This window comes from Diadema antillarum, unplaced genomic scaffold, assembly GCF_040938485.1.
Source record: "Diadema antillarum isolate AM-2024a unplaced genomic scaffold, OU_Dant_1.0 seq00002243_RagTag, whole genome shotgun sequence".
In the NCBI taxonomy this organism is placed as follows: domain Eukaryota; kingdom Metazoa; phylum Echinodermata; class Echinoidea; order Diadematoida; family Diadematidae; genus Diadema; species Diadema antillarum.
This window is the reverse complement of record NW_027272872.1, coordinates 1-52,832: the sequence shown is the minus strand read 5'-3', so window position 1 is coordinate 52,832 and position 52,832 is coordinate 1. Positions and strand designations below refer to the sequence as shown.

General features: G+C 38.5%; 2 protein-coding genes across 2 annotated transcripts; both read right to left on the bottom strand.

The window, feature by feature from the left end:
• Positions 1-545: 545 nt before the first annotated feature.
• On the bottom strand, positions 546-17,950 carry LOC139714349 (uncharacterized). Its single transcript, XM_071626058.1, has 4 exons — positions 17,814-17,950; positions 10,242-10,455; positions 5,482-5,654; positions 546-980 (listed from the first exon to the last, which is right to left on the bottom strand). Exons 2-4 carry the CDS (start codon positions 10,418-10,420, stop codon positions 790-792), a joined length of 543 nt encoding a protein of 180 aa, XP_071482159.1. The 5' UTR covers positions 10,421-10,455; positions 17,814-17,950; the 3' UTR covers positions 546-789.
• A 5,157-nt stretch (positions 17,951-23,107) lies between these two features.
• On the bottom strand, positions 23,108-48,641 carry LOC139714348 (nuclear cap-binding protein subunit 1-like). The gene is made up of 19 exons (XM_071626057.1): positions 48,540-48,641; positions 47,039-47,136; positions 45,254-45,354; positions 45,023-45,107; positions 41,832-42,059; positions 41,133-41,276; positions 40,203-40,418; positions 38,223-38,320; positions 37,355-37,529; positions 36,021-36,148; positions 35,133-35,207; positions 33,406-33,509; positions 31,994-32,119; positions 30,804-30,903; positions 29,529-29,622; positions 26,943-27,161; positions 25,355-25,483; positions 24,514-24,627; positions 23,108-23,682 (listed from the first exon to the last, which is right to left on the bottom strand). Exons 1-19 carry the CDS (start codon positions 48,574-48,576, stop codon positions 23,569-23,571), a joined length of 2,385 nt encoding a protein of 794 aa, XP_071482158.1. The 5' UTR covers positions 48,577-48,641; the 3' UTR covers positions 23,108-23,568.
• Between the last annotated feature and the right edge of the window lie 4,191 nt (positions 48,642-52,832).

Genomic DNA, 52,832 nt, shown 5'->3' with positions numbered 1-52,832 from the left:
AGTTGTTTCCGTGAATACACTCTCTGTACGCTGTCCATTGTTTGCTTTTATGTCTATACTCAATTTTTCTTGTCGGTATTATAATTTCCGTTGACAGGTTTATTGGCTATCCGTCTGTGCTATGTCTCCTTGTAATTCAATTATCATAAAGTATGTCTCAGTGCATTTCTATTGCTAAGTGGCCTGCATTTATAGCACACATAAATTCATCTTTGATTTACTGTTAGCTTAAAATAGTTTAAGGAAGCGATGTGGAAGAGAAATTGATTCCTGAGCAAACACAGAATGTTTTGTGGAGTAGAAATATGAGTATTTTCACTTTCAATGATACCAACATAAAAATAAATAATACTAAGTTTCACTATTTACATAAATCTTGATTTGAGATATCGTTGTATGTGGCACACTGGCAGAATTATAAACATGTGAAGTTTGTCTCACTAGATGTTCAGTGTAAAAAGCTAATTGCACTGTTAAAGATTTCAAGTTTTACTGCAGTGCATTATGAAAGCCTTGTCACACTTTTGTTGTTGTTGTTGATGTTTTTACAAAAGCCCCGCTGCATTCCATTGTCACTGTGTATGACGGTTGTCTTTTCAATTTTGTTAAAATGATGCTCTTGTGCAATATTTATCTGTATTTGTCTGATACATATTAACATTTGTTCTGCCCGACTTTGTGTCATTTCCTGTTTGACACTACGTTTCAATCACACGGGGAATAACAAACTGAATTTTTTTTACTGTGATTTCCTTGACTCATAATTACAACTGTACAAGTAATGTGCTTTTATTGTATGCAGACATGAATGAACTTGAATAGAATCAAATTTGAATGAAATTCCCTAAATTTATGGTAAACACAGACCATGTGATTGTCGTACCTTGGGTAAGGGAATCCCCGCGCCTCACAAGTGAATACAGCGGTCTCCCCAGCCACAACATTGGAAGACACTGGTTGCTGGATTATCTCCAGTTGCTCTGAGAAATGCATGAAACACAACACAACAAAAGAAATCATCAAAAGTGAAACAGAAATGGAAAAAATAGCACTTTTTGACCATGAAACTCTGAGTATACAGTCCAATAGGAAAGGGCTCTGTTTTTTAATGCATCTCTCTATGACTTTACATGCGTTTGTTTTCCTTTTATCCGCACATGTAAGCACAGGAATACATTTATTTTTTTCTCTCTCTTCAAACACATTTTGCTTTTACTTGAAAAATGCAGTCAAAGGCAAAAACTAGAGTATGAGTACACTAAAGGGTTTCACAGAAAACAAATCAAATTTAAACAAACATTTCTGCAGCGTGTATTTTTTTCCTTGTTACTCCCACATGAAATTCAGGCAATCTCAAACGTATAGACCCTCTTTGTTATCCTATACAGTACACATGAATAGGGCAAAATAATCAAACAAGGAAACTTTCTGCTCCAAATGACCCCCATCATCCATTGATAGTCTCCAATGATTAATATATCTGCTCTTCCTTTTTTAATCATAGGTCTCCATATATTATAAATACATTCTTTTCATTATAATGTTGTTTGAGAGAACACAACAAGAAATTCATTCATAAACAGCTTAAAATGCATTCCTCCATTTTCCCTTTCGTATTCAAGCTGCTCTTGACACACAGTGTTCAGTTTAGACACGACATTGACATGCCAGTTTCTATGTATCATCTCATCCACCAGAAAAGCTGGACAAAACATAATCCTTGAAGTACAATGTGAAGAGTTATCTTGTTGCTTTTTGCTCATATCCTGGTACAAATAATGTCCAGTCCTTCCTTCTAGGAAAGCATTGTGAAATATCCCCAAGAACCTTTCTGAGAATGTATACTCAGTACAGTGTACACATTGATTCAGAAATGGACACAAGTGCAAATATTTGCCACAACTCTGATCAGATCTTGCGCAATCTTGTGAACACAGCACAATCACAGACACACAGAAACTTTACCTTTAAAGGAAACAAAACTCACACTTTGTCATGTCAATTGTGTGAATGCAGCAACATTAGAAAAATAACACATCAATAAAAGTTTGAGGAAAATCGGGCAATCAATTCAAAAGTTACGAAGTTTACAAATTTTGGTGTTGTAATCACTGGATAAGGAGACTACTACACTGCATGATGTCATCATGGACAACAATATGAAGGAAAACACAAAGAAAAAGCAACATATTATCACTTTTCTGTCAGCAATATGAAACAGCACTTGACTTACCGCTTTCAGAAAGCACAAGGAATAATACTTCCCTAATGTCAGTAACAAGTTGATGGAATGTTCGTGGAAAATGAGATTTTGTGGAATTCCCTTGTATTTTCTTTAATATTATTGTTGTCCGAAATGGCGTCATGAAGTGAAATAGTCTTCTGATCCAGCGATGACGGCATTGAAACTTTAACAATTCATAAGTTTTGAATTGATTGTCCAATTTTTCTAAAAGTTTCACTGATGTGTTTTGCTAATATTGCTGCTTTCAATCAATCAACATTGATATTTGGGCTTTGGTTTCCTTTAACCCATTCCCTGCCCCGACAAAGTGGGACTGGTACATAAAAAGTTTGATTGCAATCAAGTTTGCAAACTCTATTCTTGTTATCAATGTTAAAAGTAAGTTAACACTGGAAAGGTTTTATTTTGCTCTATCTGATGATGGACTTAATTCAGAATGTTTAAAAGTGGCACTTAGTCCATTGGCAATAGACATCATAGCATGGTCTACTGAATACTGTGCCCGTGCATCACAAAACAAACTAAAAGTTGCATGCCCCAATTTTACGTGAGGGCTCAATATAGGTGAACTGGGCATCATAATGTATACTATACAAACTAAAATAGTACATACATTGTAATCTTCACTGTATTTTTGCCAGAATGTGTGTATGGTTAGTCAATTGCCCTACTTTTCCATACCAATATGCCAAATTTAACGAAATCAAGAAATGTCTGCGTGTATTTCCTGTGTCCATTGCGTGAAAAAATGAAATGTCAGATAACATCATTGAGACAATAAGTTTTAAAGCTCAATGAAATTCATGCGATTTCTCAAAATCTATTCACTTTATGTACATGTACATGTACATGTCACATTTCATCCTCATATGGAGTGACCTCATACATGAAACATACCTGGAGTCAGTGCACATAAAACATAACTCAGGAAATCATCTTCACATTTCTTAACCTGACCTATCATGAGTTTTACCCCTTAACCCTCAACGGCCTGTAAGAATTAAGGCTCATACCGTGATCTGCCTTGAACAAACTTGAAACGACTACTCGTAGCACTAACTTGGCTCATCATTTCTGGTTCTAGACTTGAGAAGATTTGTAAAGATTCCTTAATTTGGGGGATTTTTCTCCCCAGCCTCCTCCCAACCCGGGGCACTGGGCCCCTGGGGCCCCAAAGTGGGAGATGGTGCCCATTTAAATTGTACAAATACACATTCTATCACTCTTGCAAAAACACTTGCCAAGTTTGGTGAAAATTTAATGAAGAAAAAAAAAAAGAAAATGTAAAACTTAGGCCCTGATTTGGACCCCTCCCCCCACATGGCTGTGGGGGGGGGGGGGGGGGCACACTCAGATATGCTATGAACAAACTTGAAGCTAATGTCACCAATGTATTTACTCATAGCACTTTGAACTTACAGTTACTGTAGCTCTATTACTTCTGGTTTAACATAAGATGATTTTTCAAAATTCCTTAATTTGGGGGCATGGTGCCCCTCTGAACGAATTGAGATCTGGATCCCACTATGGATGCTACTCGCCATGTTTGGTGAAAATCTGTCATGAGGTCTTCGAGAAGATGCTGAAAATGTAAACAGTTTACAAAGGACGCACTATGCATGATGCACATTAGATGATAAATGCATGCAACTGCTCACTCAAGCCTTTGGCTCAAGTAAGCCTAATAAGAACGTTGATATAAGCTAAGAATGTTGATATTAAAAAGATACTGCAAGAGCATTGTAGAGTTTTGTATGGGTGAAAGACAAGTAGAGGGTTGACCTCAAGAGCAATCTACAGATGACTCAAAAGTTTACTTTCAATTGCCTATAAATCCTCCTCCACAAATGCTTAAAGTCCATAGAGATTGCAATCAGTGTACAGTAGTATTGAACAAGGAAGTCACGAAACCTATCCTGTAAATATCACTACTGGTATTTCTTTCTGTGTGTGTGTGTGTGTGTGTGCATGTATGTGTGTATGTATAACTTTACACTAGTAGCAATACCAGTAGATTTTAGCACAACACTTCAACGCATCCCGGTAGACATGATTCAAGTGACTCTATCACTGCAATGTCCACTTTCTGTCGCCAAACACAAAACACCTTGGTCAGGGGCAGATCCAGGAATTCTGTAAAGAGGGGGTGCATTTACAAAATTAAAGGGTGGGGGGTGCATGCACCCCTCCGCCATATTTTTCTTTTTATTTCTTTTGTTTCAACAAAAAAATAAAGGGGGGGGGGGGAGGGGGCGTGTGCCCAGTGCAGTCCTCCCTGGATCTGCCACTGGTGGTTGTACATCATGTACTTGGATTCACCGACACTGATTGCTAGTACTACATTAATCGTTCTGGTGTGAATTCACTTTGTGTGTCTGTGTGTGTATGTTTTTATTTTATTTTTTCCTTATTTGTAGTAAATGGTGGATATCTTGCATTATACGTGTTAGAAAAACACATTGGTGGTGTTTGAATGAATGAATGCATGAAAATCAGCAGTGGTCAAAAAACCCAACAAACCTCGTATCACAAAGAATTTGATATCTGTATGTCTTGGTGTCTCGGTGTGTGATGCAGTTTAGACACTAAAGCACAGAGAAGGGCATGCATCAAAAATTTGGAAGGATAAATTTATAAAAGCAGCGGAAAGTCAATGACTGTGACTCATAGGCCTTACCACCCAAGAACAAGTACATCAGCAGGAGTTTGTGTTTGACTCATGAGGGAAAAGAGAAAATAGCTGCCTCTTTCTCTGCATTGTTTGAAGGTCAAAGGCATTGTGACTTGATATGTACTGTGAGCTCTAAAAAGGGGCGTTTTGTGGATCAAACGAACAAAGGTTTGTTCCAATAATGCAATTACCAAAATTATGAGACTGCTATTTTTATTGCTTCGTGTCTTCGCATTGCAGTGCATACATGTATGTACTTGTTGCTATCATAATGGTTTATCAGTTGTTGTTTTTTCAATAACTGTGCATGATTTAGTGTAATGCCCACATTTTTTTTGGGCCCACATTTTTTCTGGGCTTCATGTTGTTTGGGTAGCATGGGCCAATACCAGGCACTGCTTGAGCGGGAGCATCGCGTTTAATAAACAGGAGAAAAACTTGTCTCCCGATCCCTCCTGATTACGTGGTGACCACTGTACTGAGAGAGAGAGAGAGAGAGAGAGAGAGAGAGAGAGAGAGAGAGAGAGAGAGAGAGAGAGAGAGAGAGATAGAATGAGAGGCATACCTGGGGATTTGATGAGCTTGAGGGCTTGCTCATAATGCAGTTTGTTGAGGTAGGATGCGAGCTGCTTCACCGTCTTGTTGTGTCTGTTCCCGAGATCCCTCAGGAGGCTGAGTGCTGAGCTGCCCCCGTTCAGCCGTAGGCCATCCATGCTAAACCTGTTGATCTGTACATCCCTGGTACAATTATAATGATGATTGAAATGAAAATTGAAAAAAAAGAGATGATTATGCTGGTGTTGATGATTACGATTTTATAAGCCAAATGGTGTGCAATGATAATGATTTATAACATACACTGTAACTACAGAAGCATTCTGAGAGTGCAGACCTCTGCCATGCAGCTAATTTCCATCCATAGACACATGTGCTGAAAATCGTCCAATTTCTCAATATAAGTCTCAGCCTTTTGTTTATGTCATCAGTTTCCAGCTGCACTGTGCCCCGCCAGGGCAGAGCACGCGCTTTAGAGCGAGTATGCAAACCTCAATTATGCGCAGTTTGAACCCCCAAATTAATTGCTCATATCCGCAAAAATATAAAAAATCCTTCAAAAATCCATACAAATAGGTAAAAATTCCCAGATCACTACCAAAATTTAATCATCTGTACCTTGTGTCATTATCAACTTTTTCCGCAAGTCTCATCTATATCCGTCCACAACTTTATAAGTTATTTTGCACACAAACAAACCAACCAACCAACCAACTGACCAGCTAACCAACCAGCCAACCAACAAAGGCATTTAACCTCCTTCCTTTGTGGAGCTAACAACTATAATGTGAGTAGAAAAGCACTCAGAGAGCTCAGACATATGCCAATCAGCTCATTACTACTCATACACACATGCTGAAAACCACCCTATTTCCCAATGGTAAAGAAGCCCAATTTCTAGGTTGAGTCTACCTTGGCTACCTGCTGCACCTTGAGCATGCATGCAGTGCAAGTATGCACACCTCAGATACGCATAGCTTGAATGCTCTTCTTTGCTGGCCCTATTTGAAGACAATGAAAATATCCTTCAAAAATGGAACCAAAAAAAAAAATGAGAATTTTGGATCCAGGCAATCCAGATCACTACCAAAATTCAAACATCAGTTTTTTATGTCATTGTTAATTTTTCCTGTCAGTTTTATCCAAATCCATTCTCAACTTTTTAATTTGCAAACAGATCAACAAATCAATGCCAAAAAACAAAAACAAAAACAAAAGCAAAACAACAACTTCTTGGCAGAGGTAATAATAATAACAATAATTATAACAAAGACAACTATTACTAAATAATGAATTTATTACAATAACAACAATCTAAAAATTATGATAATTATAGAAATAAAAATAGTAACATTTTATCAGCAAAAAATCAGTAAAAATTCACAATGCACAAACATACTTCTGTTACATTCAATTACAGTAGGAACATGTAGGTTTTTTAAATGAAAAAGAAAGAGCATCAAAGCAGTATAACGTGTATACTGTCACGATATGTTCTATTAGGATAAGTTATTTCAAACTCACACTAGATAAACACATATAATTTCTCTTTCCTTTTGAAGTACTCATGATTGGTACTTTAAAAGTGAAACACACTCATCTTGGAATCTGTATCAGTTCTGTCATTTGATAAATAGAGCTGTAATTAATGGCTATTAGCAGGCGAAACCAAACCATGAAATCATATAAACTACATAGGGCAGATAAAGCATTTTCTTTAAAACAATAATTATGTTACTTAGTATTTCTGCTTTTTACAAGATACTGTAGTCACGTATGGAACATGTCATATAAAAGTATATGTAGTTACCGGTACATAAAAACCTTGAGCTTGTCCATATAAGGTTTTATTTACCCAGGGTAGCCTCTTCAGTGTTGCCACTGTTCTACCAAAGGGCCCTGCTATTATTATTACCCTAGCATTGCCAGGTACCCATTTATACACCTGGGTTGAGAGGGACATAGTGGGTAAAAACATCTTGTCCAGAGACGTAAGCACTGGGCGGGATTCAAACTCGGGTCCTCCGATCGGGAGTCAGGAGTCTTATCCACTATGCCACAGCGCCCCCATCAAGGGTTATTTAATTTGTGTCAGATATATTGTTTGTTCTTTGTTTGACAGGCCAATTTCTCTTGAACAGACAGTGAGAGGGTTGAATTTATAATCAGTCCATCATTATCCTCAAGTCAAAGAAGTTTAATATGAAGTGGATGCAGAATGCTTTCAGATTGGTAGAGACTCCAACACTCTAACACCTCCTGAGTTATAGATTCTCCCACCTTGCATTCCAAGCTGGAGATTTACTAGACGACTACAGAATGTGTGCTAAGTGCACATCAAGAGCATGAAGTACCAGGATCCAGGGTTCGCTCTCAGGAGCAGTAATTTGTATTCACACACAGTGTACGCATGCATCGCCTGCAACTGTACTTGTGGACAGCCCACAGTGCATGAATAATGCAGCACAGTAGTGTATGGTCTCCATCAGTGGTTTTATTTTTTCATTTGAAGCCAAAATTTTAAAGGACATATTGATACATGTGTGGATCAAGTGAACGCAGCAATATTAGTAGAACGTGTCTACCATGGAGTAGTTCCATGGAACTACATAGGAACTACATAATATGAAGATTATAAAAACAGAATTTCACAAAATGCTATGTTTTTTGAAAAAGTGCACATTTTCTTGACTTGTCACTGATGTACATTGTATGTTATGGGTAATATTATTAGCCTTGCCTTCTGAAAGAAGGAAGTCAAGCATTTTTTTATTATGTGAGAAAAGTGGAAATATGTTGAATTTTCTTTATATATTTCTTTATATTGTTCTAAACATACACTACGTATGACATCACAAGTTGTAATATTCTTCTCATCCAGCAGTGACTGAGCAGAAACTGCAAAAATTCATAACTTTTGAATGGAATGTCTGATTTTCCCATGTTCTACTAGAAGTATTGCTTCATTCACTCAATCCACATTTCTATGAAGGTGGATTTGTCCTTTAAGAGAGGTGGGGGGGGGGGATGCATATTTTGTGGGTGCTTGCGTGAGAAAAAAATAACCACTCAAGTAGAAGAACAGAATAATAATGATAATAAAAGAAATAAACACTTTCCATCTATAGGAAAATCTCCTTCCAAAAGCAGGGGAGTCTGAGTTCCTAGATTGGCAAATATGCCATATCTCGATGTACTTAATGTATGTGGTTGAAGTCATTCCTCGTAAGAGCGCTTTTAACCTTTGGAACCTCAGGATTGTCTGAGACAATGCAAATTGACAATTACTCTGTACAAAACATTTCATATCAAATTTGGCCTGTTATTTGATTGACTCTAGGTCGTGTAATAACTCGATGCATTCATTTGTGCCTCTTTTCTCTACATTTCATTAAATGTAAGTATGCCTTCAAGACTTGAAGGCATATAAACATAAAAAGAAATGTAGAGAAAAGAGGCACAGTAATATATCAACCTCAACAAGAACAGTATGCAATTGTTGAATTTACATCAAATTTAAAAGCATATGAAAAGAATACTGTATCATAATATATTTCAGCTTTGATGGTCTGGCCATGTCATTCGCATCATGGAAGAGTCGAGGTTCCCTCATCAGCTCTTCTACAGCGAGCTGACCCATGGCAGTTGCAAGGTGGGCAAGGAGTGAAGACCGATTCAATCTAGCTACCCATGTCTCCCTACACTTCTCCGTCTTTCAAAGGATCAATAGTTTTGGTTAAGACCTAACTTTAGGTTTCTAACATTTTTTGGTGAGATATTGATAAACCCTCTTATGAAATGTGAAAGAGCACGTAATTCCATGAGGGACTCGGTGTTTATTTGATGAAAATTGGTTTTGAAATGGCTGAGATATACAATATCCAAAACTGAGCAATCCTAATAAAAGGTGGGACATTTGACCCACCTTTTATTAGGATTGCCTTGTTTTACTTTGTTTTCGGATGTCTCAGCCATTCCAAAACCGATCTCTATCTAATAAAGTTTGAATTCTTTCAAATAATATGCTCTGTATCACTTCATAAGTAGTTTCTTGGTATCTCATATAAAGTTAAAAGTCCAATCCTCATTTCTGCCAATACTTTACAATCCCTTTAAGGCCAACTTGAACAATGGCTTGGACTTTAATATTCTATTGATGTATTCACACAGAGCAGTGGACACAAGATAACTTTCTAGAAATCTGAACTCGGAACTTACACATGTAACAGTGGGTGTGCTTCAAAAGAAACCTCCATGCTATATATTTTTAAAAAGACATTAGTGTAAAAAACAGAACTGCAAAGGTCTTATCAGTTAATAACAAGTCAATAAAGAAAAAGAAAGTTATAAAATTTCATATATTTTTCAGGAAATTTTGATAAATTAGTCGAAGTATGTTTAAATGAGATTCGGTGATTAGGCCTTGGCCTCCAAAATCTGGGATTTTTTTCATATGTACATCAAAACATAATTACTGGTAATGCAGTTGGTATGACTCTTTTGACAACAATCTATTCTCCCTCAAACATACAAACAAACAAACAAACAAACAAACAAACAAACAAACAAACAACAACAACAAAGAAACACAGATTGAATATTCAAAGCCACAGAACAATTTAATGTAAGAAATATCTAGATTTATTTGAAAAATAGAAATGAAACAGGATTTATGCCGGAGCCAGAGAAAATAAAGTTTCACTTTAAATCATGTCAGCTGAATCATAGCCTGAATTTCCTGCAAAAAAATGATAGGGGAATTTTTCTTACGTGTAGATGTTACCAGGAATGACTGCGATGAGGGCCTTCCAATACGGTTTGTTGGTCCCATCGGGAATGTCCAGTAGGCCCGCCAACTGGTCCAGGATCTTGTAGGGTAGGTCAGTAATGATGATGTCTGGGTTGAGGCTCGGATGCATCCTGGCAAAGGGTTCTCGTTGCATCCGCATGTGTGACCAGGCAGCTCCTCACCGACCGTGAGTTGCTAGGCAACATGAAGCACAAGTAGACACAAAAATGATTCTGATTGCCAAAAACGAAAAAAAGAAAAACAGGAAAAAAAAAACCAAAAAACAAATTGCATGCAACTGGATTGAATTTAATTCATATTATGTATTAAACCAACAACACTGATCATGCAGACAATAATATCAAGAACCTGGTGTACAAATTTTAGTGGAGGGATCACAAAAAGCAATATGTATTATAGAGGCCTGTTTTATTGTGATCCAATTTTAAAAACAGAAAGAAAATAAAAAAGCACAAAAACAAAACAAAACAAAAACAAAAACAAAACAAAACAAAAAATACCAGATTAGCTACAATGTACAGACCTCTTTACTAAATACGTGTAAAATCTATTAAATATACACAACGTACATGTACACATGTCTTGATTACAAAATTTGCTCCCAACAACCAAAAAGGTGACAAAATTTGGCATACTTTATTCATCCTGTGTTAAACAACATAATATGGTATGTGTACCGCGGTAGGTACCTGAAAAGACTGGTATACAGTATAAAACAAGGGTCTTGCACAAACATTTGACCTAGACATACAATTGTACATTCATTAACATACACATGACACAATTACATATTAATACATACCATGAAATACATTTACATACACTGTAGTCTGTGAATTAAAAAAAATCACCATTCACAACTAATGCATACTGTCGCTTATTCTCATGACAGTGGCGAATCCAGAAGGGGGTGCACCGGGCGCGTGCCCCCTCATAATTTTTGGCCCCAAAAAAAAGAAATAAAAAGAAAAAAATGGGGGGGGGGGGTGCATGCGCCTCCCCTTTAACTTTGCAAAGGCGCCTCCCCTTTACGGAATTCCTGGATCCGCCCCTGCATTACAAAATGAAAACAAATTATGAATGCACAGGTGTACTGGCAAATAAACACTGTCCATTCTACAGTGACGAGACATTTTGCATCAAATAATCATTTTACGTATTGTTCAACGGATGGTGAAAACAATGAAAGAAAGAATAACACAAACTAATACACAAACTCGATATTGATATCCAGCAATGACACAATAGCTTGTTCAAAACAGCAAAGATTGTGCATCAAGTTGATATCAGTAGAATTTGTACACTGCACAGTGACAGCACGGCTACTGGTGTGTTATAGCCCAACATCCTGTACCTATACGTACATGTATGCTGGCCAGAGAAAATGAAATCATCTGCATTCATGCATTTACTTTAACTTTGGAAAGATCAACAGAAACTAAGATATTGACACTGATGACTGGTCAATTAATGCAAATCAGCAAGGAGTCGGCTTACTATATCTACTACCGGGTACCAATGACATGCTAATGTCAGACGTCACAGGTAAGTTAACATTACAACTGGTCTCCTTATCATATTATGGTTAACTTTTTTCCAGTTTCAGTTCACTATTTAGTTCAGTTTATAGATTACCAGGCTATCATCCATTATCACTTGACCTCTAACATCTTATCTGTCTAATCATCTTCATTCCTTTCTTATTCAGATGTGTTCAACCACTGCACCCTGTACATCTAGTTCTTTCTTTTGAACAAATTTCCGTGTTCCCAAGGTATTCACCCCAGCTAGTTGCTACCTTCATCCTACATGTACATGTACTTGCTTTCATTGAACATAGTTTTGGTGAATTAGTCATCTATTTGGGCTCCTCCATTCCTTTTATGTCCAATGGTGTGAATGGTTTCCTTATTTTACTGAATATGTACTTTAAATATGCAAATTATGTTCATTGTAATGAGCTTTGCTGCAAGGGCAAGCAACCCTAGAATAAATCGGTGCACCTCAGGTCTTCAAGTCTGCAATTGAATGTTCTGTACCTGCAACCAACACCATGTACTACACCTACATTAAACCCAAATGCCTTTGGCGGTAATTCTCCAAGAACCTTCAATGCCCCAAAACGAGACTTTTTATTTTGTGTGTGTGTCTATCAACAAAGAATGGACAGGTTGGTAATTTGCCTGGGTGAAAGCAATAAAGCGATACATGTTTCCTTTTTCCCAGGGTCAACTGCATGTGCTATTGAACAATGCAAACTATCAATCGGAAGTGAGATATGAACAGACCATACGAAGATGGGCTCGCAAAGTCTTTTGAAATACACTTCATGGGTATATTAAAAGTGAAAGTCAAAATCTAGTGAGCTCAGTCTTTATTGCTACAAACTGTATCTTCCCAAGATGGGTTTTACAGCAAAACGAGTGCACTACTATGTTTGAAAAGGTAATTAGACACGATATGCAATTATGATTAAGAAAAAGAACAGATATTGAAAGCAGAAACTCTATTCCAGAACTTTAGATTAAAGTAATTTTTCTGGTCGGAATCCCACACAAATAAACATGAATTTAGGCAACAAATATGCAGACACATTTGTCTACACTTTGGGAGCCTGGTAAGGTTCCAGTAAGGAACAGGTTAATACCTAGTGAGGGACTGTGCAGCCTCATAATCAGAAAATGCCCCAAGGATGGCAGGCTTTCAACAATCACTCACTTACAGTACAAATACATACAATTTTGCATACAATCCGTGAGGTTTGTATTTTGTGAAATTTGAGAGTCAGGTGCTATTCGCGAACCTATTTACACATTAAAATAAATCAACTATGTCTGATCTTGACATGAATGTGGATGTGCATGCATACAGTTTTCTGTTCAGTCCTTACTGCACAATAATGAATTGAACCACTCACATTGTCAGGAAGCCCATATGTTCACGGAGAATTAGACTTGCTAATATTGTATTGCATAATACCACTACACTACTCATTCACTGCGTACTGAGTGACACAATTTTGCATACTTTTTCATCTGGTTAAAAAGCTGTACTACTGTACACATACATGGCATCTTACTTGGTGTCAGCAATTTTGTTCTATTCAGTCCTGGGCAAGTCCAAGATAACACGCGCGTTACGTATGGGACATTCAGAGACTTTTATGACCTGAAAAATAGTGTTAATGGCTTTTGATCATATTAAACTTTATCATGGTGATTGATATCTAGGAGAAGTATAATCATGCAAAAAATGGAGAAAAATGACCTTCACAGTTATATTCTAGAAGAGAAAATAAGTGCCGTTACGTATGGGACCAGAAAAATTTTGTTTTTTTGAACATTTTTTTCAACCTCAAAACTCTCTGAAAGTATTTCATTCTACAACTTGTAACTCACTGTGATGAAAGTCACAACACTCAAGATTATCACAGGTAAGTTTCTTGTCATTAGGTAAAAAGCTCTAATTACAGGTTCTGATTAAAGACAGACATGACGTGTTACGTATGGGACAGTTACGTATGGGACAGTTTGTCCCCCATTCATTTAGTGTGTGAAGAACCATGTTTATGGGTATTTTGCATAATTATTGAAGTAAAATCAGTTGAAACTACTCAAATACTGATCCAGATTGTCAAGGAAACAATATTCCCCAAATATTCACCATCCTAATCATATTCAATCATATTTTTATATTTTTATGACCAACCTGAGTATGCATGCCCTTTGTCCCCCATTCGTTTAGTGTGTGGAGAGACATGTTTATGGGTATTTTGCAAAATAATTTAGCAAAATGCCCATATAAAAATTTTTTGCATAATTATTGAAATGGAATCAGCTGAAACTACTCAAATACTGATTCAGATTGACAAGGGAACAATATTCCCCAAATATTTACCATCATAATCATATTTAATCATATTCTATATTTTTATGACCAACCGGAGTATGTACACGTGTATGCCCTATTTCTATCAGGATAGTTACTACTGAAAAATTGAATAGTTTAAAGTGTTTACTTCCATTGATGATGGGCAGTTTGCCATTTTGTTTCAATAAAAAACAACTTGACACAAGAAATATTAATTTTTATAAATAAGCAATACCTGCTGCGTGGAACCTCAGTGATCGAGTAGATGATGTCTGTCTAGCAGTCAGGTCATTGATTCGAGTCACACCTCAGTATGTATACCCATGAATTTTGTCGTGGCTATTATTGAAACCTGAATAAGGACAATTTTTTGTATCACTTGCAATAAAAAAAAAATCGTTTTACTTTATATTTTTTTAAATATTTATATCACAACCATTTCAAATTGGATCTCCGTCACTAAACTTTGAATTCCTCTTGTCTTAGGATTGTATGCTCTTTAGTAATTCATATAATTGGTTTCCAATCATCTCATTAAATGTTGAAAACTGAATCCCTGTTTCTACAAAAAACTATACCATCCCTTTAATGCTGATTTTTCATTGTGTATTTTACCATTTTCCACTCCCCTTTCTGAAAATTGTTCAGTCAAGTACATGTATTGTTTAAAGTGTCTATAACTCAAAAAGTAGTTACAATGTTGGGATGCTTTCTTCAGGATGATTGACCATTTGTGTACTGAGAGACCTTCCCAGCTAGCTACATGCATTCACATGCATTATGTATGAGGATGTCCCATACGTAACGCATTTGTCCCATACGTAACATTATTTAAATGCCTCATAAAAAATATTCCTTTTGCTGTTTTTTCTTTTTTCTGTGGTATTTAATTTCTCTAAACAATAAATTAGAACTTTCCAAAAGGGCATTAATATAACCTTAGCAATTTCAGAAAAAACCTAAAAAAATGACCTCAATTTGTTACGTATGGGACATCTCATGATAGGACACGAGCTAATTTGCATAATCATTTGCATAATCCCTAAATTTTCATACAAAGTTAAACTATTTGATGAACTTCTTATGTCCACATATTAATCAAATATCATTTGCTTTCCTTTGAATTAATATGAATTTTTATAAATGTCCCATACGTAACGCTGTGTTTCACAATTATGCAAATGAAGCCCTTGAAATTTGCATAAATTTACGTAATATGATTTTTTCCTCCATGGAAATCAAAACTTCAACTCATAAGCTTCAAAATGATACCAAATATGTCAATATTGAGCAAAGATGAATTTTTGCCTTCTGAGGGGACCTTATCTTGGACTTGCCCTCCTACTGAATATTAAAAATCAATAAGTCACATACAAAATTGTATTCACATTCATAGCAAATATGCCCTGTGACTCATTTTATACTTGACTCATTTATAAGTTCTTTGTGTTTGAGACTACTTTCATCATAGACATTTAAACAGAGCATACAGTGACGTGTATATCCACTACAGCTGGTACAACCAAGCACATACCCGTACTGGTAATTTATATGACCAGTCAGCATTACCACACTTCTTGGTACCTTTTTTTACCCTTTCTGTCAAGTAGAGCTCTTTTTATTGCCTGTTCTCTTTCATGTATTCTATAATTACTTTTTGTGTATCTCTATGACTTGACATGATCCTATTTCATCCTTTTTCAATGACTGCTGCACACATCACCATCTGTACATTGTATACTGTTCTTCTTTCTTATAAGTGCCGTCTTCAGTCTGAAGGTTGGCGACTATGGACCTCAATTCTGTTCTGCTCATGGCCGCCTTACTACATGCGGTCACACTCTTTCCTGTCCACTCCAAGTTATGTTGCCACACCACACACTGCCCTGGCATCCTCTGCATCTCCAGCCTTCTAGAATCCCTACCAGTATGCTTTTTTTTTATATGTACTGATGTCTTTTGACATGGCCAAAATATTTTAGCTTTCTTGATTTAACATCTTTCATCAAGGTTTTTGTGACATTCAGATGATCTAGAATATACTGATTTGTTTTCCTGTCTGACCGTGATATGCGGCCCAGGCGCCTAAATATATCCACATCTTGAATGCAGGCGGTCTTTTTATATCATTCAAGTACAATGTCCATGTTTCACAATATACATGTTCTATGTTTTAAATTAACTGCAACCATGCAGCCCAAACGTAAAGGAGCGCCCTGGGGTTAGTTCTAAATGATCTGCATCGAATGCCACTCCTCTTCATTCTTCATATCACTTAATGGTATTTCCACAAAATGTTGTCATTTAAACAAGGAACTTTGTAGGCTGTTATCAGGTAGTGCTTTTCTGTGAAGGCAAGTTCTCTGAATGTATCAATACACATTATGGATTAAAGGGTGTGTACAGTTCTGGTTGAGGTGAGGATTTAGCTTTATTAACGTTTTGCGAGAGATTCAGAAACCACTCTATATGAGAAGTCAAAGAGCATGCAATTCTAAGGGGTATCAAAAATTTATTTTTTGATATAAATCGGTTTTGGAATGGCTGAGATATCCAAAAACAAGGTGAAACAAAGAGATCCTAATAAAGGCATGGCCTGTCCGGTGTCACCTTTTATTATTAGCACTTTTTTTGATATCTCAGCCATTTGAAAACCAATTTTCATCAAATAAATGTGGAATACTTCTTAAAATTACATGCTCTTTCATATTTCATAAGAGCTTTCTCATTATCTCACTGAGGAATGTACAAACATAAATCCCCACCTCAACCAGTACTGTCAGTCCCTTAAGGTTCAAACCCAGGGCGCTCCCTTCCAAGTTCTAGTACAGTTTATAAACTTCGCATTCGGGCTGGTTGCAGTTAGGGTGGAGCCAGGATTGCAGGATACACTACAAGTACAACAAGCCTTGATGCATGAACCAGAAGCTCACAGATCCGACACTAATTAATCCACAACTCCACAAGTCTAGACAACGTCAATAGACCTAACTGTTAGTGCAGATTCAAAAATCTGCACTAGATCTATTCTTTACTGCCTCTTTAGTCAGAGATCAAAGCCAGGCAAGAAGTGAATTATAATCATTATTATTATTGATGACAATAATAGAGTTAATTCATTAATACTAGCAAAGTAGAAGAAGGCAATCCAAAATAAAGAATCGCCATTACTCAATCAGTGTCACATCAGCGTCACATCAGCGTCGAGGAAATGATGGAGAGCTAGCAGTAGCACTAGTTAGTAGCAGAAAGAAGAAAAGGTTCAAAGCAGAAGAGAAATATGATGAAATAAAGATCCAAAGCAAAGCAGGAGAGGGAGGAATAATTAATTGTGTGAATCAATGAATGATGTGAGCAACATTATAAACAGGATTTCACGTTCGCGTTCACAAACACTGTAGAGTGTAACGGTGTCGGTAGGTCAACCATGGTCCATGTATCAGGCCGCCGTCGAGAACGACACGGATGTTGAAGGGCTAGGCTACAACCTTGTACCTTTGGCTTTGTAGCTGACTGAGACCTATCGAGGTGAAAAGTTGAACAAGCCAGCTACTGGAGAGTCGAGAGGCTGCGATTTCTGTCTTTCTTTTGTTGACAAATATATTCCAGCAACTAAACTTGTGACATCTTCCTCTAGGAGAAAGTACATTCTGATAACTTACCTGTTGTTTCTTGCAAAAATCTGGTCCGGTAAGACGAAAAGAGTAGTTTTACCACAGTGCAGTGGGATGAAATCTGTCGACGAGTACGGCCATACTGATAATACGGGTGATTGATTCAACACGCACGAGTAACTCGCGGCGAGTCACAAAGCAAAGGCTTTGGAGTGAAATGGTCGGCCGTATGTTTACTTTGCATAGGGGACGTACGGACGCGTATGATTTTGCCCGTGTGCCTTTACTGACTGCAGGATCGGCGCAAAATAAAATGAGAACTTGACTGGAGCTGTGAACTTATACACTACTTTTATCCAGGTTACTTTAGGAATGCGTCTTCACTGGAGAATATGTGTTCATTGAGAAAGTAACCTCGATAAATATTTTAGCTTCCCACCGAAATCTGATGCAGAACTCTAAATATCACTCTGATAATCAAATATCGGCTCCCCATTCTTTTGCACTGAAAAATTCGTGTCGTTTTATTGCAAGCCAGCAGCGAACTACAGAAGGGAGAAATGCGGGGAAATCCCTAAACGGGGCTATGACGTCATATAGGGGAAGACCACAACAGGTTACAAAATACAGAACTACCTTGTATCAGGGAGGCACCTCCCTGCTTGTATGTAGTACTTGGAGCTACTGGAGCTACTGTGGGAGTATCGTTCCAGAAATTGCTGTGTGTTGATAGTAATAGTCGGAATGATGATGATGATGATGATAATAATAATGATGATACAAATACACGTAGGCCTACTTAGTACTAATACATTGTATTAATTCACTTGTACTACAGTAACAATGATGATAATAATGACAATCAGAGAATAAATTGAAAATGCCCAAGCTTTAGCTGGTGAAATGATCAATACACAACTACACTTACCATTTCATCTCTGTACTTATCTCAACCAGGGATGCCAAGTTCAAAAAATTTTTATGAGTGAGATTTTCATGACTCAACGTCTTGGCGCGCGCACATGCGCGTGAACGAGGGTGTGGGAGGGGTTAGTAGGGAGCTTTTTCAATTTTTAGCTCTTAATGGTGCGATCAGGTGCATACTTAAGTGGCTATTTTTTACTTATTTTGAAAGACAAAAGGGAAATATACCTTCAATTGCAACTATCACTTTAATCCTTTGAGCTATGCTCATTATTAATAGGCCTAAGTTGCACACTTCCCCCAATGCATGAGAAAAACGGGTGCCATGCGTGAGATCGTGAGACGGACCCTAAATGCTCGAGTCTCACGCAGAATGCGTGAGACTTGGTAGCTCTGTCTCAACATGTTTTTGATAATCTGCACACTGCACAATACAAGAAAAATGTATGAGAATGAGACAGTGTGAATCTTGGCAAAAACCAAAACTGACTATATAAAGTGTTCCTTCGGGCAGTTCATGAATATTCTATCAGAGATGATCGAAGTATTTTGATATTGTTGAGGAACATATCCTTAAAAAACAATGGTCTGGCATGCACAAATGCCACTGTAGCTGAACAACTGCTAGAACTTTCATTTTTCTGTAAATGTACCAGCTTTACTTGGAATTATTTTGTCCATCCTCACTTGCCTATACCGGTACCGGGTACTGAAGTCTTGATTATATCCGTTCGTGGTTGGTCTACAAGTATGATTCATCACTTTGTGTTTCAGGACCATTTCCTTTCAAACACGCAAAGTCATGTCACAGTTGGTCACTCTTTGTGATACCAGAGCAACAAGAGTTTAACATAGCTTTCAGTCGATTACATGCTCTCTGGTGCTCCACTTCTCGAGAAGAAGCTTCCCACGCATGCTATAGCCTTGGGACATTCATTAATTTACCCTCGTACATTACTACACACTCTTCCTAACACACTTTTGACAAGAAAGCACATACAGTAATTGTCAAGTCATCAACTCTCTCATTAGCCGGGTTCACACGTACAAATTAGCGGGATGACGATCGCGATGCTCATCCCGAGTTTTTTTGCGAGCGTCCACACGTACCAAATTAGCGGGATAGCGATCGCGATCGGTATCCCGCTAATTTGGCGAGCGTCCACACGTACCAAATTATCCCGCTAATTGCCGATAGAGATAACAGCAAAGCCTGCAAACTGGGTCACACAGCGCCCTTCTCTATCACTGCCTGCGCGCACTTACCTTTGCCCATTGTCTTTTACGCGTCAGTGGTGTGGTTCGCGCGCTGTTGTTGTTGTGCTCCACAGAGGTGAAGGACCTCTTCGCAGAGGCCTCGCTGTTGTGATGTGCGCATAGCATGATGGGATATAAAAACTCGAGATTCTAATCCCGACCGTTCACACGTACCAGCGCGGGGCCAATTATCCCGCTAATTGACGAACCAGCGCAAGATTTCTTGGGATTAGCATCGCGATGCTTATCCCGCTAATTTTCGGGTTTTTTCTGTCCACACGTGCAAAAAACTCGGGATGACGATCGCGATGCAAATCTCGAGATTTGTATCCCGCTAATTGATGTACGTGTGAACCCGGCTATTGTCTCACTCTCCTGTCACTGGATTTGTGATTTCTGTTTCTCTTTCCCTCTATCTCTCTTATTTCCATCTTCAATTTTGCCTTCTTGTGGGACTCCACTCATTGGATGTAGACCTACCAATTCACACCTACGGCAAGAGTCTCACACCCCAGCAACCAACTCACACTCATCCGCTCAGCAATCATTTTCTCACACCCCCCAGGAGGTTGGCTAGAGGATACCTATACAATGTACCTCCATGGCAAATTACGGCTATCTACTATATTATGAATAAATAATCCAGAGGTGTCTAAAACTGTGTCATCTACCAAGTCATGTTAGTTTAATATACATTCTACAAATCAAGACTCGTTCACCCTTCAAGATTTGGGGAAAAATACTCAAAATTATGTCTGTAAGAACCATCTTCCATATCACAAACAGATGAAACTTATGTTACAAAAATTGCATTGTATTGTATGTTCACACCAAATTGCGCAATCATAATCCCAAAATGAAGAAGAAGCTCCCTACCATGGAGGGGAGACACCACCTCCTGTGCTCCCCAGGTCATTTCGCACCCTCGCAGTTACTCAATCTCAGCCAGTTGAGAAACTTGGCAACTCTGTGGATGGCAGAGTACTCAAATGTTTCATGGGAATCATCAGTTGTGCTGTGTTATGTAGGCCTACAAGTCATCTGTAATAGTCGGAAAGTGCAATAGCTATTTCCACTTATGTCTCAGGACCACCTCCCTTCTCTCACACCTACTGTACTCCAGGGCCCCATTTCATTAAAGATGTTAGGATAGCAACTCTTGCTGGAATGGCAACAGCCAATCAGGAAGCTGGATTCCTGTCATTACTATGACAATTGCCATTCCAGCAAGAATTACACTTCCACTTATCCCACTGGCACCCAAGAATAAACCAGTTAGGGTATTAAGTCACGATCATATCATGTCACTGCACAAAGTGATAATCAAGAGTCTAATACATGCAAGTTTTAGAAATACATTGAATGTCACATGTTCATTTAATGGTCAAATAACAAGCAGAAACAAGTTTTCAAAGAATCATGTCGTGAGGTCTGCATGTTCCAAACACAGAGCGAAGCATAATTTACAGAATTATTACAATATCACCAAAATCAACTGAATTACTACAACTGAAAAATAGTTCACTAGCAAAGATAAAACATGTCATGATCTTGACTGAATCCAATTAAAGGCCATAAGAAGCAAATAAAAAAAAAAAGCATTCCTGCTTCATAAAACGATTCCTGTCTGTGTAGCACGATCACTGATTTTGATTTGCATCAAATTCCATATCAACAAAAAAGAACAATGGATTCCCAAACAAAATCACAATTCCACTCTGCACACATGTGACAGTTACATCCTTTGATTTCATCTATTAATTTGTTGTCACCTTCATTTTCTCTGAACACTGGTATTTCCACATGACATTGGTTAAATGACTGTTTTAGACATTTTGTGTGTTTATCCTTTCTCATGTACAGTGACATTTGCTTTACATATCAAGCCACTTCACTAAATCCTTGGCATAATGTTCCACGAAACTTTAATTTGACATGTTTCAATTTTCCTAGCATAATGAAAGAGCACTTGACTTACTGCTTTCAGAAAGTAGGGGGAATGCGCTATCACTCTCATCATATGTCAGAAATAAATTGAAGGAATGTGTACTTTTCATTACAATATGATATTGTGTAGGATTCTCTTTTCATTTTCTTTATATTGCTGCCTCACTCTGACATCATGAATTGTTGTAGTCTTTTCATCCAGTGATGGCAAATGGATTTAACCAAAGTAAAAAAAAAAGAGAAATCATTACTTTTGAATATTACATCCTGTTTTCTCACCTGTTGCACTTAATTTCTGCTCATTAAATCACTGAATCTACATGTACATTTGAGGTAAATTCCCACTTTAATATTTTATCAATGATCATTAATACATTTTGATGGTGTGTTATGCAAATTGGAAATGCTATGACATTTATATAGTCCAAAATGGTGGATGGACTAATATTGTTTCATTTAAACACATCTATCTCTTCCACAATAAAACAAACACACTTCACCATTTAGAGATATATAAATAGCATATAACCATCAAAATATCACTGGCATGACCGCATTTTGGTCACTGGTATTGAAACACATGGACTTGAAATTATGCCCAAGGAGATTTGAAGTACACCACAAAATTACGAAGAATTAAAAACACAAAAACGTATTGAGTGAAAAGAATGGTCTGAGAGTCAAATCAAACCAATGTAAAACACCTCATCATCATGTAGAAAATGGACCAGTAAGGCATCACATTAAATGACTGTGTTTTTCAAGATGAGACCATCAGTCTGACACACAATATCCTCGCTTTTAATCTCAAAGCTGCAACATGCGTAGCCGTAGGACATGCATAACTGAGTGAAGACTTACTTTGTAAAGTCTATCATTGGGTAGGGTTTTCCTCTTGCACTAGATCTTTGTGATGATAATCCCATGACAGATTTGAACACATCGAGGGTTTACACAGATTCTTTTGGAAAAACTTGCAAATTCCTTGTCAGTCCCTTAGTTTGTCATCCCGTTTGGACTGTATCCGGCCTTAAGCAACACATAAAAGACAACCCGAAACATAATGCCTCCGGTGACACTTCGTGGCAGAACATACAAACAAAACAAAAATTGAGACGCCAAGCAGGGGGAGAAAAACACATTTGTACACAATAAATATATACAGACAGAAGAATATGCAGTAAAAGAGATGTGTACGAAAGAAGACATCAAGGCATTGAGGAGCATTACAAAGCACAGTAGATTAACAAAGAGATGAAGAAGAGAGGAAATAAAACACATTCACTGGCAAAACATTATCTCATCAAAACTGCTGTCCTAGGTATGGTCGAACTACTTGAGCAGATGCGACCCTAATCGTGTACACTGTTGATGGCACAAAGCCTAGATATTGTACGTTCCAGTCCTGGTATCTCTCACTCATGTCGCGCTAAACTGTTTTCAGTATTAAATGAACTGAGAAGCAGAAGGTCGTAAATGCTGAGAGATGGCAACAGAGCCAATGCAGTGGTGCATCTTGGCTGAAGAGGTCCTCATTAGTCTCTACTACACAAGACTGCTTCTTGAAGCACTTCTGTGAATTCTGTCATATGCATGAGCAAAAGCGTAGTCATGCCAGTTGTGCAAGGACCAGAGTGACCTTTGCACTTTCACCCCTAGAGGTTGGTGTGTGTCATCATGACTGCAGAGATCGGAATGCTGTGAAGACTTCCAGAATGGTGGAGTCGGTGTCGTTGGTGAACACCAGGTTTTCGAGCGTCGTGGTGTACTTGACAACTTGGTGGTAGTGCTGGGAACAGGGAAAGGAATCAAGAATTAGGATAGTGGAACACATTGATGGAACAGCCAATAAATCTTGTCATCACATCAAATAACAAACCAAATAACAAACAAAAAATCACATCCTACAGATTTAATCTTAAAGCAAGAATCACATTAACATGATAACTTCTGGCCAAAATGGATATACACAGTGGTTTAACAGTAATTTGCCAAGCATTTTTCCCCCCCCGAGTTGCTGAGATTAATGGAATTGTGATGCTCTTACTTATGAGCAATATATTACAGCAAAAATTCAGTCACCTAAACCTGACTTACAAATAATATCAAAAGAAAAGTATTCATATCTACTCCCATCATGATTGAATTTCTTGAACACATGCAAACTAAAATGTTTATTTCATGATTCTAAATCTGAACCAAAATTGTGAAAAAACAAAAATCAATCTTCTGATGGATTAATCAAATTTCACATTTCATTCACATCATCATCACTATAAAAACCACACAGTGGCACTGACAAATATAAAAGATCAATTCTTGACAAAGAAGTTACAGAACCTGAACACAGCCTGGAGCATCACATTCTCTACAAATATCTACAACGGAGATAAAACACATCAATGGACAGAGTATGTCAAAAAAAAAAAACCACCAAAAAAACAAATGAAATGAACAAAGCCAGTCTTCATTTATTTTGCCTTTTATAAGACAGCACAATGAATTTAGAAATTAATGAGTTTGAATCAGAGTCAGAGATACATCTTAAAATTCTCATTTAGCTATTCCCCTGGTAAGCACAATCCTCAGGTAAAGTCAACGAGTAAGTTGCCAAACTCACCACAAGGAAAATTTGCTGCAGCCTCTGGATGGCGTAGACAAACCAAGGCGAGTGGAAATCCTCTCCCTTGTTTTCACAGGACACCATGTGCTCACCCAGCACCATTACAAACCGCTGTTATGAACGAACAAACAAAATTATAATCATGCAGCCTTCACACTGAAATCACATAGCTCATTAGATATTTCAGAATAAGGCAGCCAATTTTCTTCGAGCTATAGGAATTCAGGGGTGGATCCAGGAATTCCGCAAAGGGGGGGAGGTGGGGGGTGTGTGTGCAAACAATATTTCTGGTGCTACTTCCGGCTTTCATCTCATTTAAAAAAAAAAAAATTCTTTTGTTTTAACAACAAATAAAGAGGGGATGCACGCCCGGTGCGCCTCCCTCTGGATCCGCCACTGGAATTAAAAGTGGTACCACAGGCATCAAGTATACATCTATCTGGATCTAAAGCAAAACAAAGACAAACACTTAAACTCAGATTATGTCATCTGTTTTCCTCAAAAGTGTAAAAATACTTACAGCCTATTTTCACAAAGACTTGGGTCAGAGCTTGCATATTTCGAGAAAATTTGGTTATCATCCATTTGATTCTATTTGATATAATAAATATTTCCATGGGAAGCACTTATCACTCTAAGAAAACACTTTCCAGTAGTACTGCTTCTGGTAGATTATACATTATTTTTGACATAAAGAGGACTTCCAACTTGCCATAAGTGAATATACACACAATAACCCTTTTAGCAAATATCACCTCAGCTGGAATTTGAGATAAAGGGGTTCTTATCCAAAGAAATGTTTAGACATACAATGCCACTGACGTGAATTCAGCCTTACCTGAAATATGATGAGGAAGAGTTTCTTCTCCTCACTCTGTGCCGACTCCAGCTTCTCGACAAGGGATTCAATCTGGGACTCGGTTGTAGCCTTGCTGACATCATACTCATCATCATCGCTATCCATATCCTGGTGAGGGGGGGGGGGGGGGTGGGAGGAGGGGGCAGGAGGGCAGAGAAAACAAAGAATAAGCATGATGACCCACAACTATAATTATTTTTTTCTCCGTATCAAAGTCTGGATAGGTGCAAATTTCCAGGTAAGCCACATCAACACACATACCGTAGGTACACAGATCTGAAGTATAACAATAAAGGTTTAAGTTGCAAGTAATCAAAGTTCACATACAGGGTAAAATTTATTAAAACATAAACTTCAACTGCAGTGTCAGCTATATCCCAGTCTATCTCACCCACATAAAAGACAAAATGTGATTAACATCCAACACACTGAGTACAATAAATATGGTTAAGATATACATGTATGGGTAAAAGGATCGTATAAGAATGTGTGATATCATTATCAACCCCCCTCTCCCATGCCCCTCTCTCTCCTATCATATAACACCTAAAAAGAATGTAGCTATCGGATTGTTCAGTTGCCCATATCGCAATGCTGATGTCACCAATTTCCATAGACTTCTGCGTTAAACTCATAATTGACCCATAATGTTTATTCCATTGCACAGCTCTGAGGTCATAATACACAAATCTTTGCTGCATGCACCAAACAGTTACAAGTGTGCATTCTGTCACTCATTTTTACTTTTAACAACTTCCACTGATCAAATTTGCATACGACTGACTGTTACTGTGCTACTCATTTGCCTTTCACGAAAAAAAAAGGTTGCTATTTCTGTACTAAATTCATGAATCTATGTGGACCACATCTGTTGACTTTCGAGGTGTTGTGTAAAATAAATAGTGTATGGTCTTTACTCATGCAACACAACAAGATTTTGCACTTGGTGAAAGATAAGGCGCACTATTCAACTCAGCTTTGCCTCATTGAATGGAGTGCCTCTATCTTTCCCCTCATGCCAAACCTCGTACCATCGCACTCGTGACCATTTACTATTTGTATATTATACAACACATGTACAGCTCCTTGCAATCTGATTGGATGAATGCAGGTTACATGACATTCAGAAGAATGAGCTATCCAACGCTCACTCTCAATGGCAGTGCAATAGTCGACTATTGAATGGCAAATCAAGTGAGCCAGTAGTGCAATAGACCCTAGGACGCACTGAACTTCCCGTGTGTATCGTAAAGCATTACTGCATACTACATACATGCACGCTCATTTGCACTGCCAGCAAGACCTACAGCCAGATCTAGGTCTACGCATAACTGTTAGTCCTCCTCCTAGAAGTTGGTCTAGACCAGGCCTATATCGTGTGTGGTATAAAACACATATTCAATGTTCATCATTCGCAACGGTTTTAATATTACATTCGGTGCAAGTTTAACCATTCTATTCAACTCCGCTTCGTGTTGTTTCATATAACGGTTAAACTTGCACGCTCATGTAATATTTGGACCATTGCACTCACAAACATTGAAAATTTGTATACTATCAGTCTCACCCCATCCTCCTTCTTCTTCATGTTCTGCCTGGCCTCCTCCAGCTCCGTCTCGCAGCGCTTGACGTGCTTGTTCATGGTGTTGATGGTGGCATGCAGGATGTCCCAGACATACATGCGGGTGAAGTTGGACGCCATGAACGGGGAGAAGAGCCAGTTAGCGATGGCTGGACAGCTGATGACCTGCGTCCGCAGCAGCTTGTCCACCAGCACGGAGATCCTCTGGAAGTGGAAACAGAGAGGGGAGTGGAGAGAGTGGTCAATCTATGTGGTTTGTCGGTGTCTAGTGTCAACTTTCATCTTCCATGTGTGTGTGTGAGTAATTAATGCAAGACTAAGACTGTACAATATATAGTCGCTGGGGAGACAAGACCTTGTATCTCATAAGTTTGGTGAAAATTACTTTTTTGGATTAATGGTCAAATAATCAGTTAAGTGATGTCCTGTCCGAATCCTAGCTGTCTTACCCCAAAAATGAAGCAACCATGGTATGTTAAAGGAAAGGCTATTCCATTTGATTTAGTATTTTGGCTATTTTTTTTTTCCCTCTCCGGAACATCTGGCATTTTGTAGATACGAGGTCTTGTCAGCCCAGAGACAATATAATAATCATATCCTCTGCTTCATCCAGGGTACTCAGTAGCCTCTTCAGTGTTAAAAACCCGGTAGCATGGGGGTTCATGGGTGGCCCGATTCATTTGCTGCCAACTGGGGCACATTCAGAAACCAGGAATAGCACTGGTCAGGGAATATGAGCATCAAAGCATACATTCATCAGTCAACGGTCGACTGACTCCAGTCGAGAATCATCGCTGTGTGTGTTTTTTTTTTACAATTTGTTACGCAGATTCTCAAATATATCCCAGCTGGGCCAGTCCCCCAACTCCATGATTCCTCAAGCTACCATGTCCTTAACACTGTTCTACCTGAGGACCCTGCCATTACAATTACCCCAGCATTGCCAGGTACCCATTTATACACCTGGGCTGTCGGGGACATTGTAAGTAAAAACATCTTGTCAAAGGATGTGTAGCAGCTCAACTTTTCTCTGCTTCTTTCTCCTCCACAATCTCCTTCTCTCCGCTCTGACCTCTGATCTCTGTCTTCCACACATGCACTCTGTCTCTCTCTCTCTCTCTGTGGGTTTGACCCTCTCCGCTGTTTTGTTTTCCCCTCGACAAGTTTCCTTATCAGGTAATTATGTAGACAAACTCTCACATGATTACTCGCGAGCCTCCGCTGGTTGGTGTGTTTATCCTCAATATTGAAAACGGATACAATTCCTAATATCGAAAGCCACTCGGCATAATATTTCTCTCTCCTGGCCAATCCCAGACACCGCTAGAAGCACACGACTTCTGAGGCGGCCGCCGTATAATGGGTAAAGATAAGGCCGCCGATTGATAATATCCAAACACAGTAGACCCCTGTCAAAAGTGACAAGTGATTTGTAATTTTCTTTAACCCCACTGTTTCACCGCTTACCGGAGATGTGAGTCATCTCAATGTTGAGATTGTGTATAAATAGTGATTGCTGAATATTGTGAAACAGTTACTTGCACCACGACTCGGCCATGTGATACCTCTTCGAATAAAAGCTGCAATTACCTCATGTACTTCTTGCGTACCCCGAGTCTGATTTCTCTACAACTTTAATTAGTAAGTGTGACTGTGGATCTGTGTATAATTGCACCTGCAATACGAACAATACAACTCACACACACACACATCATCTATTCTCACTAAAGATGTAAGCACTAGACTGGATTTGAACTCTGGTCCTCCAACTGACAGTCAGGAGTCTTGTCCACTATGCCACAGTGCCTTCCTTTAATACAAAGTATACATCAGTTGTCCATTTCAATTCCAAATTAGTCTCCATTTCAAAAGAGCAAATATTACTCCACCTCATTCACACAACCTCATGCTGGCACAATTTTCCTACCGAAATAATCAAATCGACCCTAAACGGTTGCACTAAATTAGAATGTGTTAAAAGCAATTTAAATGTTCAATCTAGCACTGCAATGGATGCACCCCACTCCAAACACATGTTCTGCTGCCCCTACATGGCAGGCTCACTGACATAAAATGATCTTGGAATGACACAGTTAAAGGAGACCTCTGGATGATTTTCAGAGTTTTACATTTGAACAACGATAAATTACTTACACCGAGTACAACGTTTCAGAATTTACAGTGATTGGGATGAGGAATAAAAATGCTTTTAAAATTTATAACAAATTGCAATGAGCGAGGATGATGACATGGCAGCCTCACAAAAAGAATGCATGAGTTGGGGTTCAAGATAACAGAACAAAAGAAGAAGGTATACATACGTTCTACACAGGTGAACTTAATTGTCAATCAAGCGGTATTGTAATGGAATAACACTGCTACATTTCTGAAATAGGTGAGGCTCCTATGTCATCAAAACTGTTCAGTGTACTTTGTTTAAGATTTTTCAGAGTATTGGTTTCTCTGCTCAAAGATCACAATAAATTCCACAAATCTATACATGGAGCTGTCGATTTATGTACTACACGATATGAAATTATGAAAATCGTCTGGAATGCCCCTTTAACCCACCTGTGGCTGATTCTGCCAGACGTCCTTGATGACACGTAAGACATAGATCTGGCTCTCTTCAGTGTCTGCAAGCTGCCTCAGCACTGAGTGGAATCTAAGGGAACAAGAGAAGAGTTTCTTTGTAAGAAAAAAAATACATTGGCAAAACAAGCAATATATAATACTTTAATGATTTGGATATTGAAAAATATGTTTCATTTTGTCATTTCTTAGTGTACTGTAAAGCAAGGTTTTTTTCACGGCATGAAATGTTTGTGAATTGCTACTGGCATTCAATGCATACAATACTGACAAGAACTTTCACATGCATTTTAATTTCACGAATCTTGGCTTTCACAAAATTTGCGAAATTTAAATGTATGTGAAACATTTCTGGTTTTACAGTATACTCTACTCTGTGATAGATATGTTGGTGATATTCCTGAGTGAAGTCACAGCTGAAAAATTCAGTTTTTGGCTTAAGTTCTTGAACTTTGACCTCCTGGGGATTTTGCCCAAAATCTAATTTGCACATCTTTATCTTATTAGTATAATTGGGTCAGATGCCTATAAAATCCAATCAGACGTTTTTCATAAATCATGATAATGAAGTATGGGACAGGCACAAGTAGATGAATGGACAGAAGGATGGAAAACCCCAAAATGCCTCTGACAATCTTTGGGGCTGAGGCATAAATGCAAACAAATGCCCATGAGTAAACTTGAAAAGCACTTGGGGAGTGCAGACCTCCACCTAGCTGCTCATTTCCATCCATACACACATGCTGAAAATCACCAAATTTCCCAACATAGAAGACTTTTGTTTACGTCATCTGCTCTAAGCTGCATGGCATCTCGCCCGAGCAGAGCATGCGCTTTAGAGCAAGTATGTAAACCTCAAATACAAGCAGCTTGAACAAGTTCATTGACCCTACATGTATCTACAAAAAGATTTAAAAATGCTTCAAAAATTCATAAATAAATTCATAAATCCTGGATCACTACCAAAATGTAATCATCCGTTCGTTGGGTCATTTTTTAACTTTACCTGCAAGTTAAATCAAATTCTGTCAACAACTTTTTGAGTTATGTTGCAAACAGACAAACAACCAAACAGACAAACAGACAAATGCCGATGAAAACATACATTGTATAACCTCCTTTCTTGGCAGAGGTAATAACTGTGAAAGTGAGCTACATGTATGTATGCACTGGCTTACTGTATCCCACAGTGACGTGTAGGCTTGAGGAAAGGGGGGGGGGGAATCTGATTATCTTTCACCCTGACTAACTTACTTTGCCAGGGCGCTGAATGAGTGACTGAAGGACTTGCTGCCCAGGTGGAGCAGTGTCTGCACAAACACATCAATCTTCAGTGCATTGAAACTTGTCTCATCTGGTGAAAAGAACATTCAAACAGGACTTGGGTTTATCACATACAATGGGTTAAATAAATGACAAAACAAACAACATAACATAACATAACAAACCTCATGATCTCTGTTTCGAAACAGTATTTTTCTGGTAGCAAAGCATTGAGACAAATACATAATGGTATGTGAAACAAAAGATCATTTATAGTTACGCAAGAAAAATGGAATCATTTGTCAGGATTTGTACTTATTTTCTTGAGGAGAGCATCAAGGAAACTATGATGTTATTCCACAACACAACTGAGAATACACATGACCATAATCATCAACTTTGCTCAGAATATTAAAAAATTCTGTGGTAGAAAAGCAATCGGGGGTGGGGGAGGGGACAAGGGAACCTCTTTACCGCTTTGGTTTAACCAAGTTCATTAATATCTTTTAACCCATTGAGGATGAGTCCCGAGTATACTAGGGCAAGCGTCTATGGGGCAATGCGTGTTGTAGCAAAATCAAACCGTCCTCTACGGGTTAAATGGCACCTTTCAACCATGTTGCATTGCAGGGAGAGATGACCATCAAATCATGATCTCGTTTTATGGAACGGGTCAAGAAAATCCTCACTGATCAAGAGCTGTGTATCAATTTTGACTGGTTGTGCACTTAATACCGAAAAATCATTGTGATCACTGGCAAGAGACACTGTAAACATGCCATTGTGCACTTGTAGCAAAGTGTTCAAGCACTGAACAGTAAGATATGGCCAGTCATGCATCCAGTAATTACTGATGCCCAATTTGCATCTATGGCAAGCCAAAAGGAAATGTGTCCTATAAATTTGCCAAGCGGCGGTAATTGTCGGAAATACAATTAAAAAAGATGAGCATTTGGCTAAAATTTGTCCATTCTATAAAACAGATGATGCACATGTATTTTCATGTGTCAGTTGGAATAGTGCGCATGTAGTAACTACCGGTACGCAATCTCGTCTAAACCCACGCAGCTGCACCTCCTGGGTTGAACAATTCCATAGTTACCTAATACACACAATTTCGCAGATGCACTCAGAACTTTGCATCATTTGAATGCTGTCCTAACAAAATCACCACCACTAACCCTCCATGCCGTCCACATCCTTGGGGTTGGGCGTTTCCTTTAGAATGTCAAGGATCATCTCCGGGGTGCCCCTCTTCCTGATTGCCTCCGTCAGATTCTGGGCGACAGTGTACCCCGGTAAGGACTCTGTCCAGTCAGAAGAGTGGGAAAAAGGGCAATATTGTCATTCAAAATACAGTAGTTGCTCAACTGTACACACACACGAACTATGCAATGCTGATAAAACATACTGAGATTGCAACATATACTCTTTGTATTTTTGTTTTCAATTATTTCCTTCTCCTAATTCTCATTTCATTTGAAGTGAAGCACAAGTTTGATTTCAAAGGTGGATAAATTACTCCATGATGACAATGTTGAAGAGGAATTTTTGGCAAGGTACGATCAAATAGTAATTTAACAGCATGTACACCCTTCAATGCATTTGTACAACTCAGACAGTGGTGAAGTATGTTTACCTTGCAGAGAATTGCTTTGATATGTAACATTAACTTTTTTCAGTCACATTTTGACACCTATTTTGAATAGTTCATTCTCAAAACATCCACACATTACATGTTTGTATATATCTGTCAAGAAATGTGAAACGTGTGCTGGAACAAGATGTATGCACTTTGTCGTCAGAATGCAGTTTAATGTTTGCCCTTCAGTCCATATTTTGATGTTCCTCTCAGCGTATTAGACATGATATCTTTAGTCTTCCTTAGCAAGCATTGGAAACAGAAAGAAGGGAGACAGAAACCACAAGACATGATGATATGTCTCATCACCACAACCCTGAACCAGAAGGTGGCTTAATCAAACTTTCAGCTCATGGCATTTCATTTTGAGACCACCTGTAACGTTGTGATGGGAATTTACAGGGCACGTGAGAGTTTCCAACAAAGAAGTAGGCCGTGGGTTGGCCACTGCAAAATTAGGCATGGTCAGACTGGCAAAAGATCGAGAAGTTTAAGATCACGAAGTCTTTGCGATCTTTTGTCGTGCGGTCACACTGGCAGCAAAACTTTAGATCAAGACATTTTGGTCATTAGTGCACGCGTGCGACAAAGAAGAAAAAGCGCGCCGTCCGATGGCTAGTGATTGTGACGTAACAATGCACGCCTGTACATGACAATGGCCTCACGCTTCAGAGACACTGCCCGCAAGCAGGTGGTGGACTGGTCACGTGACAAAGATCGCAAAGTTTCAGTTTCTCACAGTAACACTGGCAAAAGATCGAGAAGTTTGGTGGGGGTGGGGGAAAAATCCCTAGTTGATGTGGGAAGTGCGTGAGAAGTTTTGCGGGAAGTTTCGCGAGAAGTTTGCAGTCACACTGGCAAAACTTCCAGATCTTAAAGATCGCGATCTTAAACTTCTTGATCTTTTGCCAGTCTGACCGCGTCTATTGTAAACGAAAATTGTCTGCCCACCTGCCCCTTCTTGACCGTACTTGTAGACCGGCTCCGGAGGACTTGGCATCAGGGGTGCATACGATTCGGGGACACTCTCTGCAATCCGTTGGTGGTATGACAATCTGGGTAAAATCAGGCACAGTAATTCATCTTTGAAGTTCCTTTCTGTCTTAGAACAGATATACTTACAAGGCAAACATATACTTTACAACTTCAGCAGGCAAAAATGGTGAAGTATAATTCAAACTAACACATGAGAATAAAAATGTTACAATGGTCATATATCTCATCAACAGATAAACTACAAATATCATTGGGTGGTAGAAGGCTTCACAGTGCACCACGTATTCTTTCTAGAGTATGTGAGTGGCCCTGAAAAGGGCCTACCCAATCCCGACGTTTCGGCAAGCATGTTCTCGCCGTTCTCAAGGCGAGAACATGTGAGAACATGCTTGCCGAAACGTCGGGATTGGGTAGGCCCTTTTCAGGGCCACTCACATACTCCAGAAAGAATACGTGGTGCACCATGAAGCCTTTTGAAACCCAACGTTCTACCACCACGGAAGCCTTCAAAGATTTCATACAAATATCATGTTCTCACAATGCTGTCAGGGGCCTTGCCTGTAAGAATTTTGTTTGTTTGTTTGTTTGTTTGTTCATTTTCCATCTGAGAAGATGGCTGGATAGCCTATATTCAGCTATGCTAAGCTGGTCTTCCATGGGGTCCAGTTCGATGTGAGGCAGGACCACTTCACCAGGTTAAACACCCGGCTCTTTGTGATGAATGAATGAAGCGGGGTCTTTTAAGTGCATGAGTTGTGACTCCCTCACACACGGGACCTCCATTTTATGTCCTATCCAAGGGACAGAGTGTTTTGCCTCTTGCTAGAGGGGACGGTATGATTGCACACAACATTGCTCAGTCCAGACTCAGGTTCGAACCCAGGTCGCTTGGGTCGGAGGCAGAAGCGCTACCGACTGAGCCAACTCACCGCCCTCTAGGTGAGATTAAGTGAAACAGAAGGAAAACAGTACAGTAGATTTCCCTGAAGTAACATTATTGTCTGAAAAATCATTTAAATCAAGATTTTGATAATGGCAACTACAATTGTATGTAACAATTTTGTTTGACAGCCGCAGATGGATTGTTAACTATTGTGAGAAAACAGAAATAAAGACCTGCTTGAAAGGCCGTTTACAGTATGCAAACATCCTATCGTTTCCAGGCCACATACACATAAATCAAGAGAGACAAAAACAAACAAACAAACAAACAAACAAACAAACACACAAACAAATTAACTACCAACCAACCAACCAAACAAACAAACACAAAATAAAAACAAACAAAATTGTGAAAGAAATAGCTATTTTCTTGTAAAGCTTTGAACTTGGACATAAGTATTTGGGACAATGTACAATAAGTTTATGGTATATTCTTCAACTAAATAAAACTGTTTGTTCCAAAGGATTTTTCATGCTCTTCTCTTTGACTGACAAATTTCATTAATTTCTGCAGACACACAGTGTCAATGTTCATATTTTGCTTGTAATGATTCAGAAGACTAAACTTCGACAAATGCCAATTTGCTGCCTTAAAAAAAGGACAAAAAAAAAACATGTATGATTGTTTTAGAGACTAATTGATAATATACAGTACAGTAATCGGATCACTCACTTCTTAGTACCTGCTTCTTTTGGTATCAAGGAAATTGACTGAGAAAGTGTAAACTTTCCAGACTTACCTTAAACATTTTGTCAGCACTTCCATCACAAACTTGGGCTTTGGCAAATCAAGATCGACATTCAAGCAGTCCGTCCTAAGAAAGAACAACAGATGAGACATTTGGTTTCTTCCACTTCTTCAGAAAATATTTGTCTGAGAGGTAGTCTGTCGATCATGCAATAAAACTAGCAGATTGTAAAGTCAAACTACAACGGATAATGTAAAAGAGAACCTGTTAATTCCTACATTCAATAAGTATGCATCATCGTAAAAGAGATGAAATGTTATGGCGACAATATCACACAAGTATTCCTCTTTGTTACCATGCTTATGACGCAGACACCCAAAAGGATAAATCTGCAAGTACGACCACTTACTGAAAATAAATAAAATATCATCGCTATATGCATGAAAAGCACTAAAATCACCATTTTGCAAAATTTTACAAATTGGAATGTATGAACCACATTGTGCACACATTTTTCAATATTTCCTTTTTGTTCATGCACAGATCTACTTTTTCCCCAAAAATCTGTTCTGCAGAAATGTGTTGAACATACATACTGCGCACACACTAGGCTAAACTTCTCTTAATTTGTCTAAACTCTATCACTAGCACAGGCTGAAATGCACTTTCGAAACATGTATGTCAAGAGCCAAAAGGTTCAGATATCAATATTAATTGTCCAGTCAAACAGCAAACAAACTTTTACTAGAATTCTCATAAACTGCTGACTACTGGAGAAAGAGAAAGGTGAACGAATTAAGTTTCTTTTTTAATGATCCACCATCGAACATAAATAATCTGTACTGAACTTAAATTTTAATAAACTGCATCACATACAATAATACAGAGAGGAAGAGAGAGGGAGAGAGAGCAAATTGTAAGAAACGTGAAGAGTCTTACCACTCCTCCCAGCTCCATCTGAACTGGAAGTTGCTGAGGTGGTGAGAGAACCAGACCACAAACCTATCTGAGGACTGGAGGCTCATGTGATCCAGCCTCTCATACAGCATCTCTGATGCTTGAGCAAGCTGGGAGACAGAGGGAGGAGAGATTATCGGTTAAGGAGATGTAGATCGACTGCTTTAAGTACCACCAACTTCTTGCAATCAACTCAAATTAAGAATTTTCATCTACACCATATGTCCCCCCAAAAATTACAATGGTACCCTCTGCAAAGTAACTATAAAAATAGTGAATTAATCCAAATACAATTTCAGGGTATGAAACTCTAACAGTAACTCATTGCCCACATCTTACAAAAAACCCCATTTGATTTGCTTCAGTAGTCAAAGAGAAGTGAGGAGTTTTGTAGAGCATGTCAGGAATCTCTTCCCTCAAAGTTCTGTCTATTGTGTTCACACATTAATATGCAGTTCCAAGAGCATGCAAGTGCTAAACTTGGAAGAATCAGACTCATGACATACTTTACAACAATCCACATTTCTCTGTTATCGCAATGGGGTTTTCTGCAAAATAGAGCTAAGATGTTATATTCTAATACCCTGAAGTAGCATTTCAACAGCATAATCATATTGGGTATTATCAATGCAAAATCCGATTGTAATTTTTTTGGGACATACATTGTACTGCATAGGACGTTGGAGCAGCACATCAAAAGCATATATTCTCGTCCCCCTGATTTTCACGGTGCAATATCAGAGCGTATTGAACAAACGCATAGGCCAATGTATTAATTCCCCATAGACTATCACTGTTATCGGCTGTGCAATAATACACTATTTTGTCTCCTCTGTTGCACGAGTGGTGGCTGAGTGCATGGACGCTTCCTACTGTACTAAGTGCGTAAACTCTTGTTACAATTCACAAGCGCGCAAACATCTTGCTACATATGCAAGTGGAGTAAAAACATGCGAAAATATTGACTTTTATCCCAATATGAATGTGACATGCATTTTTTCTCCATGCAGTGCCGTACTCCACAATCACGAATTTAACCACTCGCAAAATCATTGGAAAGTCTCGATTCGTAAAAACTTTGACTCGCTAAATACATGGCATATACAGTACTCACAAATCAATTACTTGCCAGGAATTTCGTTGACTGATTAGCTGAAAGGAGGTACAATTACTGAAGTCTACGATTAAAAGTTGATTTGAGCAGCTGGGCCCATCCGTAAATTACTTTTAGTCTCAAACAAGTCCGTAAGTATGTGCAATGAATTCATCATGTAGAGAATAGCGCTGAATTTGTGCTGTCTGTTGCCAAAGGATACCACTTGTGGCAGGGAGCCCGGCTGGAGTTTGCACAGCTCCAAGAAGAGAGACATGTAGAAGATGTGGATTCGTGGGGCCTGAGGGAGGGCAAAGAGCTGACCAAACATCACCTCCACGATGACGTAATTCAGAGGAACCTGCTTCTTGGCGTGGTAGTTCAGCAGCTGGGCAGCACTGTGGTAACCATGGAAACGGGGGCAACAATGGTGGGAAGAGGAGGAGAAAGAGGGAGAGATAGAAAGAGAGGGGTGGCAAGAAACAGAGAGGGAGAGAGGAGAGAGAGACACAGAGAAAGGTAGAGTGTGAGAGAGAGAGAGAGAGAGAAAGAGAGCAGTGAGATGATTTATGTGTGCAGAAATAAATGCATCTACCAGTTCAGCAGATTTTTCTCTTTTGCCAGACTCCCCTTGACAGTAACGGTCGAATGTTCTGGAGGCGATGCATCATCAAAAAGTTTGGACACAATTGCGTGTAAAGAAAGATTATGTCTGACTTATAAATGCATATTGTGATGCACTTGATAAATATTAGTAAATTACTGTAAATAAGTGGAACCTGTACATGCAGGTGATGAATGATATTCGACACTAAAATTTAGCAATCTCTTAATAGTCAAAACTGGGGCTACACTTTCTGAAGAGTTGCATTTCTTGTAAGTACTTGGTAGCTATTATTGCCAATTCCATGACCGGTCATGAAACAAGAGTGCCCCCAACCAATACAAAACAAAACAAAATACACCAATATGACAAAATGTAATAAAATATTTGAACCAGAAATGCACCATATGACAAAAACAGGAGCCGAATTATGAAATATATGATTATTGTAGAATGTAATGAAGGTTCTTCACTGATGTGAACTCACCACTCTTTGCGATCCCTGAAGTAAGTGTTGAGCAGGCAGTTGATCTGGTCCTCCACCAGGTATCTCTCTATGGACTGAGCTCCTGGCAGCGGTGGTCCCTGGGCAAAGAAAAGCATGGTACCAACAGGTCACCTAAATACCCTTCCTCTTTCCTTTGCCACAGATGTGAATCAAAAGTCGCTGAACATACATAGCTGTACTGTGCTCAATTGGTGTGCACTCTGAAGCAGTGATGTGTGCACTCCCCACACGAACAGTTTTCATAAACATCAGCTGAAACCATAAATATACTGATTTAATTCCTGTGCTCCAAGAATGTTACTTCAGCACAAGGTGCCTTCATTAAGTTCTACACTTCTGCTTAACCCTATTCTAACTGGGCTATTTGAGACCAGGTTTTTACTGAGGGGGGGGGGGGTCAATTTTGACCCCCCCCCTTCAGATCTCGGCCGCCGATCGCATGATCGCCGCGAAATTTTGCCTGAAGATAGAGCTGGATGTCAACTACAAGATTACATCGTCATACAATAGAAAAATATTGCCTTTCTATTTTTAATAAATTAATTACGCAAATTTGTGCATGAAATCATATTTTCACCTATAACTCCATTAAAAAGACTGGAGGATTGCTAAATTTTTGTGTCAGAATTCCTCAAGACACATCAAACAATTTTCGTGTAAAAAATAGCTCAATTGAAATTAATTTCTTTTGTTTTTTATTGTTTTGTTAATTTCTTATGTATTTCACAGTTTTTTCAACCTTCTGTTTTCTATTGTTTTTTGGCCAAAACTTGTTGCAGGCACTTTTTCAGGCTTATCTACACTAGAATTGATTAATTTCAATGGTTAAAAGTTGAAATAATTTAATAATTTATATCAATTTAACCAAAAAACACAATTTGCATTGGATCTGCACACGATATCATGAATTTCAGCTATTTTTTGGTTGACATGCATATATGCAAAACATTACGTAACTTCAAAACGGTGTACCCGGACGTCGCAAATTTGGTCTCAAAATATGCGGGAGACTTCAATGAAAAAAATTGTGAAACGACGCAGCAAAAGCTTTGCGCGTTGCGAAATCGTGGTGCGAAACGTCGAGGGGGGGGGTCAATTTGACCCCCCCGGTTAGAATAGGGTTAAATTGTGTGATCAAAAGTAGTGTAAATGAAAAACTGCATATTATTTCATAATCGTATGTCATCATACATGTAATCATAGGTCATCACAACCAATTTCAGAAGCAATATCACATTGAAATACAATTCTTTTATCACGCAAAATATACCCCGATTACAACAAATTAACACAATCTCATCTACACATCCAGAAGTTTGACAAACACACAGAATGATTATAAAGGTGGAGCTGATAGTTGGCAGCCTACACATCAGAGCTGTGTTTGCAATAAAAGTCATCTGTGCTCCCTCTTTCACTCTAAATGCAGTTTCTACAAATTCACCAGGGTGGTGTTCTTCTATAAGCTGTGGGGAACCAATATGATTGGCCTTGATAGGAAAAGTCCCTCAACGGATACACAATCTGGCTATTGTCCACGACTACACAAAATACGAAGACAAACACATACATTTGTACAAACGAAAAACAAATGTTACGCATTTCACAGGCCCTTGTTCAATTCTGCAGAAATTTAGACTTTCACAGCAGCATGTGTATTTGATGTGTATTTGTTATAATCCCTGTAATTTGTACTGTATAAGCTGTTATTTTTGCGAGGGTTTAATTTTCGAGAATTTCGTGAATAATAGCTGGATTGCAAATTTGACAACACCATAAAATGTTTCCAAGTGCTAGGGTAATAATGCATTTACGTTAGCATCGACATCAAATCGCGAAAATGTCTATGACCTACTCATTTGCGAAAATATCTGTACGCAAAAATAAATAGCGTATAGAGTATGAGACACACTTGTTTACTTGCTAATACATGAACACTGGAACTCAAGAGAGCCTCACCTCGGGAGCGTCAGTGGGATCAAACATCCTGAAGACCACAGTGGGAATGGGGTAGACCAGCTCAGAGGAGTGGGCCGGGGGCGTGAACGGGGGCAGATTGTGGACCAGGGCCTCCGAGAGGACCGAGTGGAAGGCCATGTAGGGGCGCATGATGATCTTCTCCAACCACTGGTCCCGCCGCAGTTTGGTCACCTGCTGCCAGAGGCTGTCGAGGTACTGAGAGAGAAAACAAAGCGCTCCAAACATTTATGTCTGATCTCACAAATCTTGCATGCCTACAGTCTTATCATCTGCTGTATAATCTCAAAGTGGACATTTTGGCACGTTTCCAGTGGCATGAAACTGGCACAGAATTTCTTGCTTATTATATGTTACATGACTTCATATCTTTGATTTCAAGCTAGGTATTGTAAGAGTATAATAAGTGTTATATTTGAAGGGTTTTTTATTCATGTTCACGAGTCCCGTAGTATGGGTGACTTCCACTTTGCTGTCAAAATGTGGGCCAGGTAACTCTTACCATAGGATGGATTGTGCTGCCAAAGCCCTTAACTGCAATGGCATGAGAGAGATGTTTCACATGCCTGTTCAGTTGTTGTGACTGTCCATGAAATTAAGCACACTCAAAATTCATCTTTACACCTGCCTGAGCACACACACACACACACACACACACACAAAAAATACTCAAAGAAAACAAGCGTGATATCAGGCAGGCAATTAAAAGGAAGCTATCAAATATTCAGACAAAACAGTATCAATCCAGTCTGCATATCAATATATACTCACATTGTTTAGAATCTCAAAACGTGTTTTCAGGCATAAAAAGCAAGTGGTAAATTTGCAAGACAAGAATCAAAGGTAATTTTCTCATCAAGTGCAGATGATTCTCACAATGACATGGATAATATCTTGATTACTCAAACTCACATCTTGCTGTTCATGGGCGCTATCTCCGTGCCACACGCGGAGGAAAGGGACGTGATCTTTCTTTCGCTTGCCAAGGTACTCCTCGATTGTCTTCATTAGCTTGGTCAGCTCCTCACCCTTTTTCTCATCCAGAGTGCAGCCAACCTGCCATAACATAATCAAGATAAACATCAATAATAGATCAAATATCCTTTTCCTGTAATGGCCTTTACTCTGCTAATTGCCCTATCTTACTAAACAGAAAGCTCAAGTCAAACATTTGATGGCTTGTCACAAACAATCAAATTATGACCATAAGGAGGTAACCATTGCTTTTAAGAAGACAGACTAATCTTTTTATTTCTTGTCAGATTATTATATAGAGTATCATTCCGCCATAATATACAATATGGGCGAATCAACGACAATATCCAACAAACTGATATCCCTGGAATGTAGAAACCTCTAGAATCCTTCATATGAAGTCTTTTTCTTTAATGTCCTTTAGAATGGAGGAAAACAAATCAAACAAGCTGTGGTCTGGATGCATGATGACTAATCATTTATGAGACCCTGACAGAACTGACTATTATAGACCAGAAGACGTGTCATAGTATATCTTGCACTTATCATCTTTATATCAAGTTCAACTGTTTCTATTTCTTGCATCTTGATTTCAATCGCTTCAGTTCGAGTCAACTGTTTCAAATTGCAACATACCCAAGGCAAGCTGTTAAGAACTGCATAGATGAACCAATCTGAGCGAACTTGTGGAATATCCGACTCCATGGTGACAGCTACAAAGTTTTCGTACAGGGACATCAACGAGGCCACCTCGATCACGCGGCAATTCACGAGGTCAGCAAAGAAGCGGACAACATATCTGGCTTTATTCCACTCATTGCTTTTCATAAAATCTTTCATATTCTTCCCGAGTGCTTCAATGAACTGCGTAAGAGAAAAGTAAGAAATCATTACTTCACGATCATTTGTCTATGTGTAATTAACTGTAGTGAGTACAAAAATTATGTCTTGTTCATCAATTATCATTATGTTACACTAAAATAAACAAAACAAGGAAAAGTAGAAATTACGCGGTGCGTAATATATGTCCCTGCCGGAAGTAGCATTTTGTAACAAAATGTGCAATATATATAAAAATCAAGGTCAAAGGTCAAAGAAGTCAACGGTCAAAATTCTGTGTAGAAGTTTTGAAGCCCTCACCTAGTGCCATCACATAAAGCAAATGGAATCGAAATTGGGTTAGAAATGGCGAAGGAGTAGCATTTTGTAGCCAATGTACAATATAGGTCAAAAATCAAGGTCAAAGGTCAAAGAAGACAAAGGTCAAAATTCTGTGTAGAAATTTTGAAGCCCTCACCTAGTGCTATCACATAAAGCAAACGGAATCTAAATCGGGTTAGAAATGGCGAAGGAGTGGCATTTTGTAGCAAAATGCACAATATAGGTCAAAAATCAAGGTCAAAGGTCAAAGAAGTCAAAGGTCAAAATTCTGTGTACAAGTTTTGAAGCCCTCAACTAGTGCCATCATATAAAGCAAACGGAATTGAAATCGGGTAAGAAATGGCGAAGGAGTAGCATTTTGTAGCAAATGTACCATATAGGTCAAAAATCAAGGTCAAAGGTCAAAGAAGTCAAAGGTCAAAATTCTGTGTAGAAGTTTTGAAGCCCTCACCTAGTGCCATCACATAAAGCAAACGGAATCGAAATCGGGTTAGAAATGGCTAAGGAGTAGCATTTTGTAGCAAAATGTACAATATAGGTCAAAGGTCAAGGTCAAAGGTCACAACTGAAATTCTGTGTAGAAGTTTTAAAGCTCTCATATAGTGCTATCATATAAAGCAAACAGAATCAAAATTGGTTCATAAATGACAGAGAAGTAGCAAATTGAACATTTTGATCACACACGGACGCACACACGGACGGACGCACGGACGGACGCACAGACACACACACGTACGGAGCCCGTTTCATAGTCCCCTGCTCGAACTCGTTCGGCGGGGACAATAAATAGTTTATGGTCTCCTGCTTTGTTGACTAAAATTAAAATTGGTTTTTGTGCATTCTGATTACAACATTTGCCATTATACTTGCTACTATTCAGTTTCTTCTTTTTGTCCCCGCCGAACGAGTTCGAGCAGGGGACTATGAAACGGGCTCCTAACGTGTGTGTGTCCGTCCGTGTGTCCGTGTGTCCGTCCGTGTGTCCGTCCGTGTGTGCGTCCGTGTGTGATCAAAATGTTCAAAATGCTACTCCTTCGCCATTTCTAACCCGATTTTGATTCTGTTTGCTTTATATGATAGCACTACATGGGAGCTTTGAAACTTCTATGCAGAATTTCAATTGTGACCTTTGACCTTGACCTTTGACCTATATTGTACATTTTGCTTCAAAATGCTACTCCTTCGCCATTTCTAACCCGATTTTGATTCCGTTTGCTTTATATGATGGGACTAGGTGAGGGCTTCAAAACTTGCACACAGAATTTTGACCTTTGACTTCTTTGACCTTTGACCTTGATTTTTGACCTATATTGTACATTTTGCTACGAAATGCTACTCCTTCGCCATTTGTAACCCGATTTCAATTCCGTTTGCTTTAAGTGATGGCACTAGGTGAGGGCTTCAAAACTTCTACACAGAATTTTGACCTTTGACTTCTTTGACCTTTGACCTTGACCTTTGACCTATATTGTACATTTTGCTTCAAAATGCTACTCCTTCGCCATTTCTAACCCGATTTTGATTCCGTTTGCTTTATATGATGGCACTAGGTGAGGGCTTCAAAATTTGTATACAGAATTTTGACCTTTGACTTCTTTGACCTTTGACCTTGATTTTTGACCTATATTGTACATTTTGCTACGAAATGCTACTCCTTCGCCATTTGTAACCCGATTTCAATTCCGTTTGCTTTAAGTGATGGCACTAGGTGAGGGCTTCAAAACTTCTACACAGAATTTTGACCTTTGACTTCTTTGACCTTTGACCTTGATTTTTGACCTATATTGTACATTGGCTACAAAATGCTACTCCTTCGCCATTTCTAACCCGATTTTGATTCCGTTTGCTTTATGTGATGGCACTAGGTGAGGGCTTCAAAACTTCTACACAGACCTTTGACCTTGATTTTTGACCTATATTGTACATTTTGCTACAAAATGCTACTCCTTTGCCATTTGTAACCCGATTTCAATTCCGTTTGCTTTAAGTGATGGCACTAGGTGAGGGCTTCAAAACTTCTACACAGAATTTTGACCTCTGACTTCTTTGACCTTTGACCTTGATTTTTTTACCTATATTGTACATTGGCTACAAAATGCTACTCCTTCGCCATTTCTAACCCGATTTTGATTCCGTTTGCTTTATGTGATGGCACTAGGTGAGGGCTTCAAAACTTCTACATAGAATTTTGACCTTTGACTTCTTTGACCTTTGACCTTCATCTTTTTACCTATATTGTACATTTTGCTACTAAATGCTACTTCCGGCGGGGACATATATTACGCACCGCGTAATTTCTACTTTTCCTTGTTCATTCTGAAATGTCTCCCTGTGCATTTCAATTGAACTGGGAACCAGCAACAAATTATTTCCTCATGTCATACCTTCACACAGCCTGTCATACATCACACCGGGTGTTGTTTCGTTTATGTCATATCTTGAAATGTGTGTAGAAAGTATTAAATCCCTATATCCTGTGTTGATTACTGTAATGCAAGATATGTTCGCGGCATGACATTTTCATGAATTGGATCTCTCACTGATCCTGGATCGCGTGATATTCGCGAAATTAAAATGCATGCGAACATTTACGGTTTTAAAGTATACATTGTATTCTTTAACTTGCTTTCACTTTCAGTGTGTAACTGGATAGCCATAGCTTTTACCTCTCCCCCACAACTGTAGTTCTTAGCATTGAGGAGTCCAACAAGTGTGGTGTAGACGGTGATCTTCTCCGGCAAAGCAACAGCACTGCAAGAAACAAAACAATGACAAAATACAGAGAGCAGAGTTTAAATGTTTGCATCCACATAAGCCAAATACATTTTTAAAAGAAGCAACTAAAACCTGCTGAAAAGTTAATGCCCTTGCATGCAGAAGATGTGATTTGAACTTACCAGTCACACAATATTTTGATGATCTTTGATTTGTAGTTGGGTAAGTCGGCTTCCAAGACACCTGCCAAACCCTCCAAGTTACTTTCAAGAGATGATGTACTCTACACATGAAACACAAAGAGGAGAAATTAGATGATAACACATAACTACCATGTATAACCAAGGAGGTAGTAGGCGAGCTCGCCTAGTACCTCCTTGATATAACTATTACTACTGTAATGACAAGAAAATAAGGAGTGCAAAAGAACAAAGCAAAAAAGGAAATGTGAAATCTGAGAAGATTATAACAAGTACCCAGGTACAAGAGTAACATTGTCTGAATATAAACACTTAATCCGTCAAAACCTCTTGAAAGAAAAGCAATGCCAGCTGGGTCATTGGTGAAATCATTATATCACTGACTTACATATCTTTTTTTATCTCACAAAATATAATCATAAAATGATTTCTTGAATTTGTGTGAAGTAAATAACTTCCTTCAATGACCATTGAAAAGTATGTGTATGCTGATATACATTGAATATTCAAGACAATGCATGTTGAATTCATCACCAGCAATTATACACAAAGAGGATCTTTGCTTTATCGAAGCACTCCTTCATAGCATGTATTGCTTTTTCTTTTTTTTTTAAATATACATCAAAGATATGTTTTGTACTTTGCGTTTGTTTAGTGGCTCTCACTTTCATTTTTGCCACATCTAGCATACAACTCGATTTGGGTTCACTGCGTGTTCTATCCCCCTCCCCCAATGCTATTGCTAGTTCACTCTTTTCCTATTCTTCACCCTTGTGTTGTTCCTTTTTTTTTTTGGTTTGATGTTGTCTCCCTATTCATCTTCATCCCTCACAGGTTGTCTTGTAGTCATGATCCTTGGGATCATCACTAGACCACCTCTGCCTATTGTCTGCTCACCTCCGTGCTTTAATCCCCCTGTGGCTCATTTCCCCTGACTTCTACAAGTAGGGTATCCCTTTTGTTTTCATTGTTTTGTGTCCCCAGCACTCCTCAGACTACACATGTATGCTTGTTGTGTGTAGCAGCATGGACATAGTGATTGCTTTCCCTACATGTTCCGTCATTTTGCCTTTGACAAAGACTCTGCTTGGATTGAAAGCTTAGACCCCTTGTAATATAATTATAAGTGACATTTGAAACAAAGAAATAGAGATCTCTCATCAAGCCATATCAAAGTCACAGTGCAATGGTGACACTGCTGATAGAAATTCGATCTCCGTTATCAGATGTTTCATTAGCATTGTCTGAATATATACAGTCTGTATGATAACATATCAACCAAAATATTAATGAACATGTGCCTGTGAGGCTTTCCTCAATTTTACTCATACAATGTACATTGATCTTGTATGCTTGCCTGATGAACAATTGTACATAACATATCATAGCATGTACACATATATAATATGTCAAAATGAATAGAAAGAGTAATCAAATAAAATACGATGCAATTCAGTATCCAATTGAAAAGAAGTCACATGCTAATCACTGTCCTAAAATAATGAGGTATCTGTCCCACAAAGTACACACAAACATATACCGGGTAAGCATAATGTATATAAGCATAAACTGTAATGCATTTGTGCTATAATGTAATATGTACACATTTTAAAGTAAACAAACCATGCACACTTTGTCTGAAGTCACTCATGGTCTGGTACACATAAACTGCTCAGTTCTCTTCTGTTCAGTGTTCACATAAAGACACTACAAAATGTTTAAACACCGGTTTAGAGAAAATAGAGATGCATTCTACATGTACTTCACCTTTTCTCCGACCCTTGTTATAAGGGACTCCAGTCTCTCTTCAATCTGTGCATTATCAGGCCTACGTCTTTTAGACGATCGATGGCCAGTGTCCATATCTGTAGGCAAAAAAAAAAAAAAAAAAAAAAAAAAAAAAAAGGAGGAAAGAAATAAAAAGGGAGAGAAAGGAAAGAACATTAATTTTGACATTTTGAGATAACATAAAGAGGGATGTATGGGTAGACCTGGCCTTATAAAACTTATATTAACAAATTGTGCAATATTTCAATATGAGGGCATTGACTTTGCAATATTTACTTTGAGTTTGACTTGAATCTGACTAAAGGCCCCACACAGATACAATGTATGAACCAATGGAACACAATGAGAACTTTCCCCCCAAACATATCAATGTATGAATGTAGATTCGGCTTCGGAATTGGTAACTGGTGATTAGGGAAATTTTGGATGTTTAACAATGCAAAAAGTGCCTCATTGCCCATGCATTCATAATGGGTGAATGCTTACCAGCTACAGTCAGAGCTGAAGAAGTGACTCTGACAGGTCGAAACCTGTTCTCTCTGAGATTTGCACTTAAAAGTTGTGAAGTACTGTACAATTTAAGTTAACATCTGGATCAATTATGAACCTTTATACCTTTCAGGTGAACATTTTTCATCAAAATGTATTGCTCGCTTGATCACTACAGCTACAACTGTACACTACATGTACATGTACATGTACCTACCACAAAAATGAACCAAAGTCAAAAGATTGTAACAAGGAGGGTCAAAATTTTGAAATTTTGCTCCAATTCTCAATTACAGCATCATACTCATAGTCATTGTATACTTTGCAGTGCAATACATACAGTACTATAACTACTAAATATAAAATTTAATCTACAAAGCAGAGCACCGGTACAATGTATGCTATCGATTTAATCATTGCAGTGGAGTGGCACAATTTGTTTACTTTGCACACACACACACACACACACACACAAACCCCCAACTATACAGCTCTGCATGTTGTACACTGTAAAGATTATGTCTACACACACATGTATATAATTTACATAAACTGCATTTAAGCTTGCAAGCAAATCCAACTAAATTTTGACTGCAACCTGGTTTTCTTCAATCTGTCAATGAAAATACAGCAATGTGTCATTGTCTTTGTCTGAAAGAAACCCATAATTTTTGAGGTGAAAGAAATCTTAAATCTAATATGGTATTGTATATTGGGCATATCTCATTTCAAATCATGTCTGCGCATATCACATGCATAAAAAGATCTGCAAACTTGCCCTGGCCTTTCACTGGGGATGGAGTGCGTCACTGCTGTAGGCCCCTGTAGCTGTTATCAAGTTTACCACACATTATATCATAGATGGGACCACAGAAATAATAGCTGACATTTAGTGACAATGTTTTTGATATTTCATGCTGTTCAAAATCAAAACGAGATAAACCCTTAGAAATCAAAGATTTGAAAAATCATTCAACATCACTTTGCGTACCTTCTTCGTCATCGTGATATTTTCTTCTTCTGGACATGATTTTTCGCGTTGTTTTCCTCTACTTTCCTGCTCCCGTCGAGGGTCTTTCTTTCAGAAGCGGCGCGTTTTGCATGTGGAACGAACGTGCAATGCAATACATGTACCACGAAGCATGCAGTATTACTGTACAGTTGTACGCGTATGTGTACAGTGTATATGGTGTACGCGTACGGGTGCTGAAGCTCCTTGGTCCCACTCATAGAGATATATCACATCACACAATAAAATACCGTACCATGCACTACGCGTAGGTCTAACGTTAGTGTGCAGCTGCAACTTCCTCATTGATTTCTGTGATATTCAACTGTCTGACCAGCTACAAACTTGTCGACTTTGGGGAGTTACAGACCCATCATCTCATCACAGACATTGATTTGTCAGCCAAGTGTCCCAGAGTTTAACTGTCATGGCTGAAGGGTTAAATACTCCCCAGTCATCCGCTGAACAAGAGGGAAACGGGGAACACCTTCCCAATGGCAACGTAGAAGTTATGGATGTGGACGCGACCGGTGGTGATGCCGGGGATGCTGCTCCCGGTGATAACGGGGATAACACGACCGATGAAGAACGGAAACTCACTCAGACAGACCACATAAATAAATCACTTCTCACCTCATTCCTGAACCACCTGAACAACCCAGCAATGGCTGCCCAGTTTCCCATAATGCAGATGAACGAGGAGGAAGATGATGAGGAAGACAGGAATGCTTGATGACGAGGCTGTAAATTTATTCACATAATTATTGTAACTAGTAATGATTGGCAAACTACAAGAAAAAGGTGGAGTGCCTGTAAGTGTTGTGTACAGCGGATGGCTCCTTGCAAAGATCACGGAAACTGGCCACACCCATCGGCATAATTGTGATGGAACGTCCATTCAAGCGCCATGCTAGCGTCGCCTTGACCAAGAGATCAGTCTGTATCTGGTCGTCGGAGATATGTTCCGCGGAGACTGCGTCGGAGGAGAGCGATAACGTTAGAGTAAAAAAAATAAAAGACTCCTCCGCACAGACGGATCTTTTTGTCTACGTGTAGCCATCGCCCAACATTGCCCAACGCCAACACTGACACACTGTGGGTTTCATTTTAAAATTGTGTCATGAAATGGTGTTGACGTTGTGAACAAGAAGACAACCATTATGCAGCTTCCCAGGAATGAGCAAGGGTAGTTACACTTACTTAGATTAACGCTATGTAGACTCCCTCTACTATAAACAATGTTTCACAGTTTAACCAGGATAATTGACTGAATACTGACGATTTGTGATCTTCAAGATCAAAAGAAGACCGAAGATCAGTGGCGACAACACTGTATAATCAGGAATTGCAAGAACATTGAATGTTGGTCACCACTTACAAACCAAACTACAAACCACTGGCACTTGATCAGGACATAGGCCCAGCTAGATTTTTGCTGTCAGCACTAGTACTGTCCATCATTTTAAAACTCATTGAAAGTAATAATGAGTCTAAATCCTCAGAGAGACTCAAATGGATTTGATTTCCATTGATACCAGAAGATTCATTTTCTAGCCAATTGCGGATAGATTCTGCCGATTTCAAAATCATAGTTTAAACTTTAAACATTTGCCATTGGACATTAGGATGATATGCTGCAGCTGGGTTAAATAGACTGTTGTACCTGTATATGTACATATCATGATAGCACTACACTGCATAAGTATTGGCTTCTACCAAAACATGATTTTGTACATGCACGTACCAGAATTTCAATGCAAGTACATGGTGTGAGTTATGGTTGAGAAGAGGGATGATCAGAAAAAAATTGCCAAAATGTTTGATTTATTTGACCTTTTTTGTAGGCTCTAAAGTGTATGTGTTTTGGAATTTTAAAAGATTTTAAGGGTAAGCTCCCATTAACCCAAACCAATTTTGAATGAACTACATGTATCTAGGCTATACAGCGACTGGGCTGTGTGTACTTACAGGTTTGTATATCTCAGCCAGTCTTTTCTTACAATTGAAATGTATGCAATGACTACAGTTGTAGTATTACAGTGTAAATGTTAATACACTGTACATGTTTCTGTAGATTCCCAAATCAATGTATGGTGTACATACGTGTACATCTTCAAAAATGCCCAGACTTAGAAACCAGTTTGTGTAGTTTATGTTGTAGGCCTTTGTCAATGCTACATGATGCCCATGATCCAGTGAAGGTGATCTTTTAGCAAGATTTGTAGATTTTAACGGTCACAGCAGGACTTGCCATTCTTTCAGTGCAAAGGGTGATTTGATGTTATAAAGTCTGTACAGCTGTACTTCCTTTTATAGTTTTGTGTTGCATTCCAGAGTGATGGAATTCCAAAACAAAAGGAGGTATGTGTCCCAAGGCATGACAGATTGTGCATTTTACAATTGCAGATCAACTTAAATGTACACTGTACTTTTAGGTTCCACTTACACTGTATAATGTAGTTTTGTCTTTGTACGGCCTCCAACTCTCTGTACATGCATTGCATTGCTTTTCTCTCCAGTCGACAAAATCATGTCCATATGGATTATTATACACGCAGTACCAATTCAGAGTAATAATGCTTGGATTACACTATCATATTAAAGGATGTGCCTTAAATTGCTCCAGTATGAAATGTGTTGCAACCATTCATGTAAAATCTGTGAATTTTATTTGGACTTTGCATACGTACACCTGTAGTGTCATGATTCATATGTAAATTAAAACTGTCTTTTAATAGTAAAGAAAGGTTTAATTCAGAAGCAGATTCAGCCCATGCTGTAGATCAGAACCAAGAAGTGAACTAGAATTTACTACATATATTGTATTAGTGGTGGATATTTTAATGTTTAAAATGTACAATGTACAATGTATACTGATCTCAATGACCACCTTATGTAAATGATAACATTCACCTCTAGTCAGAAGGATGAACACAAATCACTTGTAACATGGATTTACTTTGCATTGCATGTTGAACACACATGTACAATGTATGTGTGGCATGTGTGAGATTCAGCTTCCAAGAATATTCAGGCCAAGTGGTTGGCTGGTGTAGGGTTTTGTCATCGTGTGCCATGTCAGTGATGGTGTGAATAGATGATGGTTTGACAGTTTCTTATGTGGAATTACACTCTACACACTCCTGTACCCCAACTCTGCTTGCATAATAATCCTTAGAACTGCAGTTATACACATGTAGTTGTACATTCACATACCATGTACATTGTACTCTCTTGATTATTACTTTGTACAATGTAGTATGCACAGAAGTCAGAAAAATTCATTCCATTTTCTGGCTTTGATAGACCACTGTGGTTGAAATGGTATTGTACATGTGTACAAGTACCAGCAGCTGTACACTGTAACTGGAGGTTTATACATGTATGCACTTTCTCAGTGCAATCATGTGCCATATTTTGTTTAAAGATGTGTAAAAGTAGTTTGTTCTTACACTCAGTTTACATATAACAAAAGGCATTATCGGCATTTATCAATGTACTGTACAATGCATTTAAAAAAAAAAAAGTTTATTATTAAATGTTCAATTGCATTTGGAACAATTTGTCACATTGAAGAATTTGTGTGGTGTAATTTCCTAATACAGATGTACTACATTAAACTAATGAATTCAATGTAGCAGTACATTCAATGTACACTGTACGCATACATACATGTGTGCGTATGTGGCAACTCTGTGTGTGTGTGTGTGTGTGTGTGTGTGTATGTGTGTTTGTGTAGATTTGTACACTGTACTTTGCATGATTTATACTCATACATCATTCATACAGACACATATTAGATGCAGTCAACCTCACCTAAGTCAAATCTACAGTATTTGGACTGAAGAAATATATTTGTGGCTTCAACTCAGAGAAAATTTGACTTACATGTAGTACAGTGTATGAGGGGTTAAAATCAATAGAATATGAAGAAAAGAGGGCTTGAAAAGACCTTTGACTTACCGTAGGCAATTACAAATGTATTCGACTTACAATGTATGCAGGTCGACTTGAGCAAGGTTGACTGTACATACAGCTGTACGCTATTACATTTACACATGTGTATGATTTAGATAGGAGTGCTTCATGTGTAGAGAGCTGAAGAGCGTACATTGTAATTTTTTTTCTTTTTACTGGTATGGTACTGGTGGTCATTTCTTGCACACTGCACACTTTTGAAATCAAAAGTCAATCACATGCACAGTTGATTACACACAACATAAGCAGAGAACAGTGACTGACACACTTTGAAATGCATGGTGGAGTTAGCTGAAG

Bases quoted from the DNA above. Each gene is read 5' to 3' on its own strand.
- LOC139714348 (XM_071626057.1), bottom strand. From the start codon at position 48,576: ATGTCCAGAAGAAGAAAATATCACGATGACGAAGAAG. The intron at 45,355-47,038 runs GTGAAGTACATG...TTTCATGTGTAG, and splicing joins TAACAAGGGTCGGAGAAAAG to AGTACATCATCTCTTGAAAG. The intron at 29,623-30,803 runs GTAAGTTAGTCA...TTGTTCCCTTAG, and splicing joins TCATTCAGCGCCCTGGCAAA to ATTCCACTCAGTGCTGAGGC.
- LOC139714349 (XM_071626058.1), bottom strand. From the start codon at position 10,420: ATGCGGATGCAACGAGAACCCTTTGCCAGGATGCATCCGAGCCTCAAC. The intron at 5,655-10,241 runs GTAAGAAAAATT...TAATTGTACCAG, and splicing joins ATTCCTGGTAACATCTACAC to GGATGTACAGATCAACAGGT. The intron at 981-5,481 runs GTATGCCTCTCA...TGCATTTCTCAG, and splicing joins CAAGCTCATCAAATCCCCAG to AGCAACTGGAGATAATCCAG.